The 72089-nt window shown below is 34.1% G+C and overlaps 4 protein-coding genes and 2 long non-coding RNA genes across 19 annotated transcripts; 4 read left to right on the top strand and 2 right to left on the bottom strand.

Annotated features, from left to right (window-relative positions):
* Positions 1-13026: 13026 nt before the first annotated feature.
* Positions 13027-25816, top strand: LOC113687756 (uncharacterized). 13 transcript variants are annotated; one of them, XM_072048423.1, is made up of 15 exons: positions 13027-13326; positions 14760-15029; positions 15846-15947; positions 16690-16754; positions 20720-20763; positions 20909-20948; positions 21091-21288; positions 22408-22500; positions 22597-22617; positions 22713-22813; positions 23313-23370; positions 23480-23692; positions 23792-24092; positions 24619-25065; positions 25212-25816. In XM_072048423.1, exons 3-12 carry the CDS (start codon positions 15919-15921, stop codon positions 23572-23574), a joined length of 744 nt encoding a protein of 247 aa, XP_071904524.1. In that variant the 5' UTR covers positions 13027-13326; positions 14760-15029; positions 15846-15918; the 3' UTR covers positions 23575-23692; positions 23792-24092; positions 24619-25065; positions 25212-25816. The 13 variants fall into 13 exon arrangements, with proteins under 13 accessions (XP_071904524.1, XP_071904522.1, XP_071904523.1 ...); XM_072048421.1 differs by having other exon boundaries at positions 20720-20948; XM_072048422.1 differs by having other exon boundaries at positions 14760-15947; positions 21208-21288.
* A 5041-nt stretch (positions 25817-30857) lies between these two features.
* On the top strand, positions 30858-36552 carry LOC113743407 (U-box domain-containing protein 7). The gene is made up of 2 exons (XM_027271401.2): positions 30858-31357; positions 35403-36552. Exons 1-2 carry the CDS (start codon positions 31026-31028, stop codon positions 36211-36213), a joined length of 1143 nt encoding a protein of 380 aa, XP_027127202.1. The 5' UTR covers positions 30858-31025; the 3' UTR covers positions 36214-36552.
* Positions 36553-40327: 3775 nt separating this feature from the next.
* LOC113687740 (uncharacterized) lies at positions 40328-42644 on the top strand. 2 transcript variants are annotated; one of them, XM_027205279.2, is made up of 2 exons: positions 40328-40465; positions 40936-42644. In XM_027205279.2, exons 1-2 carry the CDS (start codon positions 40457-40459, stop codon positions 42403-42405), a joined length of 1479 nt encoding a protein of 492 aa, XP_027061080.2. In that variant the 5' UTR covers positions 40328-40456; the 3' UTR covers positions 42406-42644. The 2 variants fall into 2 exon arrangements, with proteins under 2 accessions (XP_027061080.2, XP_071904512.1); XM_072048411.1 differs by lacking the exon at positions 40328-40465 and having other exon boundaries at positions 40546-42644.
* Positions 42645-45643: 2999 nt separating this feature from the next.
* Positions 45644-47577, top strand: LOC140006477 (uncharacterized). Its single transcript, XR_011814105.1, has 2 exons — positions 45644-45801; positions 46819-47577. It is a non-coding gene; the product is annotated as an uncharacterized lncRNA (long non-coding RNA).
* A 371-nt stretch (positions 47578-47948) lies between these two features.
* Positions 47949-50728, bottom strand: LOC113743247 (probable E3 ubiquitin-protein ligase XERICO). The gene is made up of 3 exons (XM_027271210.2): positions 50490-50728; positions 49550-49616; positions 47949-48612 (listed from the first exon to the last, which is right to left on the bottom strand). Exon 3 carries the CDS (start codon positions 48597-48599, stop codon positions 48141-48143), a length of 459 nt encoding a protein of 152 aa, XP_027127011.1. The 5' UTR covers positions 48600-48612; positions 49550-49616; positions 50490-50728; the 3' UTR covers positions 47949-48140.
* A 14002-nt stretch (positions 50729-64730) lies between these two features.
* LOC140006476 (uncharacterized) lies at positions 64731-67474 on the bottom strand. The gene is made up of 2 exons (XR_011814104.1): positions 67231-67474; positions 64731-64935 (listed from the first exon to the last, which is right to left on the bottom strand). It is a non-coding gene; the product is annotated as an uncharacterized lncRNA (long non-coding RNA).
* Between the last annotated feature and the right edge of the window lie 4615 nt (positions 67475-72089).

The raw sequence follows: 72089 nt of genomic DNA, 5'->3' as shown, positions 1-72089 counted from the left end.
GAAAAGGATTTGTACTTATGATCGGCCCTTGTTCACCTCTTTTCCTTAGCACTATTTCTCCTGCCTCGATCATGTCTTGGACTTTGTGCTTAAGTGCCCTGCAATCGGCGGTTGAGTGGCCAGGTACTCCCGAATGATAGGCACAAATAGCATGTGGATTGTACCCAACAGGCATGCCATGAAGGTAAGTTGGAGGGGGAATCACGCCTATTTTGTTGACAACCTTCAATTGCTCATACAATTGGTCCAAAGGCCTGCCTAGGTTGGTGAAGGTTCGGGTACGGCTTTGATTGTAGGTTTCAGTGGGTCGGGGATAGTTGTAGGTGGGTCTATTTGGTGGGGGAAATCTTTGGTGGTAAGGAGGCCGAGGACGAGCTTGTTGAAAGCTTGGTTGAGATATTTGGAAAGGGGTTGTAGGCGGGTTGGCATAATTTGGGCGAGGTCGAGGATGAGTGATATTGGTGTGGTAAACAGGATGAGGATTTGAGTAGTAGGAGTAAGGGTTTGAATAGGTAGGGTATTGTCGAGGTCTGGGTCTTGGGACAGGGTTTTGATTCCAGGTGAAGGCAGTTTCCCCCTCTTTCTTTTTAAATTGCGGGTTCTTCTCACTAGTCCCCTGTCCTTGCAAAGCATCCAACTGGGATTTGAGGGCAGAGACATTAACAATCTTCCCAGCTTTCACGAAGTCATCGTACTCCTCAAGTTTATTGACAATGGCGGCGAACGAGCATCCAGTCATGCGGAAAATTTCTTCAAAATACGGGGGATCATGTGCTTTAATGAAAGTGCGTATGATTTCGTCCTCAGTCATCGGTGGCTCGACTTTGGCAGCTATCTTCCTCCACCTCTTGGCATAAGTCTTGTGATCCTCGGAGGGTTTTCTTTTTGTTCCTTCCAACGTGGTTCGTGTCGGAGCCAGCTCGCAGTTATACTCATATTGCCTTATAAAAGCATTGGACAAGTCAATCCAGGTTTTTATTTCTTCGGACTTCAAATTTGAGTACCAGTCGAGGGCATCCCCCTCCAGACTTTCCGGGAACAACCTTAGAGGCAGGTTCTCGTCGTCTACAGGCTTTCCCAACTTGTTAGCAAATAGTCGGAGGTGTATCTTGGGATTACCCGTCCCATCGTATTTGTTGAACTTCGGAGTTTTGAATCCCTCAGGCAATTGTACATTGGGAAAGAGACAAAGCTCATCGTAGTCCAGGACTCCTTGCTTGTTCAACCCCTGACTCTTCCTCATAAACTCATCGAAACGATCAAGGCGTTTGAGCAGATTTATATCAACGGGAGCAGAAGATTCCCCCATTTCTGCCTTGGTTTGAACAATATGGTCTGGTAGGAATGGCTCAGCAACAGGGTAATAAAAGGTATGTGGCTCAGGTGGTATATTTGAAGTGATTTGGGGTGGTGGACCTCGCGTGTGAGTAAGAAAAAATGAAGGATGAGGAGGGTAAGTGTATGGCAAATTTGTGGTGGGATAGGTGAAAGTTTCTTCGGGTGCAATAGGAAATGATAGAGTAACAGTGGCATGGGCCGAAGGTAGGACAAATGACTCTTGCTCAGGCTGTCTGGCGGGTACAGGTTCGGGTTGAACTCCGCTGCTAATTAGCTCATCATTTAACTTCCTTTGGGCGGCCATCTCATACGCCATCTCTCCAAACTTGGTAAGCATCTCAGTCAACTGAATCCCCGAACTTGCAGTCTCGGGTTGAGCGGTAGTAGCAGACCTATCTGACTGTTCCGGTTGTGAACTCATGTTTACACGACTCCTCTGGGCTTGACTACGGGATCGCGTTATGATGGGGCTTCGACGAGAAGTTATGTTTAAATATTACCTGAAAATTTTGGAAAGATTGCCTTTAGATTTAGCCCTCGCTTAGATATTCCAATAAAAAAAAGAAAAAGGCAAGAGTTAGTAAATATCCAGAAAATTCGGATGCATGTCCTATGGGGGAACCCTTTTTGTGCCAAGGGTAGGCCTAGAATGAAAAATGCAATCCTCCAGAGCAGGCACTATACAATACCTGATGGATCCAATCAGCTTATGGAGTGAAAAATAATTTGAAAAAATTTGGCCCATTGGAATGAGAAGAGACGACGGTCAAAACGAGGACCTCGTCCGAAGGGATTGATCACTTTTGATCGAAACAAGAACTTGCAAAAATGCACGGGTTTGACCTTGACGAACTTCCTATCGAAGAGATTGGAATTCATTTTGACAACTTTTCTCAATGACGCACGGGTCAAAACTTCAACGGATCAAATGGCTGGATGCAATGGATGCTTTTCTCAAAATCGACTAGGTTTTCCATTTTGAAATTTGACATTGAAATCCTAATTAGTCAAATTAAATTGACAATTTATTAAAAACCGATCGGATTACCCTAAAAAGGGAAACAGGTCAAATGAATTGAATGAAATTTATCCAAAATTAATCAGATCACCCCTAAAAAGGGTAAATTGATCAAATAGATTGAACGAAACTTGATTTATTCGAAATCGGCTCGATTGCCCTAAAAATGGGTAAATTGGCCAAATGAATGAAATTGAACTAGTGATTTATTCAAAATTCGGCCAAATGACCCTAAAAAGGGTAAATCGGTCAAATGAATTGACGATTTATTCAAAATCGACCAGGTGACCCTAAAAAGGGTAAATTGGTCAAATGAATTGATGATTTATTCAAAATCGACCAGATGACCCTAAAAAGGGTAAGTTGGTCAAATGAATTGATGATTTATGGAATGAATTGGCAAAGTGGATTGGTTGATTTGTCTGGCCATTGGTTATTTCAAAATTATTGAGATGCATTGGTCTATGACCTTCTAAAAATCAAATTTTGGCCTCAGTTTGTTTCTCGTCTCAACAGGAGGAATCATTTGTGAATTTCTTCAAATTAATGTCCTTCACGCAAGGGATTTTTACCAATTTTTGATAAAATGGCCAAAAAGTGATTTTTAGATGCTCATATTCCAAAGATCACTCTATGAAAATGATCGGATCCTACCTTACCTTGTGCACTACCCCTTTGGATGGTACAGAATGTAAACGTGCAAGTCTCACTGGATTAAGTATCCGAGACACAAGGTGGCTTATTCCTAAACACGGGATTCCCTATGTGGCATTCCCTTTCTATGGTTTATGCATGATGCCATTTATTAAAGCGATGTAAAACATGCAATTTAAAATGAAATCATGACATAAAAGGACCTTTTATACGCCAAGGTAGGCTTAGAATGCCATGCAATTATTAATCTATGAATGCAATACCAAAAATCTTTAAACGTGCAATAACCTATCTACGAGGGTAGGTTCTAAAAGAAGGTCATGTCAGACCTCTTATTTGCTAGGGTTTGTGAATGCAATGGGGACACAAAATCAAGAAAAGTTAGTTCAGCCAAGATAAATACACATAACACATTGTAGCAACGAAATCAAGCAATCAGTACAAAGAAATAAAGCAATAAAAGGGAGAAAGGGGTTGGATCCCTCCCCTCGTGAATAGTGTCCCTAGCTCAGGATAAGGCTGACTCTATCCTAGGCAAGTTACCATGGATGCATGAGGTATTGGCTCACTAATGCAACTAGACTCGATAGGTTTTAGGTCCCCGAGCCTTCAGACTTAGAAACCAAGGGTCATCAATCCCAAGGTTCTTTGTCGGTGGCTCGAGCGATTCCCCAGACATTGCTACGCACACGTCGTGTCACGGCCACATGTCTGAGTGAATCTATCAAAAATCCTTAATCTTCGACTAAAAACTAAAGGCTATTAACCCAAAGCTTAAAGCGGAAGATTAAGTGACCCCTTGGATCGTGCTACGCACACGTCGTGTCACGGTCACACGTCCAAGTGAGTCGCCTAAAATCCTAATAGGGTAGAGTGGCGTGACAAGCCACTAAAAGAAAAATAAATGAGGGGTTAAAAAATTAAAGCGTATGCACGTATGCCAGTGCTCGTTTGGAGGGGAGGGATCGAGAACCAACGTGAGGCTCTAAGGTGACACACACCCCCCCCCAAATGCAATGCGAGCGCGAGGTAAGTAAGTAAACATACATCCAATCAACCAATCATACATTCACGAGCGAGGGAGTAGTTGGATACGCGTGAAATGCAAAAATCCTAATAAAAGAAAAAATGCAATCCTAAACACCAAAATGTGATATATGAAAAGATTAAAAGAAGAAAAAGGTTGATTAAATCAAATTTGCTCGGACTCTCGAATGTCCCCAGTGGAGTCGCCAAACTATCGCGCCCCATTTTTTGATAAAATGAATAAATGGTTTAAAATGTATTTTCCGATTCAATTTGTGATTGGAAAATGAATTGTGATTTAAAAGAAAAATGGGTCTAAATGGGGGTTTGAGAATGCGACGATTTGACCCAAAATTATAGTTTAAAAAGGGTTTTTAAAACTAAATACGGAGTCGCCACTTGGTAATGAGTTAAGGTGTACCAAGTCACCTGAAAAATGTATTTTTAAAAAAAATAGGAAAAAGTAGTGAGAAACCCTTTTTAAACGACTCCTAGTCTACGTAAACTAAAGAAAAAGGTTCGGGAGTCACATTTGACAAAGGGGAAGGCAAGGATAAAAATCCAAGGCACCCCTTTGACCTAGCCAAGGCTAGTTGCATGATTTAATCAAAGATTTTCTTGTTTTAACCAAAGAATTTATTACATTTGGATGTACTACATGAATGCAAACCCTAGACCTAGGGGTATTGGGGGAAATTTCTCTTCAAAGGTTGAGTGGTGCCAATCACATTAATTGTGAAGCCCAATAACGATCCTTTGAAGAAGTCACGAATAATGCGAGTGGGATGCAAATGAATGGAATGCATGTATGCAATGTGAGGACATGAGTTTGAAAAAGTAATAATAAACAATAAAAAATGTAAAGGAAAATGTGCACGTGAGTGGGCAAGGTACGATATGTGAAATGATAATATGAAGTGCATGTGTGCAAGTGATGATAAAAGTGTTCGTGTGCAAGTGAAGAAACACAAAGGTGCTCGTGTGGAAAATGGGAGGAAAAATGAAAGTGTGATGAGGGTATAAAATGGTAGAGTGGATTTAAAAATGCATGAGCCTAGGGAATTCATGCACATTGGGTACGGGGAGACCTAAATCGTGACTCAATTTGCCCTTTTATAGAGGGAATACAAGCGTGCTAAGGCTTATAAAAAGCCACACTCGTGTATATCCCATATTTAAGGGGACTCTCAAGCAAATGAACCCTATAACTAGCATGAAATGCAAAAATCCTAAAATGGAGGGAAAAGGGGTTTGAGAGGCATGCACAATGATAAAACTAAAAAGAATGCATGACATGTAATGAACATGCGAACATGCACTAACGAGAGGAAATCCCTAAGAGTCTAGCGTTGGACTAGCCCATTCTATGAATTCCGACTAGCGTTGGACTAGCGGAAACGTACATTCATCCATCACATTCATTTATAAATATAGAAAGCAAGTAGACATGCAAAATCACTTATAACACGTAGCACATAACACTTAGCATGCTCGACTAGATGCAATAGCTTAATAAAGCAAATTAAACACATAGCAAACCAAATAATACCCCAAAAGCAAATGAAACTATTACATGGGCTAACTAAGACAAATGGGGGAAGGGGGAAAAATGGACAAAGTGCTCTCCAATGCCCTATCTATTACAAGCCAAGAGGTGTACACATACCCCATAAATAAAATAAAAGAAAGACTTAAAAATGAAAGGAATTAAAGAAAACTTAAGAAAGCCAAGTAGACATGCAATTCTCATTTAGCACGTTGTATCACATAGGGAGAGGCAAAAAGGATAAAAGAAAGTTATACCTTCCCCCGCTTGTGAAGCTAATAAATGGAAAAGGTTCTAATTTGGGCTAAAACCATTAAACAAAGGATTAATGCACCAATTTAATAGTAAATCAAACAACATAAATTCTTCAAAAACAAAACATAGGGAACCACTAGTAGCTATAAAATTGAACCATTGAGTCCTTCAAATAATCAAACAAATCCATATTCAACAAATGGGATTCCAATTTGGAAGGAAAAGGAACTTTGAAGGATTAAATCGATTAATCTTTTCAATTGCTGGGGCCATAATAGAATAAGAAGGGACTTGAGGGGTCAAAGCGAAATTTGTGAAGATTATTTCATGCATGCAAATCAACATTCACGGCCAAAGCTTCTGCAATTCCATTTCTTTCTACAATTTCTGATATGCGTAAGTTGCAGCAATTCGGCATAGTGAACTATCACACATTTTTCAAGTAAAATCCAAGCAAACTATCACACATTTCTCTACTTTGCAAACATGAAACTTGTAAATTTACATTTCTTAAACTAAAGACACAGCCATGGTAATTCAAAAAGAAAACAGCAACAAGAAAAGAAATGGGTTATGGCCAAAAAAATCAAAAACTGCGGCAGAATTTCTTGGGTGAACTTTGCAGCTTGTTTTCATGTGGTTGGATCCTAAATAAACTCTATCAATGCCACAAATCCAATAACGGATGCAAGACTCTCACTCATGTTGTTCACTTTACTCAAACACAGCCATCTATTACCCGCAAAGATGTAAACAAATCATCCAAATACAAAGTGCAGCCAAGTAATGCAAGGATTAGTGGCTACTTCATTAGACCAGAAATTCACTTGAGAGTGTTGTTAGCAACACACAAGTGCACATGTTCACTCTCAACTTGGCCCATGAGGCTACTTCATACGGCAGAAAGAAATAAACAAACAACCTAGATGCCAAGCAATAAGGTGATCACTGCCGCAACAAGGATGAAGCAAAACCTGTTGTTCAAAACAATTTTGCTCAAGAAGGAAAATTCAGATTTTTAGATGTAAACACGCAGCTTTATTCAACAAATTTCGACCAAAACCATAACCTATAACTAAACAACGAGATATATAACTCAAACCAAATCAGCAAAACACATAAGCAAGACTGATGCAAAGCTGGGGACACATTTAAACACTTTCTTTGAGGAGGAACCCAGCTGCAACCAAACCAAAAGTTTCGACATTACTATGAAACCAGCAACTTGAATTCACTCACGGGTTTCTTTCTGTGCAAATTCAGCTTTCATATGTGCAGGGAGACAACAAAACAGGTTCTTTAAACCTCAACCAAAGTCTAGCAATACAAAGGCGTTCGGACATCAACTAACTTCAAATCAAACAAAATTCAAGAAAAAACATCCTAAGGTCCCAAATTAAAAGAACAAACACAATGCAAAGAATCCCCTGCAACCTGCCGGCCTCACTCATTCAGCTTCAAAGAAGAAAAAAAAAAAAAAAAAACAAACGAAGAAGCCAACAGCTTTTTTGATTCACAGGTTTTGCAACCAGAAAATTCCAATCAGAATTTTGATAACAAACAAATTCATATAGTAAACCATTTCAGATGCCTTGCCAACTAGCAACTTCCAATAAAATTTTCCAGCCATGCAACCGAATTCCTAGCCATAAAGATCACATGCAACACCAAATAAAGAGCTATCTATCAGATTGGGTCCAAAATCAAGTTCAAATGTCATCAAAAATCACCATTTAACCAGAAATTCATCCAATTTCTCTCTCGATTGTCATACATGTAAACAGATTTTATATTCCCTCAATTTTCTTGCTTAAACATGTTGATTAACTTCATGCAAAGCTCAATCATCCAGCTGCTAATTAGCTAAACATACAACTGAGCTCAGATCATCACAAGTTAGCAATTTAAAGCTGAAATTTCCAGCTCAAGCAATCGGACAGTTCCAATTCCTTAAAAATCAGATTTTCTTGTAACTTAGTTCATCATCCAACCGTACAACCCCACATGCATGCTTATAAACAGCTTCATCAACCCATAAACAACTCATCTAAGTCCAGAAATTACCTCAGTAAGCAAGCTAAGCTTACGCACAAGAAGTCTGGAAAAATTTTCTTTCCTCTCGGTTCTCACGCCCGGTCTGAAGTGCTGGTTTGCTTGGCTATGGCAGCCGGTGGAGCTGGTGGTTGTTGCGGTTGGAAACTGGATGTAGTTGGTAGAAACGGAAGTGCAGAATGGGTGGAGCTCGCTCACGGCTTCTCCCTGGTTTCACTCCAGCTCACGGACAGAAATTTTAAAGTGTTGCAGCTCGCGGATTCCCTCTTGTCCTCGGTTGGTTTGCCGAATGCAGCTCACTCTCTCCTATCTCAGTCGATGATCACGAGGTAAAGGATTTGGTTGTGGTTAGGAATCTGATAGTGGAGTGGAGATGGTGTCCTGAAAATCGGAAGCTAAGTCACGGATCAGGGAAGTGGGGTGTGTGTGGAGACTGAAAATGCACTCCGGCAGAAATGGAGATGTTTTTTTTTTATTTTATTTTTTTTTTCACCTTAATTATTTAACAAAAATAATAGTAAAACTAAATAATAATAAAAACAACAATTTTAATTACAAACACATCGAAATAAACAAACTAAAAATAACAAAATTACCATTTTCGATCTTTTCTTTCATTTTTCATCATTTCTCATCATTTTTTTTTCTTTTTTTTTTTTTCAAAATAAATTAACAAAAATAAACCAAAATGCCAAAAAATTAAATTTGAACGTATTTTTGTGAACAATTTTCCTTTTTTCTCTTTTTCCATGATTTTTCTACGTTAAAACTTAAAAATTAAAATAGAAACTAGAAACTAAAAAAACTAAAAGCAACCACGACAAATGAGAATAAAAAGTAAAAGAAATTACACCAAAAATTTGGTGTCTACAATTCCCAAATCTTATAATTACATAATATTTAGTATAATTAATATTTATATATTATATATTTATAATTATATATTTATATTATAACATTTGTATAATTATAATTAACTATATATATAGTATTTAATTTAATTAGTTACAAACTTATAATAATGATATTATTATATTATATAATTATATATTATAATTATTTAGTTAAATATAATTATATTTATATATTATATGTTATAAATTTATTAATATTATATTTATAATATATATGTACATTTATAAATGTATATTATATGTGCATATAATTATAATATACACATGTATATAATATTAATAAATTATATATTTATAGTATAATATTTGTATATTTATATTTAATTATATATATAATATTTAATTGAATTAGTTACAAACTTATAATAATATTATTATTAGTTATATGTATTATATAATATATATTAATCTATGTAATATAATTGATATTATTAATTATACTAATAATTATACATGTTTACTAATAGAAATTATTAATTAGTTATACTAAATTTACTAATACATTTATACTAATATATTTAATTAGTGAAAATTTCTTATATCCCATTTACAAAGAACCAACGAACCAAACATCAACTATAATAATGATATACATTCCGGGCACTGAACCAAACAAATGTATTGTAATGATTGATTCCATTCCAAATCCAGGATGAATGATTCCGAATCCGAATCCGATTCCAACATGCGAATCAAACGCCACCTTAGAGTATTTTCTAAAGAGAGTCCAAAAAAGTTTGTAAGGTTTTATTGTAGTGTGACTTTTTTCACTATTTTGAGATATTAATAATTTATCAATTATTTATTTCTTCTCTCCCATAGAAATATTTTGATTATTTGTTTCATCCTTCAATTTTGCATGCACCAATCATTATTGGAACCCTAAATTTGGGTTCTACAATTGATATCAGAATCAGACTACAAGGTTAGTCTCAAACGTTTCCGCTGTCAGAAAGTTAGGGCACAAAGTTGTCAAAAAGTATTCAGTTGATTGAGTTAGGCTACAAAGTTGGTCCTAAAGTATGTGGTTGGTGAAGAATTCAACCATAAGATTAGTCTTGAATTGTCAAATTGTTACTGGTGTTACGAAAGAGACCAGAGGATTATTTATTGTAAGTTATTTATGACAGAGATCAGAGAATCTTATTCAACCATAAGATTGAGATATTAACAAAATTATGAGTTGTTTATTTCTTCCTCCCACATAAATATTTTGAGTGTTTGTTTCATCCTCCAATCTCTAACCCTGCGTGCATCAATCATTATTGAAACCTTAAATTTGGGTTCTACAATTGGTATTACAAGCCAAACTATGAGGTTAGTCCCGAACGTTTTCACTGTTAGAGAGTTAGGGTACAAAATTGTCGGAAAGTATTCAGTTATTGAGTGTTTGTTTCATCCTTCAATCTGTAACCTTGCACGTATAAATCATTATTGAAACTCTAAATTTGAGTTCTATAATTAGTATCACAAGCTAGACTTTGAGGTTAGTCCTAGACATTTTCATTGTCAGAGAGTTAGGGTACAAAGTTATCGAAAAGTAAATAGTTGATTGAGTTAGGCCACGATGTTGGTCCTAAAGTGTGTGGTTGGTGAAGAATTTGACTATAAGATTAGTCTTGAATTGTTAGATTATTGCGGGTGTTATGACAGAGATCAAAAAAGAATCCTGCCATATTTGTTGATTGATGCAAGTTTTCAGAGTGAAGGATTTGACTGGTTAATTAATCAGGGAGGCCAGGAAAACTTGATAGAAAGAAGAGGAAAATTTATTCAGGTATGTGAATTGTTAAATAATGGCAGAATTTTATAGAGATCTGATTGATTGTGAAAAATATTTCTATATTGACTTCCATAATCACAAATAGACATACATATTTTGATTGAATTTTAAAAGTGAAAACATGTTTCAAACAATGTAATTGGATGATTTTCTTTGTTGGGTTGTTGCAAATGGGTTGCCAAAACATGTTTTTCAGAAAGAAGGCACGATTATTCTTTCAAGTGATGCGTAAAACAATGGCATAAAGTATTTACAAAATTTTTGTTCGTCATACTAAAATACCTTGAAAATTTTGGAAGGATGTTTACTATGTTCTGCAAACGTTGAGAAAAATTAGGCTTTCAAATCGAAGTCTGGTTGTTGGTATTGGTTTGTGGATTTTAGGAATGATAGATTTGCTGATGAGATGGTTGATATTAAAAATTTAGGATCAATTGATAGTTTTGATTTGCATACCTTATTCGGAGAAATTTGGAAGTAATGAATTTGTTACAGAAAAACAATGTTGTAATTTGGTAAAGGAAGAAGAAAAGTCTAATTTGGTATATAAAAAAAAGAATTGTTGAAAATTTTATTGGTTTGGACTCTCTTCAAGATGATGAAAAGGTATTTGATTTGATAGATATGGATTTTATCAGAATTAAAAAATATTTTGCTCCAAAAAAGTTGATTGACACTGTGAAATTTTTGGATGATTATGGTAGTGGCTATTTTGAATTATTTAGTGATGATAATTTTGGCAAGAAAGCAATCTATGATTTTGTATTCTTTGGCATTTATTTTGGTGACTTTGGTGATTCTGTTGATGAATAGGTTTGTATGAATGAATACTTTGATCAAGAAGAAATTGTTGAGAAATTGTTTGCAAAATACAAAATCCGCCCAATGCCACGTGTGAAAATGAAATTGATAACTAGAAACAAGATGGAGTTGCATATCGTGTATTTGGCGACTGAATTTTCAATGGAGATTATTACTTGAGATGGAGTTGGACCTACATCAATGGAGAGATTGGTTTAAGAGAGTCAATGTTGACATAATAAACTAAGATTAGAAGATTCTATTTATTTATCTATTAGTTTTGTTAGTATCAAATTTTTAGTAGCTGTGTGATTTAGAAATTCGTGTTTTATTTGGTAATTTCTTGTGCAAGTGGTTTATTTCCCAACAAATCCAATAGTTATAAATAGGACATTAATTTTGAGTGTTTTCTAACAAGAGTCCAGAAAACTTTGTAAGATTTTATTATAGTGTGACTTTCATCACTATTTTGAGATATTAATAATATTGTGAGTTATTTATTTCTTCTCCCACATAAATATTTTGAGTGTTTGTTTCATCCTTCAATCTATAACCCTGCATGCATCAATAATTATTGGAACCCTAAATTTGACTTCTCTAGTGAAAGATTTAAAAAAAAATCGTATTCAGTGAATTAGTTTTTAAAATATGTTTTTAAAATAATGCATTCACTCGATGTGATGTTTAAGAAATTTATGCCTATACAAATGAAAAGGTGCTATTATCGTTAGGAAAACAAAAATGAAAAGGTGCATTCAACGAATGTAATTTTTTAGCAAAGTTGCATTCGCTGAATACGTTTTTTTCCTTTGAAAAAGAGTTTGAAAAATATTACCATTTGGAAATCCTTTTCAAAACGTGCCATGATTTGAGAATTCACTCGGTACAGCTAAGACTTGTAAGAAAAAGACGGGACTCTTTGTCTTCTGAAGTGGGTTTCAATTCTTAAGTTAGAGATTTAATTAAGAGAGATAAAGTGGGAGAAATAAATGCATTAGAGAGAGAATCCCAAAAAAATCCTTTACCCTTGCATGTATGAGAGTAGGGGTGCAAACGAGTCGAGCTCGAGTCGAGCTTTGGCTAATCGAGCCGAGTTCGAGTTAATTTTGTGAAGCTCGAGCTCGACGAGCTCAAAATATCAAGCTCGATCTCGAGTTTGACTCAAATTCGAGTCGAGATCGAGCTTAAAAAATAAAAAAAAAATTATTATTATTTTATTTTAAAAAAATAAAAAATAAATATTTATTTTTAAAAATGAATAAAACAATAATTTTTTTAATAAATAATAAAATATTAGGGATATATAAATAAAAAATAAAATATATATATATAATTGAGCTCGCGAGCCGCTCGCGAGCCAACGAGCTTAATGTTTTTGAGCTCGAACTCGAGTCGAGCTCGTATTCGAGCCGCTCGCGATCGGCTCGCGAGCGGCTCGATTCGCGAAATACCCCTATATGATAGTCTTTATACTATATGCTATTTTGATGCTCAGCGCTGATCACATGCATAGTGAACAGTATCGCATGCATTCTGCTGACCTGCAACTCAAATGCATAACGTGTCAACATGTGGGCTTGAGACTCACCCTACTTGACACCTGACACGAATCACATCCTCTTTGGTAACCTTGAAACAGTTGTGTAACTCTCCTTATTTTTGGCAACTTTTTTTTTTATATCTACAACTATCTAATTCACTTGTATTTTTATTCTATGAAAGGAGTTTAAAGAGATTTGTATATGATTGGACGATAAATCACTAAGCTAAACAATTGCATAACTACACTCTCTGAATTATTTAAGAACAAAAAGTACTATGTTTTCTTGTGTGATGCGTTAAAGGGTATTTGAATCTAGACTTAGTGTACGAAAGAGGAATCAAGGAGCTTTTCTTGACCGTTGGACCAAAATCCAATGTTTCCACAGAAGTAACTCAGGTAAGCTTGCTTTTGGTATGTCAGTAATGTTTGCCTTGAATTTACCCCCTTAACTCCTGAGTGAAGGCCAAACCATGTTCCGATTCATAGCCTCGAAAATGTTTTTACGTCTCATTTAGTATCAGTACACGGGCCCGGAGCAATGATATTGCGCTTATGAATTGACTCCTCATATTTGTTAAAGCTTGAGATATTACAGTTTGATTGCTTTGTATTGCCATGGCTTTTAGTTCTTTTATTTCCAAAACCGTCATATCAAACGACCAACATGAGACAGCCAATGAAGTTTTGGTCTAGTAGTCAAGATTGTAGTCATATGAACTAAAGTTCATTGCTTCAAGTTTCACTAGATATGAAATCATTTAAATTACTACATGTTAGTCTTCATCCCACTATCTATCAATTATTAATTGTAATATTGTTCAATTATAACCCATATGAATTGATTTCAAGGTATGTTACTTGTATGATTAATTACTACATGTTAGTCTTCGTCCCATTACCTATGGATTATTAATTGTAATATTGTTCAATTATAATCCATATGAATTGATTTCGAGGTATGTTACTCGTAATCATATTTGTAGAAATATAAACCAAACTAGTGTTGATTGGTTAGTTTTATTTTATTGGTCACATGTCATTTCTTTATTGGCTAGTTTTATTGGCAAGTTTAAAGTTGGTCACATGGAATAAAATCTCATATTGATAGTAATAATAAGTTGGGTAAGTCCGTAGGGTACATATGTTGAATAAAGCCTCTGGGATTTTTAGTTTTTGGTTCTTCCGTAGCCGCAACCTCCTTTGAGTAATAGAAGATAATTTCTTTCCCTTTGCCTATTATATCAAATTCTTGAGATTGTTCTTGTGGGTTTACGTGTGTTTATTTGTTTGGATCCTACAGAGTGGTATCAGAGCTACGGTAGATTGAAGTATAGCAAACCCTAACCCCAATATTATTTGTTCTGTCCAAAAACTCAAAACAAGGGCGGAGTTCAATTTTTGGCAGAAACAAATGATTACCCACCTCAAGACATGTAAATTATATCGATATATTGAATCTACACACAGGATGCTAGTGAGGATGATAAGGCGAAAGATAGTTTGATTTTGTCATAAATTCATCAGGTAATTGACATGTCAGTATTTTAAAAAATTGCTATGGCTGATACGACAAAGGAGGTTTGGGATAAATTGAAAAAGACATACAAGGGAATTGACAAGGTCCAACAAAATAATTTGATGATGTTGATGAGGAAATTTGAACTTATGACGATGGAGAAGTCAGAGTCTATTGAGTCACTTTTTCCTCGTTGTTAAATATTAAAAACGAGATGAAACTCAATCAATATAACCTTCTTGACAGAACATTTGTTGAGAAAGTTCTTAATACCCTACCCACGAAATTTGATCATGTGGTAGCTGTAATCCAGGAAACGAAAGATTTGGAAGATTTGAGTATTAAAGATTTGCATGGGTCATTAATTCTACATGAACAAGAATTAATGGCAAATTGGAGAATACCCCGGAGAAAGATACAGTATAGAAGGCGTTGCAAGCACAGTTGAATTTGAGAAGCAATAATGATGTCAGGGAGTAAGGCGAATTCAGTCAGAGGAGCAAAGATGGTTACAATAACAGAAGTGGTCGTGGCAACAATAATAGAGGCCAAAGAGGTACATCAAATCCTGAATACGATAAAGGTAATAATTTCAATTTTAGAAGTGGCCCTGGTAGAAACAGAGGTGGTAATTTTGACAGAGAAAATAATTTTAATCAAAATAATTTTCAGAATAATTTTTGATAGAGAATTTAATGCTATAATTATGAAAATTAGGCCATAGATGATTTAAATGTAGATTTGGAAAAAATATAAACAGAAATTTTCAAACAAATATTGCTAACAATCAGGTGCAGGATAATAATAAAAAATCTGAAACTCTATTATTGGCTTATAATGCTGTTGATGTGGTTGATAAAAATAAATGGTACTTGGATACGGATTGTAGTAATCATATGTCTGCAAGAGAGAATTATTTATTGAGTTTGATGAATCTGTCCGTGGTAAAATTAAATTTGGAAATAACACTGTTTTACCAATGATTGGTAAGAAAAAAATTTCTATTAGTCTAAAAAATGGGTCTACTGATTTTATTTCTGATGTTTTCTATGTTCTTGGGTTGCATCAAAATTTGTTGAGTATGAACAGTTGTCTGAGAGAAAAATATGATATTCGTATCAGGAATGGTACTTGTACTATTTTTGATAAAAATATTGAAATGATTGCTAGTGTACCAATGATTTCAAATCGCTTATTTTCACTGAATTTGAGTTGTGCTAATTTTTTTTTGTTTGAGTACGGTGATAGATGACAGTAATTAGTTATAGCTTATGCGATTTGGTCACTTGAATTTTGATAGTTTGAGATTTTTTGCCAATAAAAGAATGGTTGGTGGACTGCCTAATATTAGAAATCCTGATAGAGTCTGTGATATTTGTGTTTTGGGAAAGCAACACAGGGATGTTTTTCAAATTGGCAAATCATGGAGGGTTAGAAGACCATTAAAAATTATTCATTCAGATTTTTGTACTATGGAGATTCTTTCTAATGGCGGTTGCAGGTATTTTATTACCTTTATTGATGATTTTAGTAGAAAATATTGGGTATATTTATTGAGACAAAAATTTGATGCATGTGATACTTTCAAAATTTGTAAGACTTTTGTTGAGAGGTAAAGTGGGTGTCAAATTAAAATTTTGAGAATACACAGGGGTCAGGAATATTTGATGTGTAATGATTTTTTTGACAAAAATGGGATACAACATCAGTTGACTATCAGGTACACTCCCCAACAAAATGGAGTGACAGAGAAGAAGAATAGGACAGTTATGAATATGGTGAGATATATATTAAAGGTGAAAAATATGCCAAAATCTTTTTGAATAGAGGTAGTTTCTTGTACAATTTATCTGTTAAACAGGTGTCCTACCAAAAATATTTCTGAAAAAACTCCTAAAGAAGTTTAGAGTGGTAGAAGACCATTTGTTGGTCATCTCAGAGTTTTTTGGCCTAACAGCAAGGGTGGTCCCTCTCGTTTCTCAACATCAGATGAAACTTTCATCATGAAAGCATTTCCTTAAATGCATGCCACAATAGCATAAGACAAAAACATGGTTTTTAAGTAAATGGATATATATATATGGTTTTTGTGGATAATCCATATAAATCCATTTAATTTAATGATTTTACTTTGGTCAACCATTTAAAACCAATACTATAAATGGATAATCCAAATCCATTTAATTATGGATTATATTGATGGATAAATGGATCTGAATCCAAATTGCCACCTCTAATTGTAGGCATCGCATCAAAGGCGGAACGAGGAACAACAAGAAGCAGGGCTGGACCTTCCCTGCGATTCAAGGCAAGTTATTCAATTAATTCTTCCAATCTATGTCCCATTAAAATGCCACCAAAATTATGTTGCTCCATCCGTGGACTAGCATTGAATAGCAAATCAAAAGCATCATTATTGGAAGCATGAACAGGAGCTTGACGGATCATCAACCATGGACCACGACCAAGAGCCATATTGTGTTCAGGGACCATGCTCGATCTTGATCTAATATCAAAATCAAATTCTTATCTGCCATCCTCTGTTGTACACAAGCAAGTGCGTCCACAATTCCAAATCCATGACCTGAAAAAGGTTGCATAAATCTATCCTCAGAACCTTTCTCTTTGGGTTCCCAACCCTAGGGTTCTAAAATGCTGACCATTGCCAAAAGTATTGCTTCCAACTTCATTAAGCTCTTGAACAAAATCTCCATCTCAATATAGACATACAAGATCACCACTTCGAGGCTAGACTAGTCAGCTGCATTGGTAGAACAAATGTGTGCTACAAATGTGTGTTTCTTTGACTTGACATCATTTTTGTCCAATGTGTTAACTAGTCAAAGCCTAAATCACAACCTCAATATATAGGTCATCTAGAGAGAAGATTGAGATCAAGAGAGAGTTGACCATAGCTGAAGTGGGGGAGAGGTCCCTGAAATTGATAGTACTCTGAAATTGATGAAATTGATACATATGAGTGATAACCTCTTTTCTGATAAAAGCAAATTTCATTAACAAATTACCAGGAATCGTCCAGTGCAATTTGATTAACAACAATGCCCTAATGGTAAGTTAAACATGTACTAAAAATTATAGATCTACAATTTTAACAAATACAATAGATCCAAAAAATTATGAATATATGTTAAAAATACAAGAAATTTCAAAGTCATATGAGTGATAACTTACTAATTTGTTGATGAAATTGATACATATGAGCGATAACTAACATATTAATTGGATTGACAAATGCAAGTAGATTTGATTTAATAGTAGTTTTTGAACTTTGTACACATAACTAACTACAAAGTTTAGATAACCAAGAAGATTGGATTTGAAATTTGAACAAATACCTGAAAACTAACTAACTAATAGCTCTCATAAATATTGTAGAACATATGTCAGGCTCTAAAAGTATTTTAAACCTTCTAGAAGATATAAAATGTGAATAAAATATGAATAAACAGAGTAAAATTTTTCCCATCTTATTTAGCCCCTCTTTTTCTTGTAGTAGATGTTCTGTTTCATCTTAGTCTAGTACTTGATTCACCAATTTTAGAGTTTGAAAATATGAATAATCTCCTCCTCTTCATGCACAATTTTTTCTACACTCTCTTGCCATCTTGAATTGAAGGAACTTTTCATTCATTTTGAATATTTGAAATAAAAGTCATATTTAAACAATGTAATTATTAAAATATGTGCATAGAGTAATCTAAAGAAAAGATCTAATAGCAAAAATAATTAAAGTTACACATAAATAGCAATATAATGAAACTTATACCAAGTGTGCTTGAGTCGTTGACAGTAGATGAAAAAAAGTTTGATAGGATAGTGAAGTAGAGATATTTAGAGATTGGAAAGAGGTTAATATAGTTTGCTGTGGAAAAGCAGGAGTACTATTTAACATAGAGTTTAATTGGTTTAAATTTTTGTAGAGGTTAACTGGTTTAAATTTTAGATAGTTCAAGAGATTGGATTTGGTAATAGTTTTTCAAATTCATAGAGATGTCTGATAATTAACAACTTGGTTGAATGTAATTTTAAAAGTGACCAAAGTTTGGATGACCAACGTTTATGACCAACAAGATTAATTTTAATAATAATCCTTGAAATTTGTACAGATAAGTGATAACTAATTAACTAATCCTTTAGTAAGTAGATTGAATTTAATATTCTTTGAAATTTGTACAGATAAGTGATAACTAACTAACTAATCCTTGGGCAAAAAACCTCAACGGCCATTAAACTATTAACGGGGTCATGTTTTGGCCATCGAACTATTTTTTGTCAATAATTGGCCATTAAACAATTTAATCCATAAATCCGTGACCATTTCGTCGTTAATTGCTCTTAATCTCTGAAATTAGCATTACACGTGGCAATATCCGAGGCAATTTTGTCCAACAATTTCTTCCTGCTTCCCTCCCTGGCCTTCGTAGTTTCCGCTTCCCCACTCCTAAAACCTCCCTACCAACGCCACCACTGACCACCATCTATTTACACACACAACACACACTCACTCACTCACTCACTCATCTACATCCACCACCATCGCCACCATCACCATAACGTCATGGAGAGCTCTGTTCTCCACTCTCCATTCTTGTCCTCCACCTCCTTTTCTCGCGTGTCCATCCACCACTTGCAACCACGGCTTTCCACCGCCCTCCCCCGAATCTCATCCTCCCTTAAACCACCACTGCTTTCCATCTCCGCACCCAAATTCTCTCTTCAAAATTTCTCCCATTCACCCCCTAAACTCCTTTACAAAAAACTCTCTCCCCCCCACTCCTCCACTAACGACAATGCACCCTCCACCACCGAGCTAAAAACCGTCGCCCTACAAGGTGCAAAGATCATCCCTTTAATCATTTCAGTCTCCATTGGACTAATTGTCCGTTTTCTAGTACCCAAACCCCCAGAGGTCACCCCTCAGGCGTGGCAGCTCTTATCAATCTTTCTTTCTACAATTGTTGGCCTCGTCTTGAGCCCACTACCCGTGGGAGCCTGGGCGTTCTTGGGATTAACTACCTCAATTTTGACGAGAACTCTCCCCTTTACAATCGCTTTTAGTGCATTTACTAACGAAGTTATTTGGTTGATTGTCATTTCCTTCTTTTTCGCTCGCGGGTTTGTGAAGACAGGGTTGGGGGATCGAATTGCTACCTATTTTGTCAAATGGCTGGGGAAAAGTACTTTGGAATTGTCTTATGGATTGACTTTGAGCGAGGCAACTCTGTTTGGATTGTAAATTATTTGAGATATTTTTACTGTAGCACTTTTTGTGATGTGATGTATGTGAGATAAAAAGGTAATTGGGAAGATAAAAAGGTGTGTTGGAAATTGTAATAATGATGTAAGCAAATAAATTTTGGCAAATAATCCTCAATCCAAACAAATTAGTAAATTGCTGGACAAAATTGCCCCGAATATTGACACATGTAATGCTAATTTCAGAACTTAAGAGCAATTAACGACGAAATGATCACAGATTTACGGATTAAATTGTTTAGTGGCCAATTATTGACAAAAAATAGTTCGACGGCCAAAACATGATCCCGCCAATAGTTTAATGGTCGCTGAGGTTTTTTGCCCTTGAATTTAATAGTACTTTGAAGTTGATGAAATTGATACATATTAGTGATAACTAACCTACTAATTCATTTAATGAAAACAAGTAGATTTGATTTAATAGAACTCTTTGACTTTAGTACACATAACTAACTAACTAATAAACACATATGTACTAAATGTGTAGAGGTGTGCCAAGAGAGTTCCTTTTTTTGTGATGTGGCAAAATATTATTGGACAATTTGTGGTCGTCCTTGTCCGTGAGAATTGAACGTGTTTGTGCAAAAAAAAATTCCGAATGGGAATGTTATTATTGTATTTTTAAATGAATGCTACATGCCATCACTTTCCTTGCATGCGATTGGACCCCTTTAGTATTTCTGTTTTGGCTTTCCCAAGATGTATTGGGAGTTGATTGTCATCATCGTAATAATTGTTCAGTTGACTATAAGGGCAATTGTATTACAATTTTGCCCTCCCATCATATCTTTCTTGCCGATGACAACAAATTCATTTTGGTTTTACCGTTGTCTTCATCCTTTTTGTGGTCAGATCAAGAGGTAAAATTCTATTTACCTTTGGGTTGTATTTGTAAAAAACACATCCATTACTGTTGACGGCTATTGAAACTTGAAAGAAACTGCTAGATCTGACTGTAGTACTTTCTTTGTTCTGTCCAAAAACTCACCGCTGCAGCTAAAGCTATGCATTCTTGCCCGGATTTTCTGCTCACACTCATGGTTAGTGATGTGTTTAGTTTTTGCATCCCTTTTTTGTATTATTGTTTATAGCACGATAGTCTATCTTCCCTCGTACATGATTGTGTGTTTGCCAGTTGCTTTGGTTAGTTCTTATTTTCTCTTTTTCTGCTCTGTTTTTTCGAAGCGTCTTCTTCGTTTTGCTCTTGTTGATACAGATTCGTCAGGTGAGCTTTTTCTTTTAGTGAACTATTTCATCTATAATCCTGTTTATTCCAATATGTTTTTTGGTCCGTCATTCATCGACTAATTCAGGTTTACTTTCTCTGTTTATGGGTGTTTTCTATTTTGCCGTTGCATTAAGGTAAGGCTATTTTAAATTTTCTATCTTCTTTGATTCTTTGTTCTACCTTTCATTTGTCCATTGTTTGTTCTTATTTGTGTTCTGCCTTTTTCTCCTCTTTTCCCTTTACATTTTGCATGCAGCTTTCTTCATATGTGGTTGCTGTAACGAGCTTTCTTTCTTCGTCATCTTGTGTTATATATTTGGAGCCCGTATTGATTCAGGTTAGCTGATCATTCTCTCTCTTTTTTTTTAGCTTTTTGTTCTAACAGTTTTTTGTTTCTTGTATTGATAAACTGCTACAAGAACATAGAATCTACTGTTAAAAATAAGAACTTTAATTATGAGACTTGAAACCCTTCAAGACTTCAATTTGATTAACGTTTATTGATTATCATATCTAAAATCGTACTTGATCTTCACATAAGAAGATGTTACCCTTTTTTCCTTTCTTTTAAAGCAAAATTTTTTCAGCTTGATAATAAGACTGGAAGAAGAAGGGGTTCATTAATAATAGCTGGGACAAGTGATAAGAAATGTACCATGAATGATTGATAGAAGCTAGGGAAAGTTATAATCAAGAAATTAAGAAGATAATGAAAGATGTAATGAAAGATGTGAAGCTTTTTATTATTTTCTGAGGAGCAAAAATGTTAAGTGTTATCCTTGGAAAATTGGCCATTTGGAGCAGTCAATTTGAACCAAGAACAAAGCTCGTATTGAGCCAACTCCCCCATCCATGGGAGACATTGTGAGCACTCTTCTCTCACAAAATTGTAGCAAATGTTGCTTAATCAAGAATCATTACAATTGATTACTTAGAAACATATATGAATTCAAGAGTCCTTTATGCCTTGTAGAAGTATATACTCTATCTTTCCTTCCATTTGGTTCTGTACTGGTCTCCAGGTCTTCCGACTTTCACTGGAAATCAGAAACTGCTCCACCAAGTCTTACCCACTCCAATCTCCAAGCGTCCCCCTCTCCCCTTTGTTTTCCCTTTTCCTTTTCTCAATCAATCAATCTTACTCTGCTCTTTTGCCCCTCTTCGCTATTTTTTTAACACAAGTCAATATTCTTCTCTCCATCTCTCTCTTTTTTTGTTTTTTGTTTGTCTCTCAAGTCCACTGCATTCTCCATTTTAATTTTGTGTATGCTGTTTTTGCCCCCTCTTCGCTATTTTTTTAACACAAGTCAATATTCTTTTCTCCATCTCTCTCTTTTTTTGTTTTTTGTTTGTCTCTCAAGTCCACTGCATTCTCCATTTTAATTTTGTGTATGCTGTTTTTGCCCCTTGATTAAATTTTCTTTTATTCTCTATTAAATTTTATTTGCTGTTCTAGACTTCCAGTTGATCTCATCTCAAGCGGACTCTCAGGCAGACAGACACCCAAAAAGACTCCAACTTTCACTAATGGCGACTATCCGAATGATTGGCAAGTTACCCTTTTCTGTATTTGTCTTGAATAAGGCACCGAGTCATTTTAATCATGTTTAATGATATAGTATTTGTGGGGTTTTAACTTGAACAGATATAGCAGTCAATCTCACTGGTATGTCAAATCTTAAATCTTTCTAAAACACTTTCCGTGAAACATAGTTTTTTCAGTAAACCTACTTTTAATGCATAAATGAATCTCAATTACAGATGGTATGTTCAAAGAAATATACAACGGCAAGAAATACCATGTGGTAGATATTGTTGCAGTACTTAGCAGGGCTTGGAGTGCCGGTGTTGATCGAATTATTGTAAGTATATATCCCTGAACAAAACTTTGATCTTTTTCATACGGATATGTCTCGTGCGACTATTTTTCTGGTTGGTATTACTATTAACTTGTTGCAAAGGATAAGTTTGCAGCCTATTAGTAGGGTTTCTTTTTTTTCTTTTTTTTTCAGGGGTTGGGAAAGGAGTATCAGCGGTCCCACAAAATGAAACTCTACTTGTAGTTAGATAGATGGTATTATTAACTTAGGCTATTTGATAGTTTGGCTTGCTCAATAAATTGAGAGAATATGAACTTTGGGTCTTTTGAAGTTCCACTTTTGTAGAAGTTCAACCTCTTGTTCTAATATCATAGAGGATGGATGAGCTTGTAAAATTTGCTGATTTGTAATTCATTCCGTTTTATTGGAGTAACAGAACTGAGAGGTTTATTTCTTGTTGGTAAGGTTGGTTATTTGCCTTCTGTAATCGGGATTAATCATGCTAAATGATTCTTTAATTGTCTTGCGTTTTCTGTCCTAGGTTACTGGTGGATTTCTAGAGGAATCAAAAGAAGCTCTTGCTATTGCTGAAACTGATGGTTAGCCAGACACGTTTTCCTTCGTTAGATTTTTCATCTTTCTCTGCCATTTGTCTCTCGCTTGGCGCCTTGTACCCTATATTTTTTGGCAATCCATTTTCCCTTGCAGCAAGACTTTTTTGCATGGTTGATGTGCACCTAACAAGATGCAAAGTGACTGTTGATACTCTTCTGAATGCCATCCTTAAGTTATTGAATGTGTGAGAATAAGGATGAATGGATACATTTGTGATCGATTCAGGAATTTGATAAGAGTGGGGATCCCGAAAAGCATTTTCAGTCTCTTCTCTCATTGACTAAAGAGGGGGTTGAGAAAGGAAAGGTAAACTAAAGTGCTGCATTTAGAAGAACATAGAAAAGATTACTTTAGATACATGTATCTTCCTCAATTTTCTTAATGCGACAATTTAATTTTTGTAAGGTGGCAGCAATTGGTGAATGTGGACTGGACTATGACAGGCTTCATTGCTAAAAGAATCCAATGCCAGATGATTTGGGGAAGCGTAGGGGAATCCAATGCCATAAACATTGCTAAAAGAATTGGCTTTGATGAGAAGATAATTAACTGTGCCCAAGCATGGATAAACAAGTTGACCCCACAGAAGGTACAGATGCAGAAAGATTTGCTGCACCAGTGACTAATGGAAGAAAGAAGTAGATTAGAAATTCAAGCAAATAAAGTTGCATCTCTTCACTCGGATATTATGAGCATTTATTATGAGGTATGCATAAGTTGCATAATTGTAAATATTTAATCTTTGAGGAAAGAGATACTTGTTATGAGACAATATGCAATGAAAATGTTTTTCTCCTATTTTATTGCAGTCCTGGATTACCATATCTAGCCTGCTTCCTTCATTTATGTTTATCATCACATAAGTTGCACAGAAAGCTGAAGCACTTGCATACAGCACTAGTGTAACGTGTTTGCTCGTATTGGTGGGCAAGGAATGGCTTTTCTCTCTTCTTGGCAACTTCTGTTGCCCATGATATCTATCATTTTTTATTTTAATTTCTTATCCTATACATGTATCCATTTATATAAGTGTGTTTTATTTATACACTACATGCTATTACATATAGGTGAGTACATCATATAATGTACAAGAGTATTTTTCCCCTTTTGTTTCACTTCAACTTTTAAAAGGGGTGGAAAGTGGTGAATACTCTTCTTTGTTACCTCACAGTTTGCACCCTCTTTTGCTTCATAACTTTCTGTTTACTCCATTTTTCCTTCCTAAATTGAAGATAATAAATGCGGCAGATGACTTTGAAGGGCGTGAGACAGCTCTTGAGACCAAGGAGAGCCAACAGATCCAACAGGAATTGAAGGCTGTGAAGAAGGAAATTTAAGATATAGTGCATGAATTTGAAAACCAACTTAAAAATGTTGATGCAGATAAGTACAATCTGTTGCTGAAGAAAGCAGAGTCTGCAATTGCATCCCTTGTTGAAGCTCATCAGCCTACTGATGGTCTTTCTATTGGGAATACGGACAGCAGGTTGTATGTACCACAGCCTGGTGAGCAAATGTATGTCAAGGGACTTGGGAAAAAGTTGGCTACTGTAATTGAAGCACCTGGAGATGATGACATGGTCCTTCTCCAACATCGAAAAGTCTGAGTACATGTGAATAAACACAGTGTAGGAGCTCTTGCAAATACTGGTATTAGTGGTGGAACAGCTTCTAATCAGGTGTGAGGAGTAATATCAAATTTTTTAATTATTGGCGATTATTCCAAAGTTCTTAATATATTGTCCCTACGCATGATGCTATGAATTGTTCAGCACTTTTTAATAATGCTACTCTATTAAATGATTATCCTTTTTTTTTTGGTCAGTCAACTTTTGGGAACACACATTATTCATCAACTTCTCAATTTGGACATATCATGGACAGTTGTTCTGAAATTGGATATTAATTGCAAGAGGAAACTAGTACTGCATGTGGACATTAGCTCTCGGCATCAGTTAAACAGAAGACAATGGGCATTTTTTCTGCACAATTGCCTAAATGTTTTTCGTATATTTCATAGCACAATGCTCTCTATTTGGGAAGCAATGTGATATATGGGTATCAACAGACAACCTGCTACTGCTTTGTGGAAAGGCTTCTACATTGCATAGATCAGCTGATGCTTTCAACCTTTGACTGGAACATATGTTGCCCTGTAATGTTTGTTTACCTCCAAAGCCAACAGTTAGACATCCTTGCGTGCTTCACCTAATTATGATTAGCTTGCTTTATGTCAATTAATCGTTCTATATTGGAAAGTTAAGACACTAAATGTGTTTCTTATGGAACCCAAGGGACTGAATTGGTGCAAACTCCAACTATTAGGTACTAAAGTTATTAGACATTTAAAGAATTGTCTTTTGGTTTGAGGATTTTCATTCTGAATATAACTTTCATTTATATCATCTTCCATCAGGTGTAATTGATTGATCTGCATTGTACTTATTAGTTGAATGTTGTGATTCTCTATACTACATCAATTTTGAGATTAAAATGATCAACTATTTGTTGGAGCATACACTACTAAATCTGATGGCAGAGGGTGTACCTGTTAACATTGTAGGGAGTTATGAGAACTCTCAGAAGCCTTAGAAGCTTCTCCAGAACGAGCAATAGTGAGGAGGTTTCCTATGGACTTGTGTTTCAAACATCCAACAATACAGTTTCTTATTAGCTTACTCAGCAACACTGGGCATGTCAGTCTTTGAAATTTACACCGCGCGTAGGCGCGGTGAGCACCTCCTAGTACCTTTGCTAAACGTTTTAAGAGTAACCAAAATTTTAAATAACCAAGGAAATTGGATTTGAAATTTATACAAATACCTAAAAACTAACTAATTAATAGCTCTCATCCACATTGTAAAACATATGTTAGACTCTAAAAGTATTACGAATCTTCTAGAAGATGTAAACTTGTGAATAGATATATAAACTAGCTTTATAACCTGCGCTACGCACGGGAATTATTAAATTTTTAAAAAAGAATTAAAATTTAAAATAAAGATGTAATAGTAAATAAAAAATTATCTAAAATCCTTACAATGAAATGCAATTCAAACTAAGAGTGCATGAAATTTTTGTGAAATTGTGTAAATATTAATTCTTTTCTAAATTTGAGATTATGCTAGAAAGATATAGGCATATTTTTCTATAACATTTAATTTTCAACAATTGTGGTTACAACTCTTTTCAGGACCCTCGCACATCTATATCCATATGTATTGCAGAAGGGATTTTTAGCAGAGACCCTCTCAATGGCTTCCAAACTTCTCATTCTTTTTTCTAGATTTTTGTATTTATTTTAATACATAAAAAGTAGTGGGTTATAACCAACCCTATCACCAATCAAATTTAAAATTTAAAACATTCTCACTATCTACCTTATAAACCGTTTATAGTTTGTTATTTTATACTTTAAATCTTTTTTACTCCTTAATTAAAGAGAAATGCTCATTTGTATGCTATTTTAATATAATGTTACATTTTTATAATTAAGAAATATTTATCACCACACTAACTCTATAACCACCCCTACAAATGATCTTAGCAAATTACAATCACGTTTCAAAAAAATCACAAATGTGCAACTAAATGTAAAGTTGAGGGGGTAAAGTGCAGTTAAATATAAAATTAAGGGGCTTACTATATTTAACCCTAAAAAAAATCCCAAGAACGGAACAAGTAGTGGGTTATAGATTTTTGTCTAGATTTTTGTATTTATTTTAATACATAAAAAGTAGTGGATTATAACCAACCATATCACCAGTCAATTTTAAAATTTAAAACTTTCCCATAATCTACTTCATAAACCATTTATAGTTTGTTATTTATACTTTAAATCCTTTTTACTCCTTAATTAAAGATAAATGCTCATTCGTATGCTATTTTAATACAATATTACATTTTTATAATTAAAAAATATTTATCACCACACTAACCCTATAACCACCCCTACAAATGATCTTTGCCAATTACAATCACATTTCAAAAAAATCACAAATGTGCAACTAAATGTAAAGTTGAGGGGGTAAAGTGCAGTTAAATATAAAGTTAAGGGATTTACTATATTTAATCCTAAAAAAAATCCCAAGATCGGAATAAGTAGTGGGTTATAAATTTTTGTCTTGATTTTTGTATTTATTTTAATACATAAAAAGTAGTGGATTATAACCAACCCTATTACCAGTCAATTTTAAAATTTAAAACTTTCCCATAATCTACTTCATAAACCGTTTATAGTTTGTTATTTATACGTTAAATCATTTTTATTCATTAATTAAAGACAAATGCTCATTCACATGCTATTTTAATACAATTTTAATTCGGAAGCATACAACATGATCAAGAAACAGCAGAACCAATTAGGACTAGATTTTGACCAAAAATAAATAAATTAGGCCTAGATGCCACTGGCACGTTGCCATAACTTACAATGCCAATTAGGACTATTTAGCATTTTTTTTTTTGCAAGGAGTTAGGATACTGTAAAGCTTATTTAGGTAAACTTTTGCCTCATCGGTGATTTGAGTATCAAGTTATTGAATATACTACAAATCCTATAATATCAGTTTGCTACAAAAAATAATATTTTACTAGCATGTGGTATTTGCGTACGAAATTTCAGAGGTAAATCAAATGCTTTTACTTATACTCTATATAATTTGAATAGTTTTTTAGCGAATATAACTATACTATGCAGGACTATCACTTTGTACAATTGAAACTAGCAAATTGTATATCAATCACAATTTAGATTTTGCTCGATACCTACGCAGTTGGTGAGTTCCATCAGTAACACTACATCAAACTTTTAATGTTGTTTCATACTTTTATCAACATGTATTTCAAAAATTTGTAGGTTTGAAAATGATACATGTGCTCGAAAATTAGTTATGCGGTTGAAGTCAAGCAATTTTACAACATCACAAGCATTGTTGATAGCAAATTCAAAGAGAATATGGATATCTGAATATACAATTATGCATATGGTAAATTTACTTTATTTAATTTAATTACTGCACAATTTTTTTAAATTTATAATCATAACATATACCTTCTTTCATTCTTACTAGATTAAATATTTTCGAATTACTTGCTTACATTCAGAGCATTAACAAAGAAAACATGTTCTATGAGATATGCAAAAATTGTGGACAACTATGTGAAGGTTATTTTTCAAAAATAGTGTGTATGCATTGTAATGACGTGATCGACATTGTTGTTAGGTAATTAATTTCACGTACCTTTAATTTTAACAAATTTTTCTGTATTGTATATAACATTGTATTTGTCAAACAGGTACAATATTAACATACAAATCAAATATTTCAATGGTAACATGCATCTTAATCTACATGACAGACATGCACGATTTGTATTTGGTTGTGATGCTTCTTATTTTTAGAATTACAAAGGAAGGTAGAATTTCTTGATATATGTTTATTTTTTATAATGCTATTTATAAACTATGTAAAAACAATACACTAATTTTGAATTTCGCACGTACTTAATTCTCAGGACAATGGTGATAGGTTGTTCAACCAACGAATCAATTCATGCAAAGATCGTGCATTTTCATTTGTAGTACGCATTCCACAAAATTTAACAGAATTAATTAAATTACCAATTTTGGTTTTCGTATTAAAAGTTGATTGGTGTGAAGAGTGTTCGCACTTTCATGCAAGATTATCAAATTGAATACATAATATTTGTAAGTATTTCATTTTAACAACATTTAATTACATTCATTTTTATTCATATATCATTCATTTTCTAATATAAATTTCTATTATTTTTTCAAGATCTATCTTTCGAAAAAAGGTAATTTTTGAATAATATACACATTCTATCATATTTCAAACTATTGTTAGACAGATATTATATTTTAATTGTATTGGTACAATTTTTTTACCTTTTTTAATTTACCCTTTTATTTTCATTTTTCCAATAATGTCAGCACCATGCGTAGCACGGGTATTCATACTAGTTGTGTTAGTATTAGAAAACTTCCAAAATATCTTAACTGACAAATAGGTAGATTAGAGAGGCTTATTGATAAGTTAGTTTAAAAACCACATATAGGAAAGGTTTTACTTAGATAGTCTCTTCACTAAGACTTTGTTTGTTTGATAGGAAAATCGTATAAGAAAGTGTGTCATAGGAAAAGTGAAGCAAGGAAAAGGAAAAGGAAACTTTTCCACATTTGTTTGGTTAACAAGAAAATGATGCAACAAAATACAAAATCCTTGTGTTTGTTTAGCCGAAAAGTCATGGAAAATTGGCTACTATGTTCCTTAATAGAAAATATTCAATATTGAATTTCTCCTTTTTTTGGTATTTAATATGTAAAAACATCTAATTTTGCTGCATATTGGAAGAGTTGTTTACTTAAAAAATAATCACATTCTTTAATAATAAGTTTATGTGTGCGTGTGTGTAATATGTGTGTATAAGTTATTTAAAAAATATATAAATATAAAAAAGGAGCATTAAATGATTCAATAAATTACTAATTCATTAATTTTTAAAATAAGAATAGAATGTCTACCTACAAGCCAGCTGTTTGAATTGTAAATTCTAAGATATACTAATTTATGTAGAAGTTTAGAATGGAGGAAATAGTTTAGAAAAAAGAAGTTGTAAAAAAAACTAATTAGTTGAAACTTTCTTGTGACTTACTTTCCTATCAATTTCAGTAGGAAAAATTTTATAGGAAAATGAGTGATTACCGAAAAAATTTATGTGGTGGGTCCCATAAGTTTCCCGACAAACAAATATTCAAAATTTGTAGGAAAGTTATTTTCCTTCACTTTTCTTCCCTTTTCCCCACAAGCAAACATGGATTTAGCTCCTCTCTCCATTTCTCACAATACATATCTTGATTCATGACGTGTGTCTTTATTTACTAAAAAGGGACATGATCATTTTAAATTTGAGTAATCCTAACCATTATTAATAAATGAATATACATGTCATACATCCAAATGTGCACTATGCACTGCAGGAAATGAAAAAAAAATCCACTAGAAAGGAGCTAAGTCCAATAAATCCAATAAACACTTGAGTTTAATCTTGTTGCTGATTTAAACATTTGAACTAAATTAATAGATAAGCATTTTGGAAAGTGATGCATGTCATATTATCAACAAACTAACTGACAACTAGTATATATTATAGGTGGACAAGGGGTCGGAACGATTTGTCAGAAAATCGTTCGAATCGATTTTGTGTAAAATACACAATATATAATTTTGTATGCACACGGTGTAACTTACTTTCAACAACGTGTAACTATAAAACAAAATTTTGTAGGCTCCACTAATATAAAAGATGCAATCTAAACCTTTTTTTTTTTTTTTTTTTGCTAAATCTTGACTATGAATCTTCAAGAATCATTGCGCTTCCTCCTGCCCCTCCTCCATTATAAGTATAGATTATTGACATAGATAGTGATGCTCTGTAGAACTAAAAGACAAACTTAGATAACTCTATAAAACAGAAAGATAAACTTAAAACTGATAAAAAAAAAGATAAAATCGAAAAGCAAAAATGTTACCTACTTAGCATTATATAACCCCCCGGATTAGAAACGGGAAGACACTGAGAAGGAGAGCAGTAAAGCAGTCTTATTATCAAACAGATGGAAGACGAGCTGCCCCGGAGCACCGGAACATCACCGGCGGCGGAATCTACGCCGCCGCAGCAGGCGGAGTTGCGGCAGCCGCTGCCGCATAATAAGGAAATCGAGCAAGTGGTCGAGAGACTTCTAAGAAGTGGGAATTTAAATGCCCAAATAGAAGCAGCAAAAGACGTGAGAAAACTCGTCAGAAAGTCGAAATCTTCTTCCTCCAAAACCCGTTCTCGTTTGGCTGCCGCTGGCGTCATTCCGCCCCTCGTTTCTATGCTTCATCAGCCTGCTGCTCGAGAGCCCGCCCTCCTTGCCCTCCTTAATCTTGCTGTTCGCAATGAACGGTCCGCTTTTCTTTTCATATAATTTTTTTTCCAAAATGTTTACCGGTTCGCCAATTTTTTGCTTCCCTTTATGTGCTGAAAAGCCTCAAATACGTAATATTGATGTTCTGTGGAAGTTCGAGTGAGCTTAAGATTTAGTGTTGCTGGAAAATGGTTTGTAATCGAGGGAAGGATTCAGAAATTTGATATGTAATTTAGTTGTGCGAATATTTGAATATTCCTCTGCCCAGTTTTAATCTGTAAATCAATTAATTCGTAGGAACAGGTTTCTTATGTGAACTTATTTTGGTATCCACTGAAAGTGGGATTGTGGTCAAATTAATTTCTGTCGATTTTGTGTCTCTGCTGAAATTAGATGATGCACGAAAAATTGAAATGATTGATAGTTAAAGGATTACTAGCTTTTGGTGCATGAAATCATTTTTAATACCAATATTTTGTTTTTTTTTTTAATTTTGTTCCACTGTGTTGGTTACTTTTTTTGCGTTTGGAGACTACTCTGGTGGAACAACTTGCTAGTATATGAACTTTTTTTTTCTCTTTAGTGCCAAGCAATAAACATCATCAAATTGTGCCTAATGTGATATGGCATGCCTAAAGAAAATCAGTGACCAGAATGAAATGCAATTGAGGCAAATCAGCTGCATAGCTGCTTATGGTTGAATGAAACTTAGCAATATTGACTGAAATTTCAAACATAAGCACCAGAATAAGAGTCTTACTTTTTCAAGTCTTTCTATACCTGTCTTTAGTCATTCCATTTTGCTTTATTTTCAAGGGAAAAGTTTTGCCCTGTCTTGTGGTAGGAAGTCAGAAGAACTTAACTGTTACACTGCGAGGCAAGTTTGTGAAGATGTTGTCTTTAGGAACCAGAGCTGAGAAAAGCTGGTTTCAAATTTTCTCCCTTGGTTCAGACAAACCATGTGCACTGCAAGAACTTCCTTCAGGAGTTTTAATATTTTATGAGAAAATGATTGGTGCATTTCACTCTAGACAAGTAAACAGGATGTGCTACAATAATATAATAGAATTATAATCGGTATGATGTTACAATGACAAATAATGCTACAGAAACAACAGCACATGAGATATGTAGTTACCGTTGTCAGTTATTAGTTATAGTACCCTGCAAGTCGTCATGCTAAGTTATCTAGAACTTTGATATGTCTTATCTGTAAAACTGACATTTTTAAGAGCAAAAATTAACATAAAACTGATTTTGAGCTTGACTTCAGTCAACCCTGCATTATGAAACCTAGATATGACATTGAGTTAAGAACTCATCAATAGACTACCTGTGCTTTGGATATGTTAAAAATCATGACTTATTGGATTAGAGACATTCACAAACAGATATCTTCAGTAACATCATGAAATATGCTAAGTTCATACCCTGTACAGGGAGACAAATAACATCAGTGCCATTACCTGTTCCGATCTAAATAAAGCCTTTTCCACATGTAGCCTGGGTAAGGAGATGCAGATAGAGAGACTAGGCAAGAAAAATTCTTACAGAGGTGTGTTTATTACTGGTGTTTTTTCTTTGATAAAGAGACTCAAAGATCAGAAAAACTTTGGTGGAGATTTTTAGGTGATCTAAGCAAATGGGAGGGGAGAAAGAAGAATTGGAAACAAAGGATAACAGGTTTGAAATGTAGAATGAGGGTTTAGCTATATAGATTGCTTGGCAAAAGGCCAAGTGGTTTTCCTTGCAAATGGCTCATATGCGAATTCCTATGGATAAGTAATTAAAATTTACCAAAATTATTTTAATATACAGATCCTGGCTGTGGCTGTCAGGATTTTGACATTAGCAATATGATTTTGAGCTCCAGCTTCAGTCATTGGATCTTGGCACGACAAGTTGATGCAATTTGAGCAAATATTCAACCTGAGATCAGCACCAACCATTTTCAAGAAAAAAAACTGTTGTGATAGTTGCTGAAAGAAACTTGATGTTGTAATAGATTGCAGCAGATGTTTTGAACCTGATGTAGGTAAATATAGAAAATTAGAAACATGAAAATGGATATAATTAGAATATTAGTTTGAAAGTGCTTATCAGAGAATATTAGTTAGAAATTGCTGATCAGAGATTATTAGTTAGAATATAATAATTCACTTGCCCTGTAAGCTCAGGTTGTCTTGATGTGTTTATTGAATTTAAGATGATTAGCTTATTTGATTCACCAAAGATATTGAAGTACAGATATTCTAACTTGAAAAAGTTTGGTTTAGCTTCATATATGGTGGTATTAATCCCGAGTACTGTCTTGCAATATGTGTTTCAAAATGTTTCTGTTTCAGAAATGGAGATCTTGTAAAACTAATTTATACGGCATTCATGGTATTGCTTAGTGGATATGAAGACCTATGATTGACCATATTTACATTTGGAATGAAAATGCTAAAACATATATTGATTGCTCGAATAGCTGTTCAATAGCTGCTGTTTGCTACTGAGCGTGTTAATTTTCTTTGCAATTAATCACAAATTATCATCTTTTTCCTTCTTAGAAGCTAATGACAAAATTCTTCTTGTTTTCAAATGCTTTATAATCCATAAAGAGGAATGGTTTCAAAGTTTCCTGATTGGTCAATTCACATGTTTCAAACTTTCTCTTCAATGTTTCATTGAATTATTATATTCTCAGCTCTCTTTAATTGTTGTGCCTTGCCAAAGTAAAAGATACAAATTTGGAATAAAGAGAGTTAATCTTGTCTTTGAAAGATAATTGAGATGCTTAAGTTCTTCTTTACTCCTCGAGACTATGCCTACTTTTAGGTGTATTGGTATGTCTTTCCTACCATTATTGAAGACAATGGCCGAGCTCTTCTATAAATTACAATGTATTTAGGGATGTTGAAAGAGGTTACATGCTATTCCATAAACAGTTACATAAGGATCACTATTCCAATTTATTAATCCTAAATCAGCATTTTAATTTCATTGGGAAAGAGTTCCAGAAAGGAGTTGACTAAGTCCCATGGTTCGATTAAGATAAAAATGTTTGATGTCATGATATTGTAGAGTAACCATCTTTTCTAGGTTCTGAGTTTTGATAGGAGGAAAGGTATTGTGCTTAAAGCATTCCATTCTAGGAAAGTAGATAACAGTTTAGAAACTAAAAGATGGTAATTAAGATGCTGGTTTTGACACTAGAGGAGTAATTTTTTGTCAGCAGAATAGCAACCTTGACGTTGCACTTGTTGTCACTTTTCCCAGAAGTGCAGTGCAGAAGAGACAGGCCATTAAGAACACCAGGCTGTTATTGAGCTTGGCTGCAACTGAATTTTCCTGATTTGGAATACGGCATCCTTTTTTTCGTCATAATTATGTCTAAAAATTTTCCACTAGTATTTTTTTTTAAATTATGATTCAAATACTCTCTTGTCAATAAAGTGACCAAAGGGCTATGTTCCTGAGTCATAAAGATGTTTGGCATTATGGTCATTCATGCTAGAAGTGCTTTTAGTTTTAGAAAGTACTTTTAAAGTGTTTGGTTACAGATTTGAGTACCTTTTCTTTGGTTAATTTGGATTAGTAGTACTTCTTGATGGAATTTAACCTCAGAGCTTTTGCATTAAGAGGCGTAATCAAAATGCAACTAATTTGCAGATGACTAGATTCAAGATAAAGCTCGAGCTTTGATTTTTCACTTTTTTTCGTTATTTTTCTTTTAAGTGTGCAAGTAAGGAACATGTTTCTACAAATAGTATTGTATTAAACATGGCCACGCTCACAATTCTTCTTTGTAGGGGTAATTTCATCATTGTGTTTGCAGTTGAGTGCTTTGTGAGTGAAATTTGTGTTGTGATGTGTTGTATTGCTTTTGGAATTTCCTGAGCACAAGTCAAGAAAGCAAAGAGCTTCTTTTCTGAATTTTGAATTGTTAGTGGATCTAATTAGACAGTTATGTTGGGGTAATACCTTACGTACTGTTAGGCATTTAGGTGTTGGGCATTTGTGAAACAGAAAGGGAGGGGGGGGAACTCGTGTACTGTCAGATTGTCTGATGCTGTTATTTTCACTTACTATTCCCAGAAACAAGATCGGGATAGTTACGTCTGGTGCTGTTCCCCCTCTAGTTGAGCTCCTGAAACTTGAAAATGGCAATTTAAGAGAATTGGCAACTGCAACTATGTTATCATTGTCAGCAGCAGCAGCTAATAAGTCAGTAATTGCAGCTTCTGGAGTTGCACCTCTTTTGATGCAGATACTTGTCTCTGGAAGTGTTCAAGGAAGAGTTGATGCTGTCACAGCTCTCCACAATCTCTCAACTAACAAAGAAGAACCTAAGCTGGTTCTCGATGCTAGAGCAGCTTCTCCGTTAATAAAACTCCTTAAGGAATGCAAAAAATACTCAAAGCTTGCTGAGAAAACAACAGCCCTGCTCGAGATCCTTTCTCATTCTGAAGGAGGACGGTCGGCAATAACAAATGTGGATGGTGGAATACTGACTCTAGTTTTAACAGTTGAGGATGGATCTCTTGTTAGCACAGAACATGCAGTTGGAGCATTACTGTCGTTGTGCCAGAGCTGCCGAGATAAATATAGGGATCCCATTCTTAATGAAGGCCCCATTCCAGGCCTCCTACGACTCACTGCAGAGGGTACACCTCAAGCTCAGGAAAGAGCTAGAAAACTTTTGGACCTGCTTAGAGACTCCCCTCCTGACAAAAAGATGTCATCTGCTGTATTTGAGAAAATAGTATATGATTTTGCTACACGAGTTGATGGAACAGATAAAGCGGCAGAAATAGCCAAGAGATTAATGGAAGACATGGTTAATAGAAGCATGGAGCTCAGCATGAACCGTATGGAGATAAGGGCTTCATCCTGTACCCCTTCATAGCTTTTGTTCATATTACTAATGCATTTGGTTTGGAGATCAGGTTTCTACTTAACTAGTCTCAGTTTTTTCCCTCAGTCATTCATGAAAGTGAAACTGCACAGTTAACTTACGTTAGATAGCACAGGCTGGTGATACGATTTTAGTCCCTTTGAGGTGATTTTTATGACCTTGCTGGGATTTGGACATCTTTAACTTTGATCTCACAAGTTCAGAAGATTAATTCTTGTAAACTACGTTCATAGATCGTGTTGTAAACATGAAGGCAACGCCCTGAAACTGGACAAGAAGAAAGTATCTCAAATTGTACAAATCATAATGAACTTAACCATTATGTTGTTATTCCCATCCACAAAAATAACTTGGCCTATTGGCCGCTTCGCGGATGATGAATAACATGTTCTTGCTGCATTAATTGTGAAATATCAGAAGGAACGTGGGACATGCATCTGGTGCTGCCACTGTAGAACCACATTATAATTTTGCGGTTGTATATCCTGTAGCAAGCAATATAGCTAATACAAGATTGGAAGTTCTTCTAGTTTTAAAGCATCGGTTAAAAGAGAAATCAAACTGCCCAGACAGTCGAATTGAGCATGACTATCATGAGGTAAATTTGAGTTTAGTTTCCCAATTAATCAAGCAAAACAAGAATAATAGTTTATGTTTGTTAATGTTTTGAACTTGACTTCAATTTGCTTTTTTTTTTTTTTTTTTCTGTGGGACTACTAGATTGGCTTGATCAGTTTAAAATTTGAAATGTACATTATAAAAATGCAAACTACTTGAATTAGACTTAATAAAAGCTGGTTTCGAGTTTGGCTTGTTAGAATAAGGCCAATTTGAGGTTGCGGTATTTTTGGTAAAAAGAAATATTTTAAATGTTAAAAGTCCTTTATAAGGCGTTTAGTGAACATTATCCCGTAAAATTAGGAGCGAAGTTTTTAATGTTAAAAACATTTTTAACAAAAACTCAAATTTGATACTTTTAGAGTAGCTTTTGTGATTTAAAAAATAAAATATTAAATTTAATAATTTTATCCTATATTATAAACTAAATAAAGAGATAAATACATTTAAAAATTTTTAAATCACACATTATTCGATACAATAAGTACTTATTGAACTATGTCGCCAAATAATATACTTAAAAGCACTTAAAGCACTTAATAAGTACTTTTCAATAAACTATGACAACCCGAAACGGGTCATAAATAAAGTAACTTGAATACAATTTTAAACTCATTAAAATGAACAAATAAACTGACCGGAATACTTGAAGAGTTGGTCTTCAGCTAGATGTGACAATTCTTGACACGACCCGAAAACACGACTCGAATCTAACACGAAATTAGTGGGTATGAGTTTGCTCTTCATGAGTTCAGTTCAAATTCAGGTTAGACCCGAATGACCTGCTAAGCAAATAGGTCCAATTCAGGTCAACACAGGTTGACCCGTCTGATCTATTTGAAATGTTTAATATATAATTTTATAATTCAATGGGTTAAATACCAAAAATCCCCCTGTGATTTGACTAATGTTCACTTTACCTCCCTATAATTTGGAAACCTACAATTTAACTCCCTGTCGTTTCAACTAAAGTGAAAGTCTAACAGAAAACATCTACAATAACGGTATTTCTGTCAGCCTTTCACTTTAGGTGAAACAACATGAAGTTAAATTGTAGGTTTCCAAACCATAGGAAGGTAAAGTGTACATTTGACAAACCACAGGGGGGTTTTTGGTATTTTACACATTCTCAAATGCACGAAACATTCTTCCAAGGGTTTGACTTATAGAGGGGCAATTTTGACATTTTCCGTTCAGACGTTAGTTTAGATGTTTTCCGTCAGACTTTTACTTTAGTTGAAACGACGGGGAGTCAAATTGTAGGTTTCCAAACCATAGGTAGGTAAAGTGAACATTAGTCAAACCACGGGGGGGTTTTTGGTATTTAACCCTAATTCAATTAATAAATTAGAGGCACAAAGTAAATAAAAAGAAAACTAACTAAGGCTATAAGCTAGTATTACAAAAATAGAATCATGAATATTATGTGAAAATAGGTATTTTATTTGTGAAAGTATCGTAGTTTTGTTTTTGTTCATGATTTTTTTTTGTACAAAAAGAAAAACCAAAAAATACTATGAGATTGGGCTGCAATTTTCTATATTCTTATGGAAACTCATTATTAAAAAAAAAATCCTCCATACTATCAAAGTGAGAAGGTTAAAAAAATAAAAAAAATGGTTAAGCGAACAGGTTATTCAGATCGGATTTGAATAACCAGCGAAATTAATGAATTGTATTCGAGTAAAAAAAATTGATCCATTTAAATTTTGTATCGTATTCGGGTTGACGTATTGTTCAGAATACTTGAGTCTTAACCTGATCCACCAACCCGCGCCCGACCCAATTGTCACCCCTATCTTCAGCCCAAAAAAGAAAACTCCAAATAAAATTTTAGTGTTTATAAATTCCACATTAAATACAATCCAAATAAGATCCTGAGATCTTTATTTGTTCAATTGGCACTATTTTATTGATAAAAAATCAACTACAAGGCTTGCTAAAAAGTTAATTGTCATAAAATTTTTCTACAAGTAACCACACAGATGATACCATCCGCCAGTATATTAATGAGTTTAATCACATTCTTTAACATTAGTAAGAGCTCGAACAAACAAGGGTTATTATCACTTTACCCCATTAACGTTTCGTGTCACTATCAATTTCCTCCTTAACGTTATCTTTTAGTCACTTTACCCCTAAGACTAACGGTCAAATTTAACGGAGTTTGTTAATTAAAGTAAAAGGACAAGTTTAGCCCTTAAAGTTACTATCACTTTACCCCCATAAACTATAGTCTCATTATCAATTTACCCTATAGAGTTATTTTTTAAGCAATTTATCCCACTATTAAACCAATTTAGCAAGTTGAAAAATTTAGAAGAAAGTATCCTCCTTTTTATATTATAAAAAAAATAAAAAATTTAGAATGACTCTTCTTCTCTTTAGTATCAAGAAAAAAAAGTCAAAGTATTAATCTCTTTCTTTTTTGCAATCTTATTAATATTTAAAAAAAAATAGAAAGATCGGGAGGGGAAGGGAGGGGGGAGAGAGAGAGCTCAATTCTTTTTTTAAAAAAATACAAATAAGAAAGAATTAAATACTTTTATTATTTAAAATTATTTTACTTTATTGTTTACCACCAGATTTCAATTCTAATTCCAACAACCTTAAATTAATACGATAATGTTAGACTTCTTTTATTTTTTCTTTGCAAAATCTAATTTTCTGTCTCCTTCTTTTCTATCTCTTTTTCTTTTCCTAGTATTAATGATTGTGAAAAAAAAAATTTGAGAAAACCCTTTTATTTTTATATTTTTGGATCTCTTAAAGTGAAAAAAAAGAAGAATAATCATTCCAACTTTTTTATTTTTAAGTATATCTATAAAGGTAAATATATTTAAAAAATTTTTTTATCATACTAGTTAGATTAACGATGAAGTAAAATGCTTAGAAAATAACATTAGAAATTAAAGTGATTATATCACTATAATTTAAAGGAATAAAATAGTAATAACAATGTAGTAATGCTATAGAATAAAAGGGTATTTTTGTTCAAAATTTGTTAACATGTTGAGTTGAATTACTTATAGGGGTAAAATGACTGAAAGATAACATTAGAGGGTAAACTGATAGTAGCGATATAGTTGAAGGGGATAAAGTGATAATAACCCAACAAACAATCTGATAACTCAAAAGCCTTAGGTCAAGTTTTGAAAAAAAAAAAAAAAGCCTTGGGTCAAATGAACAATTGAACGCTTCTTGCAAATCTAGATCCAAAATTAAATTCTACTATTAAATTAGTTAATAAAATAGGATTCTCTTCTAATTTTAATGCCCAAGTTCATTCCTCTAATTACATTTCTGCCACTGGAAACAGACCCAACTTGTCGGTGTTTTCATTCCCTCTTTACCCCCACCGCTCCCAGCCATTTCCCCACTTCCTTAGCACTTCACCAATCCAACGGTTGACATCACACATGGTTCCACGTGGCATCATCTTAAGACCCTAACAAAAATTTAGTGAAAAAAGCCCTACCAATTATTATCGCATCGAAACCTTTGACTGCATTGCAACATTAAAAATCCATAAATCATCTTTCGGAAGAACACACACTCCTACACACAGTTAAGGTGATGGAAAGTGTGTATCCTCTCCTCATAACCAATCTGGATCATGCATGAGGTAAGAAAATAGAAACCATCTTTGTAGTTTCTCATTGCCATTTCCAGATCTGTAAAACCCTTTGATTTCCTGCTTAAATCTTGTGTTTCTTGGATACCTGTTTGCTTCGTTTCACTTGGGTGTTGCTGTTTTTTCCACTGTCATTGTGTTTGCGGTCAATTTTTGTATTTATTCTTTTTGAGCTTGGTTATAGTGGATTGTGATTCAAGAAACCTCAGAAAATGTATGGTCGATCTCAGATTTTGCTCTCTAGGAATGGTAATTTTAGGCCAGAAAATTTAGGACCCAATGCATTAGCAATGATTGGGAACCTTTGTTTCAGCATGTTTGTACTTGGGGTCTTGATTTTTACCATAATTGCTGCAACTTATAAACCTGATGACCCTTTGTTTCACCCTTCAACAAAGATCACAAATTTTCTTACATCTACTTCCAATGCCACGTTTAAATCTGATACTACTGTTGTCAAGACCGGTGAGGACTTTATGGCTGCGAATCAGACTGCATTTGCGACGTTTATAAACATTACTGATGTGGAGAATGCGGTGCCTGAGGCAGTCACTGAGAGTAGTAAAGACAGTAATGATCGTGAATGTGAGGGGAAAACTGATGAACCTGTTGATTGCACTGACCCCGAGATATTCCATCTGCTGATGAAGGCTGCTATTGAGAAGTTTAAAGATATACATTTTTATCGGTTTGGAAAGCCGGTGCGTGGGAATGATGATATTTCCTGCCACATGGCTTGGAGATTTAGGCCTATGGAAGGGAAGACTGCTGCATTCTATAAAGATTACAGGAGTTTTGTAGTTTCTCGGTCGGAGAATTGCACGCTAAGTGTAGTTAGAATTGGCGATTATCATTCTGGTGGGAATGCGAGGAAGAGGAAGAGGAATCAGAAAGGATTTGAGAAGTCAATGGCACAGGCACCCAAACAGACAATTGTCCTCCCTGAGGTTGGCGAAAGTGTGAATGATTCACTCCCTGTGGTTGAATCAGAGGGGTCGTTCAGCCGTGGCAAGTACTTGCTTTACACCAATGGTGGGGATAGGTGCAAGAACATGAACCATTATCTTTGGAGTTTCATGTGTGCGTTGGGTGAAGCTCAGTATCTGAATCGGACTCTTGTAATGGATCTGAGCATTTGTTTGAATAAGATATACACTTCATCTGGTCTGGATGAGGAAGGGAAAGACTTCAGGTTTTACTTTGATTTTGAGCACTTGAAAGAGTCAGCATCTGTACTAGATCAGGGTCAGTTTTGGGAAGATTGGAAAAAATGGTATCAAAAGGATGGATTAACCCTCCATCTTGTGGAAGACTTTAAAATCACACCAATGAAGTTAGTTGGTGTTAAGGATGCTTTAATTATGAGGAAGTTTGGGTCTGTCGAGCCAGATAATTACTGGTTTAGGGTGTGTGAGGGTGAGACAGAGTCTGTTGTCCAAAGGCCTTGGCACTTGGTATGGAAGTCTAGACGGTTGATGGACATTGTGTCATCTATTTCTTCAAGGTTAAATTGGGATTATGACTCGGTTCACATTGAGAGAGGGGAGAAAGCTAGAAATAAGGAGTTATGGCCTAATCTTGATGCAGATACTTCCCCTGAAGCTCTTCTCTCGACCTTGCAGGTTAAAATTGAAGAGGGCAGGAACCTCTACATTGCAACAAATGAACCGGACACAGCTTTCTTTGACCCTTTGAAGGATAAGTATGCCACCCATTTTCTTGATGAATACAAAGATCTGTGGAATGAGACCAGTGAATGGTATGAAGACACAATGAAACTTAACAATGGAAATCCTGTTGAGTTTGATGGTTACATGAGGAACGCTGTTGATACAGAAGTTTTCCTCAGGGCAAAGAAGCAGATTGAGACTTTTAATGACCTCACAAAAGATTGCAAGGATGGTGTTAATACCTGCACCGCTTCCAGCTGATTGATACACATGAGGTTCCATGTTTTGCTGCTGTATCATTTCTGCCTGTATGTTTACATTCCATGTGGTTTCCCTTGAAAAGTTTTGGTTATTGGTAGTTCAAATTGTGGAGCTCACTGGTGTATTGTAATTTATTGGTAGTTCAATTTACTAGATTGTTTCATTAATCAGCATCCTGTAGTAGTTTCCAAATAACAGTTGCATTTAATTATACCTATGTACTTGCCATTTAGTATCAACTTGAGTCGCCATTTCTGTCTATTTGGTCAGCAATTTACATACTTTTTGTCCTTCAACGAATGCTAATAATTTAGGCTCACTCTTTTATTACAATTGAAAAAACTGTTGCAACATATACGCTGAAGTAGGTATAACTGAAGGAAAGGGTAGTAAATTTGCAAAACTAGCATTTGCTCCGTTTGAAATGAAGATTACTTTGAAAAATTGACCCCATATGTGTGGACTGCGACTAAAAAGGCCATTGCAATGGATAAAGGATGGGAATATACTTATATACAGCAGACCTTTTTTCTTTTCTTTTTTTTTTTCAAGTCAAAGTACGCGGGTTTTTCTTGCTTTATGCAATGGAAAGATAAGGTCCATTTGTTCCATATGTATCATTTTTAGTTCAATATTCGCCACAGTTGTTCTTGCTTTATCCATAGGAAGATGAGATCTATCTGTTCTATAAGATGACATGTCTCATTGCAAACTTGCCTAGCAGTAGCAGATATTGAATTCTATAAGGCATAAGGCTTTTGTTAGTCTTTCTAACTCTGAATTTATTGCTTTTTTGGCTGGCAAAATGTTCCTGGGCATGTCAGATCTTCAAATCCTAAGGTATTTTTAATTTGCAAATTGGTGTGGGGAGCCTTTGACAAACTCTTTCCCTTGTCATTTTTTTCATTGTCCACGGGGCTGGGAAGATGGCTGGGCCAGAATGCAGTTTAAATGCAGCAGTTGTTGTTACTGGCCTATGCTGAATTATCACTTCGTGAGCATGCTTTGTTGTAGACTCTTTAATTTACCACTTTACTGCAGTTTCTTGATTTATATTGAGATATATGCATGGAATTGATGTGGTTTCTCCTGATTTCTGGGAATTGCTTCTTAGATTATGCACATGCGATTGAGATAACAAAAAATCCTTGCTATCCCCGACTGAGACCACCTCTGTTATCTGCTGAATGCTCGGTGCATTTGAAGGCAGTTTTTCATGTTGCTGGAATTGTTGTTATCATCATTATATCTGTACTTTCCTGTAAATTTACTGACTTTTCTTGCATGGAAAATTCCAATTTTAAAGGACATTGGAAAACTGCAATGAGAAAAAGCATGGTGATTTTGTTTTGAAAAGTCATCAAATCAGCCTATTGTTGGATTTTCAGGGCTTCTGCTTTTAGGTTGTCATTCCTAATCTTCATTGTGTAAAGTTTTGCTCTCTACAAGAGGTTCAAGAGCTATAATACTCTAGATGTTAGTACTTTTACATTTTGATTACGATATATCAGTTCATCTTTTTCCACTTTTTGCACAAAATGTCCCTCTTACAGAAAAAACATTTAACCCGTTTTTCACACAGGCAATTTTTGTCTCTAATGGTCAAGCACTTCACTGGATTGTTACCAATTCTGCAATGTTTCTGACTTAATCCTTAACAATGAACATAGTTGCATCGAGATGAACTGGCCAGAATATATGTTCAACTTTGTGGAAGCATTTGGGCTTTTCTATGACAGAAATTAAAGTAGTCAAATTTTACGCATTAATCATATATAGGAGCAAACTACATCTCTTATTAACAGAAGCCGAAGCAGATTAGGTACAAAAATGCCTACTATAATTCCAAACACGATTTGTGATGAATACGAACCATTCAACCATAGCCGAATTGGCTAAAGTCGATTTGATTCCGCCAGTAGCATCAAGTTCAAGTATACATGAGAAATTCTCCACGGTAATATCAAGTACACATGAGAAATTTTGTTCATATGAAATTTTGTTCGTGTAGTAGAATTTGAATACATGACCTTTTATGAGAAAGTGGTCCGTCCTTACTAACTGAATCAACTTGAGTTTGTCCTCGTTTGTTTGTGTGTACTGTATGTACATGTTACATATAAATATATCTATCTAATTATGTATATAGGTGGATCTGTTTACGTGGCACTGCTTCTTGTCAAAAAAATAAGAAAAAGAAAAAAGAAAAATACTAGAAGATTTTGCAATCTTTATGATCTTTCTCGAATTTGTCGCTTTTATAGTTTGGACGCTACTTTTTGTAATAATATGTTGTCATAGAGTATCATAGCAACAAGTTTGCCCTAAAGAGTTACTGGGTTATGATAAACATTTCGAAATAATTTGCTTTAGCACCTAAATCAAAGTGTTGCCCATGATTTGTATGCTAGAACAATGTCAGATGGATATATAGAAATAATAGTTTACTTTTAACTTGTTGCCTCTTCTCGATCAAAATCCACATGGATCCGAGGCCTCTTCGTTTGAGGTTCGGATCAGTTTTGTCTAGTTGTGTAAACTGGCACAATTTTGGTATAAATTAATATATATATTTTTTGTGTAATCGTGAATTTCACACCAAGTCAATTATCATTCAAATCTATACTAAAACTGTATTAGTTTAGGATCAGGGATAGGAACGATTGCAGGAGCAACCGTTCCTGAAGGTTATGTATATTTTGCATATGGTGTAACTTATTTTTAACAATGTGTAATTCTAGAACAAAATTTTATGGGTCCCACACATGTTGTTAAAAACGAGGTACAAGATGAGATCTGGATCGTATAATTTTTTTTTGCCAAATCTTGGCCGTGAACTATCAGAAACCGTTCCTGCCCCTCTACCATTAGTTTATGCCAAAATTCAATCAATCAATCAATCCAACTAGATAGAACTGAAACTAGGAAACCCCATTTCCAGTCCACATGTAACAACATCAGAGGTGGACGGAGAAATAATTTAGGGGAATATACTAGTATAATTTAGATTGTAAGGTACACACCTTCTGTCACTCCCGACGGCGCGTGCGGACTCAGGGCGTGACACCTTCAACATGTAATCTCGAACTACTGCAGCCAAAATTTTCTCTTAGGTGGCTCTAATTAAAGTAAAAAGTAATAATAAAAAGAGCGGTGTAAAATGTAGGATTTACCATCACCTCACGTTCAAAATTGGAAAGAGTAAATAACGGGCCTTGCTGTTTAACAATTGGTTAGGGGAACCCTAGAAAAAAAAGAACAAAAATTCCTCAAACTGCAAAACAATGCAAAAACCTTTCTCCCCTGTTTCCCTCTGTTGCATTGACAAAATAGGAAATATCAGAGCAACTCTGCCGCTCATATCCTGCATTGTTATCAACAAAGCACATATTCCAGGTAATTACAAATCCATGTATATTTGGGGTCTTTTTCTTTTGTTTATATTTTCAGAATTTATAACAATGTGCGATGATGTTTCAATTGTTCGTTTTGTACAACATTTTAACCATATTGATGTCATTTTCTTTAACCAAAAAAAAAAAAAATCAGAATCCACCCAAGATAGGACAAAAAGAAATCAATTGAAATAATTTGAAGCCAAATGATTGATGAACCTAATAGTAGTATCGTACAATTTCTTTTGCATCGAAACTTAAAAGCGTGATTCCTTCATAGAAGATTTTCATGAACTGCACATCTTGGAATTGTAGCCTGCATCTTGGAACCCCTTGTATTTATTGTATCTTTTGGGAGAAATGTTAGAAGATTTGCCTTGTAGCACGTATGACAAAGACTGTATTTGAGATAAAACGGTGGTTGGAGACTTGAGACCTGGTAAAAGAATCAGGTGAAAAACTTTTTTATTTACAATAGCTTTAAGATCAAACAGACGACTTTTACCAACTTAACCAAACAACTAGAAGTGTTACACTCTATTTCTATTATATCTTTTAAGCAACTTTTACGTTAGAGGTGTTTGCCGTTTTGTATTAAACATTGATGATCATACAACACGTTTAATTGACCCACATAAAATTATAGAGGACACTCAGCAAAGGTGTCTAAAATTCAAGGTTGGGGCTGGATTTCTTCCATGAGACTGTGAGGTGTCTTTGAAAGTGTAAAATAGGTGCATTTTGATACATTGTTATCTAAAAGGAATTTTATTATTCCTAAACACGCTTTTGAATTATCTTTATAGATCCTGTCTACGTTTTATCTCAAGTGCATCACGTTGCAGTGAGCAGCACAATAAATAACTCTTTAAGCTAATAGACTAATGGATGGATATAAGGATGATCTTTAAGGATGATGATCTACTCATGAAATGTTTTGGGGCAAGTAGTTCACTTTCATAATCTGATGCATCAGGAAGTGTTTCTAATCTTCATGTGGTTTTAAATTTTCTCCTAGTTTGTCCAGTATAATACAGGACAAGGATGGCTGAACAACCAAGAATGGGGGAGCAACCGGAGAAGCCAAAGATAGTTGTGCCACATATATGTATGGACACGGTGAAGAGGTCATCAAGAGAAGCAACATCAACACCAACATCACCAATGTCGTCGAGAAAACAATCAAGTGTCAAGTATAACTGTCTGTGCTCGCCTACTACACACGCAGGATCTTTCAGGTGTCGATACCATAGGAACACCAGCTTGGTTCACAACAGCATGTCCGTTGGCTCCAAACTCTCCGAGTTAGCGGGTAAATTCAACTGACAAATGTATTGCTTTACAGCAGCATTTGGCAGCAGTTTCGTAACCTGAGGCCGTCTGGAGTAATGCTTGCACCCTTGTGATGATTTGCATGTTCTTTGTTCCTCTTCCATGGAAGTTGACTGGTGTGTGTGGTAGGACATGGTTTGGGGACTTAACACCACCTTGCTAGACTTGCTTATTGGTTGACTTCTGTACTTCTTGATGATGTGTAGTATAGTATGTGTTTTGTGGATGATTGTTCTGCGAATAGTTCAGTTTTAACTGCAGCTTGCAAATATGTATACACATTATATACATGTATACACCCACACACAAATGGTTTTATATGTTATGACAACCCTGGTGCACAAAGCAGGGAAAGCGGCAAGTGTCTCTTGACAAATTATTCAACTGTATTTTCTTTGGATCATACTGTAACTATGGAACTCGAACCATTTTAACAACCTTCAAACCATTTTGTGGCTATTGTCTGTTTCAACGGCAAAGACATGCCTGTTCAAAGCTTTTGTTCCGTGATCAATTCGTCTGCCAAGCCATGGCTGGAAGGATTTGCACATTTATCCGAGAACTTCCTAGAACAACCCATCTTGACTGCAGGAAGAATCCCATCTCAGCTGCCCTAACAGGCATCCTGAAAAAGTTTGAACTCATAATCACATATTACACTTAGATGCTGATGCCTTGCTGCTGCTTTCACCCTAAAATTTTTGTTCAATATCTTGTCATCAGAAATTATTTTGGAATTATCCTTCCCAGCACAGGATAAATAAGTAGCAGAAATTATTATATTAAGAAAACAATTCTAGAAATCAGACCAGGGTGTTGCAACAAACTCAGATCAGAAGCTCAACCGCATAGAGCATAAGCTTTTGACAGAATATACAATACAAATCTTGGCCACAAGGACCCGTCACCATGAAGGACGCAAAACAGGGGTCACTACAAGCAGTAAATTGTTTGTACACTACTATGCTGTACAACTAAAGACAGAGTTTCAACAATTTTGTATTATGCTCACATAGGACAAGTGTTTTCAAGCCCTTCTTGAGGTAGCATATAATTCCGGCAAAGAGGACATGTAACATGCCAATATTTCAACCACTTTTCCAGGCATAGTCTATGAAATACGTGGCCGCAAGAAAGGTGGTTAATCTCTGCATCTGGCTCGAATTCTGTCAGGCAGACTGGGCACTCATGGCGGGGGCGACTGCAGCTATGGATTGAATCATAACGAATTGCTGGAGTTCTGCTTCGGAACTCCTCCATATAGGACTCAGAGGGGCTTCCACGACATTCTAATGATTCCAAGGTGTTGTCAACGGAATAATCTTCCCAAGCTGCAATGCGAATGCCAACAACCTGAAGGATTGAACGAAATATCTCCTTGACTATGGAGATTGATATGGCTGTGTTTACTAAAATTACACAAAACACTCCTCCATCGGCTGGAGCTGAGTAAGGCGAAAGACCCATGGCAAAATCAAATCTGTTAGATGCAAAGAAAATGTCAAAAACTAACCAGACTTTATAAAACAATGCAAGAAAACGGGTACAATGTTAAAGGAAAACTGATAGAGTAACAATCAGTTTGACACCTTTTACGCAAAACAAATCTAAAACTGCAAAAGTAGCCTGAAGTGATGAGATGATTGTAAACCAGCGTATATGAAACAGCTGCATCTTTCACATTAAAATGTAACCATGGGCCATGAATTGTTTCTGTGACCCAAGCTCCTAAGCCATTACAGAGACACTAAGTTCCCATACCTTCTATATTTCCTTTATGCCCAAGACTTCAAAAGTTGGAAAATTTATGCCTACTACATCAACGATACCTATCACATGAACTTAGAACAGTTTCAAAGCATCCCGGTCTGAACAAAACCAAAGTCTGTAGTATGTCCCTTGTGAAGCTTGTTGAAGCAATTTGAAAAGAGATTCTCACATAACTTCTATATTTCCTTTATGCGCAAGACTTCAAAAATTGAAAAAAAATATGCCTATTAAATCAACAATACCTATCATATGAAACTGAAAACAGTTTCAAAAGCATCCCTGTCTGAACAAAACCAAAGTCTGTAGTCCGTCCCTTATGAAGCTTGTTGAAGCAATTTGAACAGATACTTCAAAGGATACACCAGTTAATATATTCATCTGATCATCTCCAATATTTCACTCTTAAAAACATTGAAGGTGGTCCTTGACAAAATTCATGTGTACATTACTTACATGCCAGGGAACGAAAATGTCAGAAAATACTTATTTTGTTTTGCATGAACTCTGTCTTAAGCTCCATCAGTACTAACTATTAATCTAGTTTCCTATAAAGCATTCAAAAGAATCATGGTATTGCAAAGAGCAACTAAACATAGTTTTGCCCCATTCACAGGACAACCAAAACAGTTGCACTAACAGCAACATACCTTGTGATTCTTAGGCAAAATCTTGATCGGACTTAGAACCCCAGTAAAAGCGACAAATAAAACAGACCTGCAAAAGAGAAATAACACATGGTCAAAAGGATGACTCATTCAGCCATCAAAATGGTAATGTGTGAAACCTAAATTTGACATGCCAGGATGATAGATTGCAGCTTGCAATGAAGATGAATGGCCAATATTCAACAGCTAAAGGATGAGGTGGGACCTTTAAAGAATTAAATAGCCTGCTAAATGGTGAAACAGAACTTTTTCTAAGTCAAATAAGCTAACTAAAAATAGTGTATGCATTTGATCCAGATAGTATATATCTTATTCAAGACACACAAGTTTCTTGTTCTTTCCCTTTTAAGTTTTGTCTGGCAATTTTACGCCAAACAAAACCAAATCATTTCACGTTGCTTTAGCCCATTACAGAATATGCACATTCCCCTATGCCTAGACATCCAAATGAAAGAAACCAAATCCCCACCCTCATCTTCTCCCAGCTCCATAACTGAAGATAAACAAGAAACAGGGTAAAGGGAAAGGTCGTATGAAGAAAGCAGACATATTTCTTAAAAGAAAAACAATACCTAGAAAAAATGGAAAACAAAAGAAAAAAAAGATATTGGGTTTGAATGATTGATGACGGTATGGTTCACTTAAATTCACAGAGAAATTTAGCACTGAAGAAGAGTGATCCAAGAAAAGAAATCAGTGTCACAGAATCTTGGAAAAGGGCTCTATACATAAAATATCAAATTAACCAACAAGGGATATTTAGCAAGAAAGATAACAAATCCAAAATCACCAGAATCTTGGAAACTTAAGATCTATAACTAGCGGTAACAGATCATGCAAACCACCTTTCTATGCAAAACATATTTCCAAAAAGAGATTAAAAAGTAAGGCTTAATTAAGAGAGGAAAAAGAAAATACTTACAAGGTGCGCTGGAAAAGCTACAGAAAGTTAATAATTTGGAGATTATTGTTAAAGAAAGAAGCAGGGTGGCTCTGAAGGGGTTGGTGAGTAGAAGATATTGGAAGGATTGAGAAAGAGGAAGAGGGAGTTGACAGCACATAGGATCCCGAGACGAGGGTCTGAGGAGGGCTTAAGACAGTGGTTGTGTTGATAATAAAGGCTGGCTCACGCTGCCGAGCAATCATATTTTATGCCACCCTTCAAGATCAAGACTTCCTTATTTTTATACATATATAAAATTTATAAATGTATACACCCCTAAAACTCCATAGAAACACTTAATTATTTATTGGCCCACCACTACCATTATTATTATCACTTTTCTCATCCTCCAGCCTCCATCCATTCCTTGCTGGTAGCTTTCTATTTTCTTCCATTTAGTCCAATGATTAATTTTTTTAGGCATTAGAGGGGTGGAATTTGGAAAAATGGAAAGAGAAAAGGGAGATTTCAACTCAAGTTTAAGTTGGCTTGAATTGTGTCTTTTGTTAGACAAATTTTTAAATATTCATTCAATACATTTTTCAATTACTTCTTTTATTTCACGCATGTCACATTGTTACAGTGTATTTTTTTTTAAATTAATCTTTCTTACACTGACAGTGTATACACTGTCAGCGTTAGATGAATGATAACTATGCAAAATTTGAATTTCAATTTGAATTTGAAATTTAATTTTTACACACATGTCATGAATCAAAAGGTGATAGTGTATATAAGATTTACTTTCTTTTTTTTTTATAAAAACTCTAAAAATTTAATATCCAAACGGGCTAATTTCTTGAGGTATTAACTTTAGGGTCTCCTCGACCTATTTTTAAGTTTTGTATGTTAAAGCTATATTATAGCATTTATTGATTGACATAATATCATTAAAGATACCATACTAATTTCGAGCCTTTTTTTTTTTTTCCTTTTTTGTATCCGGATGAGCAAATTCGTCTCTCACTTTTTAAAAAAATTGTATTTCTTTGTATCCATATTTAGAATGATGTAAAATCATCCATTACATTTTAGAAACCTGCCAATTTTGTCCGAGAATCCAATTCTGACCTACTTTCTAGCTAAGGGTTGTATGGCCCAGCCACCAGCATATTCTAATCTAGGGCAAAATGGGAAGATAAAATTCTTTCTGTCTAAAAGGAAAAGAGAAAATGACCACTTTCATCCTCTACATTATGAAAAATAATTTTTCTTGTTTCTAAAATTAGAGCTGTTAAAGAAATGACCGGCTCATCGGCTCACAGCTCAACTAAAATTATATAAGTTTGACCTTGGCTCATTTGTTTAATTAAATTAGTCGAGTTCAAACATCAAGTTAGGCTCATTTTTCTAAATGAGCCTAGCTCAACTCATGAATAGTTTGTGTACACTCATCTAGGTTCATTTGTACATTTATTCAAGCTAGTATTACTAATTTTTCTCAGTAATGATGTAGATTTATTTTTTTCTTGATTGTTTAGGATTTAGTTTTATTTAAATATTAGAATATTCTTATATTTAGTAAACTTTTTTCTCATTCAATAGACAAATTAAATTGGTTATAAGTTTTTGGTTGCAAAGTTGTATAAGATATTCAAGCACATTTGAGATTTTTTTTTGTTTTTTTTTAGTTTAAGTCTAGCTCATTTATGGTATACGAGTCAAGTTTGAATTCTAACTCGAGATAATTTTAATGAGCCAAGTTCGAACACAATTTTCAACTCGTTACATAAACAAACTAAGTTGGACCGAGCTCGACACGATGACTTAATGAGCCGAGCTTGAAGACCAAATGCTTGGTTAAATTCAACTCATTTGTAGCTCCATCTAAAATTTAAAAGGAATTAAAACCATTCTTGATAGTATACCAATTTCGTTCCAAAACTAAAATTTGATCAATTTTTAGGGAAACAGTCAGCACGATCTAGCTACTTCTATATTATTTCACGGCTATTTAATTATTTAAATGATGAAGACAAAGGAAGACGACAAATTAACCTCGTTTCACCAATGACTAATACATGCTTGATTATTGAAGAATATAGTTATGCATGTACGCCGAAGATGTTAATTCGTGTATGGATTTGTTGCTATAGTAATATATACAAGCTAGATAAAATCCGTCTACGTTTCAACAATGTCTGCTAATGTTGTTTTGTTATTTTTTATGCGACTTTTATCTATTGTTTCATCAACAAATTCAAGGACAAATCATTCTAGTTTTGGGGACATGATTAAATTTGCTTCAAATAATCAACATGTATCAATCAATGAAACCACGAGATTTTTAGTTTGACTTCCGCTTTTATTTTCACCAATTGGTTGACTAATAGCAACTAAGATGACATTGACATGGTTAGAGCTTACGACTCTCAGGCGAAAGTTGATTTGGTTTTGGTTTTAGGACAAAATTATAAGTTGTGATGATTTTGCATCATTTTAAATGTAGTGGATGGGAGAAGGGTTGGATTAGGCCGTAAGGGGATGGATTGTAAGTAAGAATTCTTGAATTTAAGACCTTCCACTCATAAAAAAAAAAGTAAAATAAAAAAATATAGTGGATGAAAGAAAATATTTTTAAAATGCAGAGGGACAAAATTAGTCATTTTCTCTTTTAATTTTTGGAGGGAAAAAAATTTGTTTTCCAATAATGCCCCTAATTTAATGTGCATGTGGCTAGGATAGGTGACTCTATATTAGAAAGTTGATCGAAGTTGGGTAGAGATGGCAATGGGTAAGGTAAACTCTAATATCCGCGGATACTCAATCTAATAGTTAATCCAGATAATTCATTACAGTTTGATAAGAGAACTGTAAAAACCCGAAACCCAATAAATTGACATAAAACACACACACACATATATTGCACACGGGCATATGTTGTGCCTTAATTTTATCATCCAATAACGATTATTGATTGAACCTCAAATCCTTTTGCTTATCATCCCATAAATCCTCAACCTCTCAATTCTTATCATTTTAAAATTTACGTAATAGTTAATTAACGTAATGTGTTGATTTAACATGATGCATGTATTAATTTAGTTTGATAATAGTTAATTACCTTTTTTGAACTATTCAAATTACAGGTAGAAGGTATCCGATGAATAATCCGAACTCGAGATTGAAAGGATTTGGTAATGAAAGTTAAAATCCGTAGAGTTACCCAATAGGGTTTAGTAAAAGACATAGACATATGGATTAGGATTTAGTAAGAGAGATTTTTGAGAGTACCTAACTCGCTGCCATCCTTGAAATTGGGTTTTGAGTAGTTTCAAAACTATAAGAGATCTTTTTTTATCGTTTTAAATGTTAGTGACACAAATAAGTCTTTTCTAAGAAAGTGAGGGGCGAATTGGGTCATATTACTTTTTTACCCTTCCTCTTTTAATTATTTGTATACTTTTTCCATTTTTTAGTGGACTTTATTAGTCCAAATCAATGCGAGATACATACTTTAGGCTTTTATTTACACTTTCAATGTTACATATAATCCTACATGTTAAGTTAGATTTCTGTTTCCTCATATCCTACTGAATTTAAGAATAATATGTTGCCTTAGCAAATGGTTTAACATCAAATGTAGCACAGAAATTGCAACATATGACCCAAAACTTGTGCTAATTAACCGGCGGATCTAATAATAGGGGACAGGGACTGTGGGACTGTATCCCTTTAAAATAATTGAAATCTACATTTATATCCTAAATTTTATAAAATTTTCGATATTCCCTTAAAAACATTAAAGTTTTCCACTTAATTGTTAGTTTTTGCTCATCAAAAATTGTATAATGTATAAGGGTACTTATTTAAATGCACATTTTTACTAATTTTGCTCCTCCCTCTCCCTCAGAAACTTAACCTCTAAGTTCTACCATTACCCTAACTAGTCCAAAAGTCGAAGCTGCCACGACTAGCCAAATAGAGAAGGAAAAAGAAAGAAGAAAAAGCCATTGCTTTATGGGTAATACAAATTGTGAAGGGACACATGGAATTTTGGAAAGCTTCTTTTATTTTATTTTTTCAACAGAGGAGGGGAATGTAAAATTTAAAAAGCGAGGATACATAGAAGGCTTCATTTGCTTTATTCACCTACATCTAATAAATTAGAAAGATTTATAAGTTAGTTTTCTAAGCAATGTTATGGGTAAGTATTTTTTATGAATTCTTTGCCGTTTCCTCAAAAAAAAAATTTTTTTTTTTTGCCATCAGAAAACCCACCTACTACGATGTCATAATCTACTTATAGAGATGGTTAGTTTAAGAGAAGGTATTTAAGTAGTCATGATGGGTATCTAGTGTACGTGAAAGGGTTCGAATTCAAAATCTCTTACTTATACATTTTTCTCCAAACCATCCAAACTCATCCCCTCTCCTCCATAAAGTATATAAACTTGAGTAGTTAATGCTAAAATAGTAAAAGTAAATCGATCTACCAGGGGTATAGTTATTACAAATTAATACACAGTTGGCCTTAGAAATAATAAAAAAAGGAGAGAGTTTATACACAAGCAACACAACTAATTAAACGTACAAGAGGAGGAATGTCCTTTTTGCCTTTTTGCTTATGGAAATTAAAGAATTGCAATTGTCATCTTGAATTTTAAATTTAGCTCAATGTTATTGTGTTTTTTCTTTCATATTAAATGAAACTATCATAATATACCCTATTTTATACCCACATACGTACTTCTACCACCTTAATTTTCATTGCATTGCAAGCCAATTTAGGGTAGTGAGGCAATGTGGATGCCAATTTTGGTATTTTAATGCCAAGATTTGTTTCAAGGTTTTTTTCTATTAACCACATTGAAAAGGAAGATAGGCCAACTATTAAGTCTTTAAAATTACCATTTCCTCCCTGAATTGCAACACATTCACCGAACAAAAATTTTTTTTTTTGAAGGAATAAAAAAAAACAGTCTCACTTCTTATTTAGTGCCCTCAGGCTACTAAATAGATAAACACTTGTTTCAAAGTTACAACTCCATAGTCCGGGCCGTGTTAATAAATTGGACCTGTGAAAATAAGGCGACATTTAACAACCTTTTATATTTAGTGGCCAAATTAATATTCAAACATTTGAAGATCCATTCGATGTAATTCTACTACTTCGATGTCCAAATTTACAAAACCGAAAGGCATCGTCAGAGACTTAAATTAATTAAATCTTTATATTTCAGAGGCCCGTACTCATGCTTAGTAACGTCAACTTATAGTAACTGCAAAAGTAGGGTATATATTACTATAACCTTGAAGGCCCCAAACCCTCATAAAGTGTAATAACACTACAAAAAAATTGTATGCAAATTTGGTAAATAAATCAGTTAGGTACTTTATTTTTCTTATTTAATCGGGGAATTGATACTTAAGCTACAATATTCATAAAAAATTGATATTTAAGCTTCAACCCTGAATGATTCATGTTATTCAACAAATAACCTTATGAATTTCATAAAAGAAATGTAAGATAATAGATTAGCACTAATAGATTACACTATTTTTTTAAGTAAATCTTTATGCATTATATCATATTTATAAAATGAATTGTTTATTGACCCCATCAATTAGTCAAATAAAAAGGGGATCATTCCTTTGAGAATAACCAATTAAAGAATTTCGAATTATAACAAGATTTGACTCCTACAATTACTTATTTGTTGATAAAATAACACACAAGAAGGGCTAATTTGCGGATGAGAAATTGATACACCGACTCACTTTCATCCTTTCCCGCAACTAGAGCTATATGCATTACATGAACAAAAAGCAAACGCTTGGATCATTCAATACAATAGTAAGATCTTCTTTGTTTAGGGCGATAATACCAAAATCTCAAGTTGGCTCAATCGTCTTTCTTACAGTGTACACAGTAGAGGGTTTAGAAGCTTGTCATACATATAAAGTTCGGTGTTTAAATTCAAATTGAAATGATATAGTATGTATCTAGACCTGTTAGTGTATACGTTGACAGTGTACAAAAAGTAAATCCTTTTTTTTTCTTTTTGGGTGAGTAAAATTACACTACTTTATGTTCGATTTTAAGTTCCTATACTAATCATATGTGCAATACCTTGGAGCACAATCAATACGTCTAATTGGGACATATATCCAATAAAGAAACTTCATCGACTAAATTCAATAAGTACTAGAAGATTAATGCCCGTTTGGAATTGTAGTGCATTTATAAAAAAAATACTTTTAAGTACTAAAATTTTAGAGTGTTTGATAACTAATTTTTCAGAACTTAAGGAGTTCATTTTTGATAACTTAAAAGCACCTTTGTTAAAAGTATTTGTGTTAGAGGTGTTTATTTTTAAATTCATCACAATCCAAACGGGGACCTAAGGACTAAATTAAAGAAGGCTTGGTTATAGTCCTTGCCTATATTTAGGGGTCAGATTTATTTGCAATCATGGCCCTCTTATGGTCAAAATTTGGGTAGACCTGATCTTCATAAATCCAATGATTCAGATTGTGTCACACTATTTGGTAAGATGATATGACATAATTTGGGCCATTGAATCTTTAAAAACCGGTCTACCCAAGTGTGAGCCGCCTCTTATACTCATTTTAACAGTCGAACACTTGTAATTAGTTCATTGTTCATGTGATGAAATACCGTCAATGCCTTCGACTATTTCTTGTCTTGACAATATTGCCATTTTGACACTGAAAGCGAAGATATGGTTCCATTCTTACCCCTGCACTGGAGAAATGAATCCATATGATAATTAGACGGAGAAAGATAGTTGAAAGAAAAGTAAAGCCTTTGAGCATAAATCGAGCAAAAACAAATTGTCAAAATTCTCAACAATTATTAACACATAAAAGAACATCTTGGTGGCTTGAGCTATTAAGATATAAAGTAATAAAGAATAATTAGTGCTGAAAAGAAGACTATTTTTGTCGATTACTATGATTTAGAAGGATTTTCGTCTAGTGATTAAGGTTGAAATCTAAAAAAATTAGAACTTTAAAGTTCAATCTTCCCATTTTCCCTCCCACTTCTTATATCCAACTCCCTGCTTAAAAAGAAAAAGGAACTGGAAGATACAGCTTATATTTTGACTGAATAACGATAGGGGAAGGTCAATGCAAGGCCACATATTGACAACTGATTGCAGCAAAATACTAAATGGGGGCCAAATATTTTTGAATTTGGAGGCGCAGACATGGGTTGTCCAAGCAATTGCTAATTGTAGAAGGACTAATTGCTCTAATAAGATGTATCCAATTTATTGGACACATTTTAACATTTATCTACGCAGTAATAGAAGCAATGTGCACATTCACCAAGATGCAAGTCACCACGAATAAAAATAAGGTGCGTTTGATAAGATGGTATTAGAATCACGAAGTGAAATGATTTTCATACTAATTGTTTGAGCTATAGGTATTGGATTCAAAATTTTTGAATCAAGCCATTTGGATGGTGAATTTTTTAGGTGTTTGTAATAAATTTTATTATAATTTACATTAGAATTTACAAAACAAAAAACTTTTTGAGTTTTTTCTTTCCTCTCATCTTCCTCTCCGCCACCCTACCACTACTCTTCCTCTGCCTTCCCTGCTGCCCACCGATCGCCAATGGAGTCATCTTTTTCTTTTTTTGGTTTGTTCTCTCTCTCCCTCCTTCCCTCCCTCCCTCCTCCACCCATCCTCACCTTCTCCCCTCTCCCCCTTTCTTCCTCTTCTTTCCTTTTTCCTGCCACCTCCACTCCCTTCTCTCCCACTCCCTGCTACCCTTTCCCAGCCCTCACGGCATAACTAGAGGCTGCAAAGGGAGGGAGAGGGAGAGAGGGGGAGGGAGAGGCGGGGAAAAGAAGTGGTGGGAGAGAGGAGAGGAGAGGGTGAGAGGGGAGGAGGAGAGGGAGGGAGGAGGAAGGGGAAAGAGGGAGGAATAGGAGGAGAAAGAGGATAGGGAGAGGAGAAGGAAGAAAAAAAAAAGGAGGCTGTCGGTGTCGGCAAAGTGCCAGCCAACAGTGGTGGATTGAGGTGGGGGATGAGGAAGATAAGAATAAAAAGAAAGTAGAAATTTTGTGTGTTTTTTGATATTTTGGGTGTGTATATTAAAAACTTTGGGGTATTTTTAAAAAATTACTACAGACAAAATTGTAAACGAAAAACTTGTCTATTAAAAACGGGGCAAAAGATTTAGTTACAAACAGGCCGAAAATTGCACTGTCTTTATAGGTTCGAATGCAGTTTAGTTGTTAATCAACATTGTTCAACGGCATATTCCATCTTCACCATAAATTTCTTACACCAATTATCATTCTTTTGCCTAATTTGCTATTTTGATACTTTTAATCAACAATCACGTGCCTATATCTCTCAATTACGATTTTTTTCCTGAAAACATATAAGTTCTTCAAAAGCTCCATTAGGCCTGAAACGTTTAATTTTATATGTCCTTTTATTCGTTTCAAAACCATGATAAAGACTAAGGGATGTGTTCCATCATGACTGTTGGTATAAGCTAACTAGTTTTACGTCATATTTATATGATTATACCAATCTAGGTTTCCTCATAATTACATAACTTGACAAATTGACATGCAAGTACAAATACGTATTGAATAACTATAATTATGAGCAAGAGGAACACCATTCAACATATTCTGATTCAAAACCTAAGCCTCCTTTTGGCACCCCTATTTTTTCACGTGTTTTTAATGGACAAAGTTTTTTTAATTTTAATTACAATAATTTTTTAAAAATTACATTTCAAAATACCTAAAAACATGCACTCATTTCCCTCGTTTATCATAACCCTCCTTAACTATTTCATTTTCGCCACCACCGCTGCTGCCCCCACCTGATCCTGTTGGTAATAGTTTGTAATGAGTATGTTGAAATCCATTGTCCCACATTGAAAGAGGATAAAGTGCATGTTGCCTATATATGAGTCATTGTCCTATTCCTTTACAAACTTGTTCCAAGATAATAGTTTGGAGGGAAAGTTTGGTGGGAAACTTATTTCAAGATATATAAAATCTTGACAAGGGTGTCAATCAGAGGTAGTTAATGGCGGTTGGCGGTTACATTTTGCAGACATATCTGTTAATTGGCTAACTACCCAAACGCCTATTCAATAAAGATTGCATCCTCTGATAGTGCCTTCAATCCTTTTAAATAGTAGGATTTCGACAGAATTAAATCACTTTTATTTTTCATTTGATAGTTCTTAGACTTTGTTGTATCCTAGAGGTAATTTGTCTAATAGAGGCAAATAACACCTTAAGGAAAGTGCTCTCACGCCTCAAAGTCTCAGTATTTGTCTAGTATAGTTTACTTCCTTACTACTGTTTTCTAACAGATCCCACCATTGTTGTCGCCACCTCCGTTGCCTACCGCTATTTTCGCTGCCACTACCACCTTCCTTTCTCTCTCCCTCCTCCTCCTCTCCTGCCACTCCTCTTCTCCACCAATACCTGCCACTTTTCCTTACAGCCACCTCTTCTCTTTTTCCCTTCCCTTCTTCTTCTCTCCCCCTCCTCCTCCTTTCTTCTTCTCTCCTTCCCCACCTACCAGTCTCCATTCCCTTCCCCTTGTCTCCCTCTCCCTCCCACCTCGGATCTGAGCTTGCAACCAAAGCCTCCTCCTCCTCCTTCCCTCTTTCTTTTCCCCCACCAACCTCCCATTGCATATAGAGAGACTTCCTCCATATTTTATTGTTACTGCACTTGTTGCGAACAGTATTTTAGATTAATGAAAATTCTCTTTTTCTATCAAAAAATTTCTATGAGCCCATGCGGGCACCCTCGGAAAAAGCAAGGTTGGGGCGAGGGAATGTTTAAGCAATAGGGTGGGGGGCGAGGGACCCTGCCTTAGTCCTGCTGATTGAATTTTACAAATATTTCCCATATACACAAAATTTTTATAAAAAATTTTACAATAAGTTATAGTAAAATTTTAGATAAACTCATAAAAAACAAAACACATCATCCAAACATATCCTAAATATTATGAAGCCAAAAAAAAAAGAGTAAATTTTATATACACTGTCAGTGTGTACATTATCACGATTAGATGGATGATACATGAGTAAATTTTGGTTTTCAAATTCAAATTTGACACATGTGACATATATCTAATAATAATAGTGCATACAAGATTAATCAAAAAAGAATATATCCACCGACTTTTTTCCTTTCCCAACTCCCTACACTCTTGCCCCGGAACCCAAAAAAAAAATAAATAAAGGTCCCCTTGCATTTGCTTCTGCAAATGGGCCTAAGTTCATACAACCAAGACTATAGCAAAGAAAGGTTTCTTGTCTGGATAAAGACTTGATGATATCAGCTTTGCTCAAATTGTGTGTATTAAAACTCCAGGAAGGTTGATCTTTTCCACCATGCCTGGAATCTTGTCATTGTTTTGTTTGTTTCTTTGGCTTGATTGTCTTCTTGCACCAGGTTGTGTCATTTTCATGATTTGACGCCAATTTTCAGCAATACCAACGATATTGCCACCTCATGCACATAATTATAAACACCCGTCACCCCATAACTCTTTGTGCCAATGATACTAAAATCCAAGCTGCATTTGGACACCAATTTGAACCTCATTCATGTAGTTTTCCACCTCGTATGTGTATATCATGCATAGTTTACTACGTGTCAAAGTTTGCCATGAATCCCTCACCAATTTGTCAGCATTGAACGGGCCCTCCTTTCACAAGCACCATTGCCAAGTGGCAAAAACTTGCCATATTCCCTGGAAATGTGATGGTGAGGACTCTATAAATGAGACAAAACATATATGTTTGCATTTAATTGGTACGTCCCCATCAATTTGGAAGCTTTGATGAGTATGCACATTCATTCTCTTTCAACTTGGGCGCAAATAATGGAGGAGATCGGATAATGCTCTGCCTATCGTAAGTGCAGATTTCCCCGTTATACCCAAAAGCGTGGCACTTTCTTTTCCATAACGTAATATAATTTGTGCGGTCTTTAAACTATTAATAATAAGAGTTTTAATTAAGTTTTGACTCTTATTTACGCAGGCAACAACTGATAAGTTAAGTCCTTAACTTACCAATAGATAACACACAAGTGCAAGTCAATCACCCAAAGACGAACAATTTATGATTCTTCTCCTCCCTCTTCCACGCCTTCTTCTCCCCCTTTCCCAAATTAAATGGTCTTGTCATCAAAAGTCCCATAGCTATTGTTCTCAAAGAATTTCTGTTGAGATGTTTTTATGGGTTTTTCTATAGATTTGAACTCACATTAATGTACTAGAGAGAAACGAATTTGAGAAGTGTGGAAAAGAAACATAAGCATTTGAGAAGAAGCTTTACAGTTGTACACGCAGTCCACTGTATTTTTCTTTTGAATCTTCCATCTTTTAATAAAGATAGAGTAGAATTGAAGATTATACAGATCACAGAATGCCTTTGGTAAATTCAAAGAAGTTGGTAGAAGCAATCTTACAACATAATGGGAAGCTACTTAGTTTCGTTTTTCTTTTTCTTATTTGGGTTATTCTTCATTAGTCAAATCCCATGAGGTTGGATTAGAGGATTTGAGAGAGGAGAGGGAGGAGAAGATTTTGCTGGAAAGAAAAGAAGGGAACCACGGTTTTTGGGCTAATTTTGTTTGAGGTTAAAAATAGTTGAACATGAGTTTTATATGCTAGTTTAAGAGCAATACACTTTTGGGTGAAACAAAATACTCATAGCTGTTCGACCATTGTCCTTCATCAAATGCTATTGTGCCCTCGACCTTAAGTATGGTACTGAGGCCTGTTTGGTAATTTTATTCAGTATTTAAATTTAGTGTTTTCAAATTTTAATTTTTTTTAAAAATTTAATATGTTCAGATGTGTTTAATAATATAAAATAAAATATTTTAATTAATTAAATGGCTCTTAATTACCTTGATAAGATGTACTCAAAAAAATAAGTGATAAACCATTCACTTATCACTTAATGTAAAATATGTTCAAACGATAAAATTTTAATATTTAACAATTCAGTAATTTAACATATTTAAATTTCAATTTTATTAAATGCACATTGATTGCTGCATTGGGCTCTTTCATTAACTGATCGAAATATAGCTAGTCTGCCATATTTTTTTCTTGGGATAATTGTAGAAATCTCCCCTGACTTTTATAGTAATAGCATTGACCTCCCCTATCAATTTTGAAATAGCACTGACCTCCCCTATCAAAAGTTGGAGGCAATTTAATAGGCAAAAGTAGGTCAATTTACTAAAGTACCCCTGACATGATTTAATTTTACCAAATGAATGTGATGAGTACTTTCATCAAACCCAACAAAACATTTGTTAATAAAAATTACACTAAATTAACTATTTCTGCATAGTTTAACTAATTAACTAATTAACTAATTAACTAAATAACTAAATAACTAATAATCTAATTAATTAATAACTAATTATCTAATTAACTATTAACTAATTAATTAATTATCTAATTGTTAATAGTTATTAACTAATCAAACTATTTCTACATAGTTAAACTAATTAAATATTAACTAATTATCTAATTAACTATTAACTAACTATCTAATTAACTAATTAACTAATTTCTATTTATCTAATTAACTAATTATCTAATTATCTAATTAACTAATTAACTAATTAACTAATTATCTAATTAACTAATTAACTAAAGCTGTTGTCTGTCCGAAACTAACAAACTATTTGCATGTTAAACTAATTAACTAATTAACTGCTTAACTGATTAACTACCTAATTATCTAATTAATTAATTAACTAATTAACTAATTTTTGTTTATCTAATTATCTAATTATCTAATTAACTAAAGCTGTTGTCTATCCGAAACTAACAAACTATTTGCATGTTAAACTAATTAACTAATTAACTGCTTAACTAATTAACTAACTAATTATCTAATTAACTAATTAACTAAAGCTGTTCTCTATCGGAAACTAACAAACTATTTGCATGTTAAACTAATTAACTAATTAACTAACTAACTAATTGAAAAACTATTTGCATGTTAAACTATATGCAGTACGCATTATCTATTTAAAGTATCGATTCTTTATGGGTATTTTACTTTCAAACATTTAATTTATGATAAAACATCAATGTTTGTAAGTAAAATTCAAAAAGTGTTATAGTAATATCAATATTCTTACTTTCAAACATTTAATTTATGGCCCTATGCCCCTCCCTTTTTGTAAGAATATTACTGTAACACTTTTTGAATTTTACTTACAAACATTGATGTTTTTATCATAAATTAAATCTTTGAAAGTAAAATACCCATAAAGAGCCGATACTTTAAATAGGTAATGCGTACTACATATAGTTTAACATGCAAATAGTTTGTTAATTAGTTAGTTAGTTAATTAGTTAAGTAGTTAATTAGTTAATTAGTTTAACATGCAAATAGTTTTTTAGTTTCGGACAGACAACAGCTTTAGTTAATTAGTTAATTAGTTAATTAGATAATTAGTTAATTAATTAATTAGATAATTAGATAATTAGTTAATAGTTAATTAGTTTAACTATTAACTAATTAGATAATTAGTTAAGCAATTGTCAAGCAAATAATAATTGTTAAGCAAGTAAGGGCAAAATTGGAAGAAAATTCTTATCTCACTTCTACAAAAGCTATCAAGGAGGTCTCTGCAACAAATTGTTACTTTTCAGGGGAGGTTAATGCAATTTCTAAACCTAGAGGGGAGGTCAGTGCAAATGTTAGAAATCTCAGGGGAGGTTTCTGCAATTATCCCTTTTTTCTTTTGACAAAAAAATAAGATAAGAAGATGGCTCTATGTGCTCCGATTTATTATTTTGAATTCTAATCCAAGAGCACTACCAAAGTCTTTCAAGGGTAGGGTTGTCCTGACGTAGGCCTGCCTATGGCCTAGATCAACCTAAGTCAAATGAAGTCTCTACCGTTCCGCTTACAAAATGAAATATGAAACTTCATACACCTTAAAGTTCATAGGACGAAAAGAGATTTTTTGAGGTCCTTATACTCGTGAGCTCATCCTACCACATAAAAAAGTTTTCGCCACGTAGACACAACTTTAGGATCAAAGAAAGACTTGTCCTTTTGTGGCATAGCCAGCATAGGTTATGTGAAGACCCCACTTCTCCTTAGGGCGAACCCTAGGATTTCGGCAGGCAGCCTGCCTACCTCTCGCCGGGGCTCAATACGAGTCAAATTTAAACTTAAAGGTAATCAACCATTAATAAAAGTCAATATACAGGAAAGTCGCTTCCTTATATAGTCATTCAAGTTTTACTTCACAAAGTTTTCAAAAGGTACATCAAATTTCCCAAAATACAACCACCATAAGCCGACTAATCAATTACATCCATAATTGTACCAAAATAAAGTCATTTACATCCAATTTCTAATCAAAGGGTAATCAAGTCAGCTTCTCCAAAATCTTTCCACTTCAAGTCCCTGTTAAGGAAAACAAACTACGGAGGTGAGCTAACGCTCAGTGAGGCCAAGAAAAGCATGCAAACAAATAAATTCAAGTAACAATAACACTTATATGAGGAGTATAACTAGAAAGTTCATGTGATTCACAAATAACAGTAAAGCACAATCAATAAGGATACGGGAGCTCTCAAGAGCTAAATTCTCATTGCTTTGCCAAGGCTTGAGCTAATACCTCCACGTGGTGACACTCCGTCAACCGGGTAGGTAGCAAGTCCATAGAAACCCAAATTACTTCCCCCATCCACCATTTCACCCTCTCAGATCCGGAACCAAACACGCACGAAAGGGCAATACTACTCAAGTATGCCAACTAAGATCTCAAAAGATCAAGTTTTATAATTTTCCATGGTTCCCCAAGCTCCTCGACCAAGCCCATGCCGACTCGAGTTACAAAGTTAACCAATGGAATTTGGGCGTCCCCACATGTACAAGTACGATTTGCCAAGTTCACGCAATTCAATTATCTAGTCAGGTAGAAGAGAATAAGTGCGATAAAGTATACACTCGTCTCGACAAGTCCAAATCACTTAATTAACAAGAAACAATTCAAATGTTTAGCAACAAATCATGCACTTGACACTCACCAATTCAAAAGTAAGTGAGCAAATAAAGTCCTTCAATGGTCCGTACCGGGATCCCCTTCGAAACCCCCTTGAGCACCTAAAGAAATAGTGACCAACTATCACTCACATATACTCTAGACCACTTAACATTCAAGGAAGGAAATACACTTGCTTAAAATTTAAGACAACGCCTTAATAGTGTTTTAATTCATCGAAAATCGAGATTCAAAAATGAGGATTTAAAGTCACAAGGGAAACTTGTATCATCCACGAAATCAAGTTTAAAACGGACTATCAATCTCAAAAGGAAGTTGGGAGTTCTTAAAAGTTCATTTCTTAAGAAATCAGAAATTTTCAGCTTTATGCGACACACTTGGAAAATCATATCTTGAGTTTGGTAAGTCCAAAAATAGAAAAATTTATACCGTTGGAAACTAGATTCAAAGTAATAAAACTTTTCAGAAGACACTTTTCCCATATTCTGACCAGAAATCATTCAAATTCCAGCCTAAAGTTGCTATTTCATGAAGACAGAGCAGAACCAGTTCTTGTTTTTCAGCAAAGTTTGAAAATTTGGAAAAATTTACAGGTATTGAATTAGCCTCTAAAATTTATAACACAGCAAGAGTTTCAAGTTAAGTTTCAAACACAATAAGCGGAACTAAATTTTGATTTTTGACCAGCAAGATACAACAGTTTGAAGTTAGCTGGATTTCTCAACCTGTTCAACAATTTTCCAGTTTCCAGCTTTGACACAGTTTTGAAATCAGACCATATCTAACTCCACACAAGTCCAAATTGAGAATGGCTTATGGTGTTAGAAACTAGATTCAAAATTCTATAATTCATCAGAAGACATCGTTTTCAAACTCTTTTCACAAGTGAAACGAAATTGAGCCACAAGATACAATTTTCCAGTTTTGAAGAGCAATCTTTGGGGCATCGAAATGGTATTAAAATTACGCCAAATTTGGTACACTTAAACATTCATATATGGACTACCTCCCTACCAAACTTTAGGCAAAAACTCGCATGGGAAGGCAGTTAACAAAATGACCAAAGTTTGTGAAATTCTTCGAAGTCAATCTGCCAACCCTATCATTCTTTCTTTTCCAAAAGTTTTGTCCAACGAAATCAGCCCCAATTTGCTCCATTTTTGAAACCAAGATTCCAGAAACATTTATTGAGTAATTGATGGTTTAATAGCACCAAAATATTTGGAACAAAACACCCCAAAACAGATTTGACCATTGGGTTAGCAGGGAAAGGAAAATTTCCAGATTTTTGGCCAATTTTTTCATGCATTTTTGAAGCACCAAATGAAAGAGTTTTTGGCTAGAAATTTGCCCACTTAAAGCTCAACATATCAGCTCTCAAATGGGCCAAGAAAGTCACGAAAATATGGCATCAAAACAGAGTAACAAAAACTAAAAATTTCGGCCAGCACTTCTCCCTCTCTTCTCAGTTTCTCTCTTTCATTTTCCTCTTCTAGTTCCTACCATTAAAACTCATCACAAATACACTAACACGCACACAAACATCATAGCAGCCCTCATTTAACCAAGATAGGAGTTTATAGAGCCCACTTCAACCAACCAAATCCAACCAACAACAACAAGAAAGGAGCTACAAGCTTCAAAGCCAAGAAATGAAACAAGAAAGCAAGAGTTTTGGTGGGAGATGTTTATACCTTCCAAACACAAGAGGAAACCCTAGATTTTTGGTGTGAGAAACTCCCCAAAACAGCCCCAAATAGCCGGCCCTCTCTTCTCTTCAAGATGTCCTCAAGTTCCAAGTTAAGCTAGTAAGGAGTTGCAAGTTCTCTTGGTGATTTTGGATGGAAAAATAAGAAGAACTTGGGGAGCAAGGATGAAGAAGAAATGACCAAGGGAGGTTTGGCCAAGAGGGAAGAGTTTTGGTTGGTAGGTGGTGATGTGAGGTTGTGTAAGAAGGATTTGACATAAAGGTGTCTTGGTGCACAAAAGTCAACATCCGAATAATGAGTAATTAGTGCTCCTAATTGAACTTAACTTAACTCACTCACATTTAATCCCTCAATTAACTTTTTTTAGTCTACTATTAATCATCCTTAGTTTTCCAAGACTAATGTACCTCTCAGATCAAATTTGCCTTGAAAAACGTGCATTCACTATTTCTCGCTAAATGAGCGGCAGAAAAATTAAATTTGTTAATGAAACGTTTTAGAAATATAAATGAGACATCGTTCCATGTAAATGGATTTAAAATGGTTGAAATAAATTATTCGAAGTAAACGGGTGAATAAATAATTAAATAAGCTAGTAAAACGAAATAAAAGTAAGTAAAATAAAATAAGAATTCGGGTCCTCATAGGTTATGAACTCCATTAAACATCTCATAATATGGAAAGCATGACCATGCCTATTCAAATTAATCTAGCACAGGTGAATAGATAAATAAGCTGAGGAGAAGTGAACAGGGAGACTTAATTGTATTAATTATAGCTTCGATCCTCCTTCTATTGATGGAAAGGATACTTCATTGTTTGGCCAGGGTGTTTTAAAAGATAGAGACGTTATGTGAAGCGGATGAAATGAAATTTTTAAAAATTTTAGTAACTGGGGATACACAGTTAAATTAGGAAAGTCACTATAAAACATTAAGAGTGAAGTGATAATATCACTCATCTTTTTTAGATGTCTTATTTTGGTCATTGAATTGATTTTTCATCTCAAATTAGTCATCCAATATTTTTAGCTGCTGCATTTTCCAATTCTATCCAACTTTTTCTACTTAAACCTGTCAGTGGAGGGTTCCAAATCTAAATTTAGTATCTACTTCACCGGAATTTATCTCCTCCTCTTTCTCCCTCCAAAACTCATTCTCTTCTCGTTCTGCCTTTAACTTCTCCAATCATAACTTCTTTCAATTCTCCTACAAGAGAAAGTCCAGCCAAATTCAGTCTTTCCTCATAAGAAGAGCCTTCTCTCTTATTTTTATTTTGTTCGTTTGAATAAGTTCTCTCATAGAATTTTCTAGTGAGAAATTCTTCTCTTTTAGAGTTCTCTAGTGAGAGTAACTTCTCTTCTTGTGAGAGTTTTATTCTTTTCTAGAATTTTTCTTGTGAGAGTTTGTTTATTTGTTGGCTTTTGTTTTGAAATTTAAGATTTCAAAGATTTCATTTTTCAAATCTAGAATTTCTTAAATCTATTATGGTAGATCTAAAATTTTCTCTAAGCTTGAAACATGTGTTTGTCAGATATGACTATTGAAAGACATGCACATATCTACTAGGATGAAATGACTCATTTTAATAGGAAAATTTTTTAGTTCAATATTTTTTAAAGGTTTATTGAGTTTTTAGATTTACTGTATTAGTTGATTCTCTCAAATTTATATGTATGATGTATCCGTGTCATGTTTGATGTATTTTCTTGCATTGGTGCAGATTTATTATAATGACATTGAAATTGTGCTTTAAAAAAAGTGTATCTACTTCGCAAGTATTATAGCTGTTCCAGCATCTATATACCAATTGATATATTAAAATTAGGTATATTGTTGAAATATGGGTGACTAAAAAATATACCTTTAATAGATAATTAATTCAGTTGTAGGCCTTAAGTTTAGATAATGGGTGAAATTGTAAAACATAAGCAGGTTTTGATAACTACACATATAAATAATGAGAAACTAAGTGATTACAACTGTGCAACTATAGCGCATTTAAGTTCGTTGATAACTTGAGAGTCCTATTCCTTATTCTCCTATATGTTCTTGCACCCTCTATCTACTAAATCCCATGCCCCTAATTTATTGTAATGATTGCTTACAATATACTCTTGCGTTGTTTGGCAATATTATTACGGAAAAAATTATTGTCTAAATACCACTCTAAAATATCAAGGGAAAAGTGCAAAAATGGTTCATAAATTTTCTTAAATGTCTCATTTTAGTTGGTTGGTGTAATAATTAGTGTAATGGGGGAAAGGAGATTTTGGAAAATTTTAGTTATGAGTGGCGCACTTTACCCATAAACAGATTTTGAAAAACACTCCAAAATTTCAAGGGCAAAGGGCACTAATGATCACTAGATTTTCCTAAAAGTCACATTTTTTTTTACATAACTATTGTTCCTCTAAAATGGGTCATCTAACTACGTTCACTATCTTATTTTCCCAATTCTGTCCAATTTTGTCTAGTTAACTTCATGAATAGAGAGTACCAGATTTGAATTAACTATCTACGATAAAGGCATTTCATTTGTTCTTAAATTCACATATCAATTTTTGTGTAGAAATGAGGCATGTTGATGAAAGGTGGATGTTTAAGAAATTGATGAAAATACCTTAAACAGATAATTATAGATGGTCTCCTCCCTCCCTCTTATTGAATTGTTATTCTCCTTTGTGCATAATAAAGTCACCATAGAATGTTTTATTGTCCGTTTTCTTCTCTCTTAGGATCTTGTGGTGATTTCGTTATGAGATTTCTACTCTTTTAGGGTCTCTCAAAGAGAGTTTTCTTCTTTTTTAGGGTTTCTAATGAGATTTTTCTTCTTTAGTCTTCTTGTCTTTTTAAGTCTAAGATTTTGCATATTTGTTTATTAGATTTAAAAATTTTTGTATTTATTTTCAAGACACTAGCATGATATTTGAACTTGAAATAGTTAACTAGTAGTCATCGGACTGTTAGTGATCTTTATCTGAATTTGGGACATTACTGGAGCTTTCAATTGTATTCTCTGTTTATTTTTCAAATCTAATGTAATCTTTTTTAATTCTTCATTTGTGTTGCATTTTTTCCCTTATTTTTTGTCATTAGAGTAGGTCTTATAAAATGAAATATGGTATTTATAACATAAACTTACATGTATGGCCTCAATTTTTTGGAGATAAGCCACAAAATTAAACAATATGGTCGGATTGTGGCACTTATAATTGTTATATGACTAATTTGAGACAACAAAAAATTTAGTGATTGCAATGAGATATTTATGAAAATTCAATGACAAATTATATTCATTTTGCTCAAATTTTAGTCTAAAACTTTGAATTGGCCCGAAAGTCACTCATCTCCAATTCGCATGAAAATCAATGTTCACATTTTGTGTATAACAAAGTCTCTCCAACGTTGTCCTAATGCAAGTTTTCTCCTCTCTTAGACCTTCTTAACTAGATTTCTTCTCTCTTCGAGCTTTTGATGATATTTTTCTTGTCTCTTAGAGTTCTCTAGCAAATAAATTTTTAGTGTTTTATGATATTTTCTTTGTTAGATTTGAGATTTTTAGATTCATTTGTCAAATCTGAAATTTTTTAGATTTATTTTCTTAGATCGCAGGTTGATTTTTTTTAGATTTGTAGTAATTTTTGTTAATTCTTCATATGTTTTTGCATCCACAACATGTATTGATGTATTTTCTGCTATTAATGAAAACAGGGGCAGAGCTAGAAATATGATTTAGTAGGACAAATTTACCATATCAAATTAAACTAATCATAAAAATGTCAAATCATGTATGTTTAACTAACAAATCATAAAAATATCAAATCATGTATGTTTAACTCACATTCTGCAATCATTATATATATATATATATAACTATTCTACAAAAAATTAACATAATATTTCAAAAGTCTTATACATAACCATTCTACAATTGTTCTCGATGTGTCTTTCTATTTTGGATCGGTTGATAGATCACTAGATTTAATTTCTAACTAGTTTTTACTTTTTTAATGTTCTCGTCTACTATCACCATCTAAAACTTAAACATTAGATAGTTCTTCATTCATAGTATTCCTCTTGTAATATCTCTCCACAACTAGTTGCAATTCAATACTAATTTAGACACTAATTGACAAATAAGCTATAAAAAATATATATTTTACCTTATAAATCATGATAAGTATAAACTATGAACTATAAATTATTTAAATTTGTTGCTAAAAAGTACTCTATGAAACTAGAACACAATCACAAATTTCTAGACAGATAACAACAAGTCATACAATTTTATTGAAAATATAACCATTCAAAATTTTTAAATACACTGAATAATTACTAGGGGACTTGGAGTGCTAATTGGGAAACAATGATAAATATCTCTTAATAATCAATTTTTCTTTGGACTTCTCCACTTCTTCTCTCAAATCCCTAATAAAAAGTTTCTTAACTACTACTTCCAAACTTTAAATCTCTATTAAAGGATTTTACCACTTCTACTCTCGAGTATCTAATAAAATTTCTCTATCTTTGATGGTATAATGATAAGAAAGCTAGCAATTTTAGTGAGTTCTAATATGCAGGAAAAAAAATCATAAAAGCTTTTCAAATAAATTTGTATGTTGATTACACATTGAGAAAGAAAGAGAAGAAGAGTAATGGTAAAATTGTATTTTTTGGCTTGATTATTAATTATTACTTTCAAAATTATGTGAATGGAGAACTAGTTGATAGAAAAATATACATAGCAAATAGAGATAGCAAACTTATCAAGTTCAGTTGGTAGTCGGTGAATTTCTTCACGTAAAGCTATCCAATTTTTTAATTTTAAAAAAATACTAAACC

Source organism: Coffea arabica, chromosome 5e (assembly GCF_036785885.1).
Source record: "Coffea arabica cultivar ET-39 chromosome 5e, Coffea Arabica ET-39 HiFi, whole genome shotgun sequence".
Lineage (NCBI taxonomy): Eukaryota > Viridiplantae > Streptophyta > Magnoliopsida > Gentianales > Rubiaceae > Coffea > Coffea arabica.
This window is presented reverse-complemented; position numbering and strand designations above follow the sequence as displayed.

Bases quoted from the DNA above. Each gene is read 5' to 3' on its own strand.
- LOC113687740 (XM_072048411.1), top strand. From the start codon at position 40,687: ATGTATGGTCGATCTCAGATTTTGCTCTCTAGGAATGGTAATTTTAGG.
- LOC113743407 (XM_027271401.2), top strand. From the start codon at position 31,026: ATGGAAGACGAGCTGCCCCGGAGCACCGGAACATCACCGGCGGCGGAA. The intron at 31,358-35,402 runs GTCCGCTTTTCT...TACTATTCCCAG, and splicing joins CTTGCTGTTCGCAATGAACG to AAACAAGATCGGGATAGTTA.
- LOC113687756 (XM_072048414.1), top strand. From the start codon at position 20,353: ATGCTACATGCCATCACTTTCCTTGCATGCGATTGGACCCCTTTAGTA. The intron at 20,584-20,719 runs GTAAAATTCTAT...TCACCGCTGCAG, and splicing joins TTTTGTGGTCAGATCAAGAG to CTAAAGCTATGCATTCTTGC. The intron at 22,618-22,712 runs GTATGTCAAATC...TCTCAATTACAG, and splicing joins TATAGCAGTCAATCTCACTG to ATGGTATGTTCAAAGAAATA.
- LOC113743247 (XM_027271210.2), bottom strand. From the start codon at position 48,599: ATGGGTCTTTCGCCTTACTCAGCTCCAGCCGATGGAGGAGTGTTTTGT.